The 72,089-nt window shown below is 44.9% G+C and overlaps 1 protein-coding gene and 1 pseudogene across 2 annotated transcripts in view; both read left to right on the forward strand.

Moving 5' to 3' along the window:
• The first annotated feature begins 275 nt into the window (after nucleotides 1-275).
• On the forward strand, nucleotides 276-33,095 carry LOC147027155 (uncharacterized; annotated as a pseudogene). The gene is made up of 9 exons (XR_015058709.1): nucleotides 276-485; nucleotides 3,541-3,708; nucleotides 6,387-6,505; nucleotides 6,703-6,839; nucleotides 11,453-11,621; nucleotides 25,629-25,725; nucleotides 26,441-26,553; nucleotides 30,122-30,326; nucleotides 30,932-33,095. The product of XR_015058709.1 is annotated as an uncharacterized LOC147027155 (transcript).
• A 26,321-nt stretch (nucleotides 33,096-59,416) lies between these two features.
• CCDC25 (coiled-coil domain containing 25) overlaps nucleotides 59,417-72,089 on the forward strand; it is a 28,544-nt gene continuing 15,871 nt past the window's right edge. Inside the window, exons 1-6 of the mRNA XM_085883348.1 lie at nucleotides 59,417-59,676; nucleotides 61,310-61,357; nucleotides 61,473-61,512; nucleotides 65,051-65,102; nucleotides 69,246-69,321; nucleotides 69,788-69,891. Coding sequence (XP_085739474.1) covers nucleotides 59,652-59,676; nucleotides 61,310-61,357; nucleotides 61,473-61,512; nucleotides 65,051-65,102; nucleotides 69,246-69,321; nucleotides 69,788-69,891 — 345 coding nt within the window. The 5' untranslated portion in view covers nucleotides 59,417-59,651. The remainder of the gene's footprint in view (nucleotides 59,677-61,309; nucleotides 61,358-61,472; nucleotides 61,513-65,050; nucleotides 65,103-69,245; nucleotides 69,322-69,787; nucleotides 69,892-72,089) is intronic.

Consider the following 72,089-nt stretch of genomic DNA (forward strand, 5'->3'; position numbering starts at 1 on the left):
AGCTTATCTCCTCCATCGATATTTACGGAAACTATTTATTTTGGAGTCTATCGGTCTCGCTTTGGGCGGGAGCGGAGCTGAAGAATTTCCTACTGTTTTTGTTTTCCGATCGGTATAGTTCGCGTCAGTACTGTTGATCGACGTTTTTTCGAATCCTCGTTTGGTTTAACTCTATACACCGTAGTGTGTATTGGTTTGTGGTTAATTATCGGCTAGGGTAATAATCGGGACGTTTCAAGGAGAACAGATTAATTAATATTTCATGTTGTCAAGGGAGAGCCGCCATCTTCGCAATGTTTGGTGATATTCACTTCCGCCTGTCGCTGTCGTCGATGGGGGTGGAGCGAGCGATGTGAAAGGGAATTTTAAAGATTACAGATGAAGGTATAACGAGGGATAATAGAACAATATTTCCATGCAGATGGAGAAGGAGAAAGGATGTGCTGTGGACGTGGGCAGGATGAAATCCGGGCAAGATGTTCGAGGTAAAGCTGCATGCCCTCATTGTTTACAATAAACAATACATATTGTTTATTGTCTGACGTCACAATCGCCTTTCCATTCAACTGACGCCGTATTTATGTCGAATGCCCGCGATGGCTGTGAATTGACGTACGGTTGCCGTTTATGTTTCGAATGCTGCAGATTTGTCTCTCTCTTCCCCCAACTTGGATAATTATCAAAGAACTTTCCTAGTTATTCCGACCCCCGGAGGGAGGGAGCGGGATATTGTAATCGTCCGGTTTGTTTGTCTGTCTGTTTGTTTGTTTGTCTGTCTGTCTGTAAGCAACTTTACGGCAAAACGGCTGTTGCGAACACTATCAAATTTAATCCACAGGTGGGCAATGAACCTTGGATGACCCCATTAACTTTTGGGTCCAATTGGATCAAAGGTCAAGGTCAAGGTCATGAAAAGATCAAAATCGTTTTTCGCTCATAACTTCGTCAAAAATGATCTGATTTACTTCAAACTAAGCTTATCGTGAACCGTATTCTATTTGTCACTTATAATCCTACCCATTCCTATCGTGAAAAATGCATATTTGTGAAGATCGGTAGGGTCCGAAGTTTTGGGGGTCATGGTCATCTGTTAAAATTACAAATTTTCCATTAAAACTAAAACATGGTTACGAAGATACAACTTTACAGGAAAATGTCTGGCTTAAACACTGTCAAATTGTATCCACAGGTGGGTAATGAACCTCAGACGACCCCATTAACTTTTGGGTCCAATTAGGTCAAAGGTCAAGGTCAGGTCACGAAAAGGTGAAAATCGTTTTTCGCTCATAACTTCGTCAATAAATGGGTGGGATTTGTTGTGCCTGGTTTGTTTTGTGTTGATACGTCAGTGGCGGCATATGCTCACTTTTTGTTTGAGGGGTCGTACACAAAATACATAACGGTTGGGGGGGGAGAAATGCCATAGTCATGTGACGCCATCAAGCACGACGGCGTGTCCGATATGGAACTACCATTTACACTTTGAAAGATCGAGGACCATTCTGAGAGAGGTCTCTGTCTTCTTCCACCTCCTTTCTGGTTTTGCACCCTCTTCTCTTTTCATGTTTGTGTACAAAATAAAAATGCAGGGCTCGTGGTGCCGAGATCCGTCTCGATGCAGGGCTCGTGGTGCCGAGATCCGTCTCGATGCAGGGCTCGTGGTGCCGAGATCCGTCTCGATGCAGGGCTCGTGGTGCCGAGGTCCGTCTCGATGCAGGGCTCTTGGTGCCGAGGTCCGTCTCGATGCAGGGCTCGTGGTGCCGAGGTCCGTCTCGATGCAGGGCTCGTGGTGCCGAGGTCCGTCTCGATGCAGGGCTCGTGGTGCCGAGGTCCGTCTCGATGCAGGGCTCGTGGTGCCGAGGTCCGTCTCGATGCAGGGCTCGTGGTGCCGAGGTCCGTCTCGATGCAGGGCTCGTGGTGCCGAGGTCCGTCTCGATGCAGGGCTCGTGGTGCCGAGGTCCGTCTCGATGCAGGGCTCGTGGTGCCGAGGTCCGTCTCGATGCAGGGCTCGTGGTGCCGAGGTCCGTCTCGATGCAGGGCTCGTGGTGCCGAGGTCCGTCTCGATGCAGGGCTCGTGGTGCCGAGGTCCGTCTCGATGCAGGGCTCGTGGTGCCGAGATCCGTCTCGATGCAGGGCTCGTGGTGCCGAGATCCGTCTCGATGCAGGGCTCGTGGTGCCGAGATCCGTCTCGATGCAGGGCTCGTGGTGCCGAGATCCGTCTCGATGCAGGGCTCGTGGTGCCGAGATCCGTCTCGATGCAGGGCTCGTGGTGCCGAGATCCGTCTCGATGCAGGGCTCGTGGTGCCGAGATCCGTCTCGATGCAGGGCTCGTGGTGCCGAGATCCGTCTCGATGCAGGGCTCGTGGTGCCGAGATCCGTCTCGATGCAGGGCTCGTGGTGCCGAGATCCGTCTCGATGCAGGGCTCGTGATGCCGAGATCCGTCTCGATGCAGGGCTCGTGGTGCCGAGATCCGTCTCGATGCAGGGCTCGTGGTGCCGAGATCCGTCTCGATGCAGGGCTCGTGGTGCCGAGATCCGTCTCGATGCAGGGCTCGTGGTGCCGAGATCCGTCTCGATGCAGGGCTCGTGGTGCCGAGATCCGTCTCGATGCAGGGCTCGTGGTGCCGAGATCCGTCTCGATGCAGGGCTCGTGGTGCCGAGATCCGTCTCGATGCAGGGCTCGTGGTGCCGAGATCCGTCTCGATGCAGGGCTCGTGGTGCCGAGATCCGTCTCGATGCAGGGCTCGTGGTGCCGAGATCCGTCTCGATGCAGGGCTCGTGGTGCCGAGATCCGTCTCGATGCAGGGCTCGTGGTGCCGAGATCCGTCTCGATGCAGGGCTCGTGGTGCCGAGATCCGTCTCGATGCAGGGCTCGTGGTGCCGAGATCCGTCTCGATGCAGGGCTCGTGGTGCCGAGATCCGTCTCGATGCACAAGTTCAAAGTCCATTCAGTGATAGCCATCTGTCAGAGGTTTTGGTGGAGCACGCCCGTCCATGATCCTACGGGCCTTGCACCGGCCCATGTCTTCTGGATTTTGCAGTACGGAAAGCTGCAAGATCTCAACTTTTTGGGGTGAACTCTGTTGTTGTGCACAGGCACAGCCGTTTATATCAGGTACTTTTGCATGTGTTTTCAGTCTATTCCAGAAGCTTTGTGAGCCATTTTAGGTGACAATCCATTTCACGAATGCCCAATATGCAGAAACTTGCCACAATCAACACTGCTGCTAAGGGGTTATGTACGTTGCTGCCGACCATTCTGGGGCAGATTGTCATTTCAAGTCTCGTATTGTCTTGTATTTTACCAGATATCATGATTGTGCACTGAATACATAATTGCAGAGATATTTTATACCCTTGTGAGAGGGAAGGCTATTCTGGAGGAGGGGGGGCGGGTCTTCTCTCTAAGTTTCACCGGGCATCACAGAGGGGAGGGGTGGTGTCAAAACGGAGTCAGTATTTTGTGTATGACTTCTAATATGTTTGTCTCATGTTGGTTACTTGACAACATGGTGTCAAAGGTCCATCATGCTTGTTTAGACGCATCGTCGACACTGGGAAAATCAAAGATGTTGATTCCAGAGAAAACGAGGAAGAAAAGGAAATGTCAGGTCAAAACACCAGGATCGGCTGCTGCACTCAAGGAGTCTATGGCACTGCTTGCTGAGCTGCCTTTCAGAAATACAGACATCTGGGCAGAATTCCCAAGTAAGGTTACCCATTGCTCCTTTTTTTGTTCATTGCATGTTAACGCAACAGGATTCTGCCTATTTGGTGTTTAGAATGGAGGTCTGCAATCATCAAGAGTTGCACTTTGTGTTTGTTGCAACCATACTTCAGGGGAATCTGAAAAGTTATTTGGTTTAACCTTTTTCATATATCCCACTGGTATCTTTCAAAAATAATAGCCTTTTGGCTGGAATTCTGGTCAAATTCCAAATTCTTGCCTCTGTCTCGTGCCTTGCACAGTCTTTGTAACTTATGTAAAGTGAGGTGAATACCATATATATATATATAGATCCTTGGAGTGTGAGAAATGTCAATAAAACAGATTGCAAGTGTTGTCATCGTGAAATGGTAGTGGTGTAACTACATATCCAGGTATCCCTCAATTTACGAAAGGGACGCGTTTCTGGAAAGTGGGATGCAAACCGAGAAAGCGTCAATCGAAAACACTTTTCCAATTATTTTAAAGGTATTAAAAAGGGGATGCGTTCCTGACCCAAAATTTTCAGTCTCCCTAACGTAATATAATGGAATACGGTAGTACTCCATGTAGAGGGATGATACTGGAAAAAGATGACCGCCCATTCAAATCCATCCATTCCATTAGGACCATACTCTGTGCAGAGCGTTGGTGCCGCCAAAGCAGTCTCCTTGGCTATTGGGAACAATCCTGGACGGGTCTCCACTCCGACACAGTATACCAGCATGCTGGCACTCATTTTGCCGACCTCGGAAGGATAACAGGCAGAGTCAACCCCACCTGGTGTTAATTCAACAGCTGAGCGGGATTTGAACTCAGGACCCTAGGATCCCAAGCCCACTACCTTAACCATTAAGCCAACACCAGGCATGCCCATTCAAATGTGTACACAAAGATAGGCTTATAAACCTCTAAAGGGTGAAGTCAAGCATTTAAAAGCAATAACTTTAATTTTTGAGCGTTTAGTTTTCTGAACTACCAAGACTTAAAAAGACGCCGGAATACATCGCTGAAATACCACATCGGGAGATCTCTAAAACTTGTCTCTGGACTAGTGCACTGAACCCAAAATTTAAAAATATATAAAACATTAATCGTTTTATTTGGAGAAGAAATTGAACGTAAATGTGGACAAACCAAGGCCATGATCGTGGGTGGGTGGGGGTGTGGGGAGATGGATAGCACCATTCCAAAAGCGATACATGTCCAAACCATCCCCCAAATAAACTAAAACCCCTATTAAAACAATTTAATAACATAAATGGATTTAACCAAACCAAAATAACAAAATATATAAAACAATAAGCATTTTATTTTATTTTCTTTAAAACGATAATCACATTTCGGATGTGTAATCCATATTGTGGTCTGCACCTTAATAACATAGGCTGGTTTAATCCATAACAAAATATATAAAATATGAAGCATTTTATTACTTTAAAATTTGCAGAAAGAAGAAAAAAACATTAAAAATAATGTAAAAATATAGAGGGATGACATCTCAAAATAAACAACCAAACAAGGAAGGAATTACACCACATTACAACACAACAATCCTCATATGGATTACAACCACATCTTTTGACATTTTACTTTTGTTGTGGAATTGTGATGGATGAAGAAGAAGAACAACAATGAAGAATAGCACCTCATTACGATGCCACAATACGACACCACAATTCACCTCTGGTTTAGCATCACGATATCTTTTGACATTTTACTTTTGTTGTGGGATTGTGATTGAATAATGTCACAAGATATCGTGATAGTAAACCAGAGGAGAATCGTGTTGTGTTGTATTGTGGCATCATAATGTGGTGTTATTCTTCATCTTCATTTTTGTTCTTCATCAATCACAATCCCACGACAAAAGTAAAATGTCAAAAGATGGTGTGATGGTAATCCGTGAGAGGATTGTGGTGTCGTAATATGGTGTCGTTCTGACCTTGTGTGGTTGTTTTTTTTGAGATTTCACTCCTATATTTTTTTTTTACATTTTTCTTGTTTATTTCTCTATGGCATAAGAAAATACTGTTGCAAGTGTGTGACACTAACAATAACCTGAAATGAAAAGACATTTGCTTTAATAAATCCGACTTGATGCTAAATAAATACGAAATCCTTAACCTTTTCAAGGTATTTTTACTCACCATGAACGGGCAATGGCGGTGAGTTTATCACCATTCTCATTGTGCTTCATGTCCATCTTCATGTCCAGTGTTATATGTTGGTAAGAACGTTTTTCTGGAATAGCAGTTGAGCTTGAGGAAGGTCTCTTGCTTGACATCTTGAGGGATAAGCAAGATTACAGCCGATTTTAAATGATGGAGCACTTTACAACAAGAGGCACTAGATGGCGAACAAGGGTCGACTGACTCTTGGTGCTGTGCAAGATGCATCATACGCATGGCTGTGACATGGCTCACTGAAGGAGTGGAGCGCTGTTTGAAATTTCCTCCATAGCGCTCCAATGTACAGTATTTTAATTTCATTGTTGCGAAAAATTTTGAACATAAATCGAAAAATGTTCCGTTAAATGTCAGTTTTGTTATACTTGGACAGTAGAGTGAAAAAAAAGAGTAAATTGAGGGGTACCTGCACATTTTGTGTCCAAAGGTTTAAAAACACGACTCTACAGAGGCATATTTAAATGTTTTTGGAATTTTGTTATTGTGGTCAGTTGAAAAACAGACCTCCAGCAAAAGAAGAAAGGAAAAGCATGGAAAAAGCAATGCTGCATCGAACAAACAAAAGCTCAGGCCGAACTATTTTGTGGCGATTCCCATCACAGACCCAAAGGTGATTATATATAGCATCAAAACAAATTGCAATTGTTTTGCTTTCTTTCAATGTTTTATGGGTTTGGTGTCTTTGTATGGGCACTGTGGAGTTGTTGAGCAGACGTTCACTTTAAGATACCACTGTGTAGAATGAGGAGCACAGCTTGGTATGACTCGATATCTGAATTCATATTTCATCTGTGTATGCACCTCAAGGTAGTTGCAGATATGCAGATGGTGCAAGAATGTGTGTTGGCGAAGGATAAAAATCTGGCACGTACAATCGTACCTACTTGCATGCTGCACATCACAGTTCTGGTTGCACACCTCTTCTCTGAACTAGAGGTTCAAAGGTCAGTCAAGTGGGTTTAAGAATGTACATGTAAGTTTTAGAATTGGTGGCTGATCAGCAAGTCCGGTTTAATGTAGAAGTAATCGAATAATTCAGCATCTCAACTTGTATAATAACTTTGCTATCTTTTTTTTTTTTTTTTTTTTTTCACTCTAACTGATGTGATCACTCAGTATTTCTGGAGCCACTTACCACCCACCAGTAACATCCCAAGGTGTGGTGCTGCCTGAAAGACTCGAACAGTCTATTCGGGTAGATTCAACTTGGACATTTTTTTCACTACGCCACTTTTCCTTGACACTCTTCAGATTCTCATTGGATGCAATGCTTTCATACACAGTGCAATGGTGTGCACCCGAACATTTTGATCTGATACACCTGATGTTTTATGTCGTGAAGTCGAAAGCTTTGAAAATTTTTGGCATTTCCTCTCGTGAAGCCCAGACCTAGAACCTGCTGCTTTTTCAACAAAATCCTTCGGTTGCCTCTTGATCTTAGCCACCCACCCCACATCCAGTATATCACAAGTGTTCAGCCACTAAAAAGTTCCTCATCAACATCATTTTTAGTGTAGCAGCATAGCAAACCTGTTGTGCATTTTGTGATACAATCACCAAATTTGGCACAAACGTCGATTAATATGTTGCGAACATTTTCAGATATTGGGCCACTTGAAATTCTCTCTTTATGTCCGCCATATTGGATTTCAAAATGGCCGCCACTTGAAATCTACATCTCTGGACGTAATGCAGCTATTGACTTGATTCTGGTATCTAAATGTATGTTTTTGGGGGCAAGGAATCCAATGGTACCATTTTCAACTTGATATTATCTATCACAGTCTGTTATATAATTTTATTTGGAAATTATCTTGGCAAATATTGGATTCAACACAATACATTGAAAAGAATGTCTTAGTTCTGTAAATGTCTTAGGTATAATACTGACATGCTACATGATCTAGTATTTGAGGCTAGATGTACTGGTATCTGAGGCTAGGTATATACCGGTACTGAAGATACGTGTACATAAACAGTGTCATCTATCTATAATTCCACCAATGTGTGTGTGTGTGTGTGTGTGTGTGTGTGTGTGTGTGTGTGTGTGTGTGTGTGTGTGTGTGTGTGTGTGTGGGTGTGTGTGTGTGTGTGTGTGTGTGTGTGTGTGTGTGTGTGTGTGTGTGTGTGTGTGTGTGTGTGTGTGTGTGTGTGTGTGTGTGTGACCGCTGTTTCTCGACAACCTCTGGTCCGATCTAATTGAAACTTGCCAGGTATATTGCTGGGGACCTGAGGTTGTGCCTTTTCAAGGTTTGATATTAATCGGACAAGTGCTTCCCAAGTTATGGCCATTTATTTACCAAACCAATGGGAAGACACGTTGTTGCGTGGGCGTGGCCGATGGGGAAGGGAAGCACAGCCACGTTCCCCATTACGGGTTACAACGTACGGGCTTCCGGAGAGTGATGACTTCGTGTATTCTAATAATTTCTCGATTTCTTATGCGCATTTATAGATAAACAGAATGGCCCAAGTTATGATCGTTTTCATATTAGAAGGTGTACAAATTTTAGGAACATCAGAGTGCTGGTATGCTCCGAACCAGGAAGTAAATTTTTTCTCTCTCTTCTCTTCTCTTTTTGTTTTTCCTTGCCACGACATTGCGAAAAGGTAAAATACGTTGGCGCTAATTGAATAATTGGGTATTAAAAATAAATTGCGAATAATCGTAACTGTGAATAATATCGAACTTCCGGGTCACGCACGTACGGGCACGTGAGAGCGAAGAAACGGCCTGTGTGGTTTATTTATTTATTATTATTATTTTTTATTTTTTTATTTTTTTTTACGGGCACGTACTAGTGTTAAGAAGTTCAGCATTGCCACAAGTACATGTATGTTGTTGACTCATCGTCATGTGCAGTCCCCTTCACACACACAGAGGGCTGTACACTGAAGGGCAGCCTTTTTGCACTTGCAGCGCCTCCCACACCCTTTCTTGCACTTGCAAGAAACCAGCTCAATGCAGCTGTGAACTGCCTCAGTTAGCCTGGTCCAGTAAGGTGTGTACTGTCCTTCTCCAGTCCTTGACCAACCCCAGTTGGTTGGTGGAGGGAGCTCTGGTGCTGGCAGCAATATCTGACACCACACATGTCCACCTTGATACACTGCCCTCTTGATATGTTCCTTCAGAGCTGTCTTTGTTGGAGGGATGAGCTGCATATTGTTCTTCCTTGCGAAGAGTTTCCTCCTGGCCTTGTCAATGTCTGTGCATTTGCTGGTTCGATCATACAACAGGATCACGAACCTCTCGATGATGTGCATTGCATCGTCTGGTATGTCACGAGGTGCAGAGGGCAGCAGCAGCAGCGCCTCAGTGAGTTCTGGCAGTACCGTCCAGACTGTCCACGCAGTCTTCTTGCCATGTCTATGAAAACTAGACACAGTGTCACATCCAGTTAAAGCGTGGAACATTGGCAGTGCACGAGCCTTCTCTCGTCCCAATCCAGCTGCTATTTCGTGTGCTGCTAGGTATCGGAAACTCTGGCCTGTTCCGAATGCCAGCCACAGTTTGTCTTCTGGTTGCAACTCCTGTGCCAGGGACACTGCCAGCACCACAACATCGGTGTCTACAGTCCGGATGAGTATTGCATGGTGTCCATGCTTGACTGCATGAGATGCATGCAGCAACATCCGACTGTCAGCTTCTTCATGGTTACATGGGGCGAGTGAGGTCAGATCTGGCAGTAGTGGCTTGCTGAGCACTGCCTCTCCATCAGTAATGATGAGTTGCTTGTCCTCCTGGTCAAACCATTCCATGAGAGGAACCTGAACAGCTCGGTCTTGTTGCTCTCCACTCGTAGGAAGTTCTGTCAGTTTCCTGGTATGGCTGCGGCAGCCACCACACGTCTCCGCACACCTTGTCCCCGCTTTGCACGTGTACTACCTTTCAGTGAATCAGCAAGGTAAGTATCCCATACCAGATCCAGGCGTGACACTGTTTGCAGTTTCGTGGACATATATGGGATGAAGATCTGTTGTGCATACTCTTTAAAGGTCTTTGATGCAGCCGGCTTCAGCATCTGGACGATGGCTGCTCCATCAAGCACAATACAGGTCGTGACAGGAGTCTCTGTCTTTGCATCGGAGACTTCTTCCAAGCATGTGAGGAGATTACTCTTGGTACCAGTGCAGATGCTTCCACCATCAGACAATGCAGGAGGACATGCCTGATTCTCATGACAAAAGAACTCCTCAAGATTTCCATCCCTCGTCTGGCAGCCAATGTACAGGCGTGCGAAGAGTTCACGGTCATTCTTGATGGAGGCGAGCTGTTGCTGACCTATGCTCTGGCTTCTTGGAGTGGAAGTGCTGAACACCTTCAGCTTGTTACGAGGAATGGGTGCGTCCACTGCCTTTGTTCTGTCCAACAGACACTCTCTGGTGAAAGCCTCAAACTGCTCTTGGCCAATCCTCTTGGCATTCATCATGGTCTCCACAGCAGCAGGATCTGCGATCTCCTTTGTGTCCAGTTTGACTACATCCTGACTCTCCTCCTCAAATGGGTTGCCCATATCCTCTATGACACCGACGAGAGAGCGAACATCTTTCACAAATGAGGCCTGTACACTTGGCGTCTGATCATGATGACGTGTGTCTGCTGTTTGCCGTCTCCAGTGTTGGTTCCCATCCTGGAATTCTTCGATCACCCTGGCAACTTCTGGTCCCGCAACCATCCAGCGACGTAGGGCACTAGGGTTGTCAGTGAGCCCAACTGCTCCACCGTCTCCTTTGATGCAGGCATTATTCTGCTCATGTGCCTGGTCAATCGGGATTGAAGAGAGCACCCTCTGTGTTTTCTGAACGGTGAAGTGGCTTTCCCTGAATTAACTGGCTACATCTGGGTGTTTGATGGTGAGTTCGGCCATGTCCTTCAGGTGCACTGGTATCCACCTAGCATAGTGGGTGTGATCCAGTGCATGGAACCAGGGGACCAGCTCTGTCAGAGCATCGAGGTACATCATTAACATACATTTAGATACCAGAATCAAGTCAATAGCTGCATTACGTCCAGAGATAATAGCAAATGTAGATTTCAAGTGGCGGCCATTTTGAAATCCAATATGGCGGACATAAAGAGAGAATTTCAAGTGGCCCAATATCTGAAAATGTTCGCAACATATTAATCGACGTTTGTGCCAAATTTGGTGCTTGTATCACAAAATGCACAATTCTTTTGAATATTTGGGCTCAGCCGCCCCATTATTGGTCAAAATCTTCCTCTTGCTTTCGCTACATGATTTCCTTTTAATCTCCTTTGAATAGCCTCACTTTGTCTGTAAATCTTGTTATTTCCTCAATACCTTGAAGGTTGTACCTCATTGCAATGTTGTTGTTGACACCCATCTACTCTTTGAATTTTGTGCATCCGTTTCACTTTCAATTTGTTGGTATGTTAACCTTTCACACTGTTTATCCCCTTGATGATCTTTGAATTGATACTTGGTTCCAAAGTGATTATGAGTTTGAATTATAGGTTGGTGTCATAAAGAAGAGAGGGAGATAAACTTTCGATATCTGTATTAATTATTTCTATATCTGTTGCCAAACCGGACAGTGCTATTGAAGCGATGAACCTGTGCAGGGAGCGACTGAAGCCTCTCCTTTGTGAATTACCCTTAGTGCTGCCCTTCCAAGGCCTTGGGCAATTCAAGCATCAAGTTGTCTTTGTCAAGGTTGCTGAGGGTAGCCACTTGGAAACACTCGACAAGATTGCAGGTGATAAAGTAAGGTAAAGTCGAATTTGAGAGTTTTTCCACACTTAAAGGTTTTCTTTCATAGTTTGTATGGATGAGATTCTGCTTAGAATGAAGTTTGAATTTTATGATTGACTTTTTCAGCAATTAAAAAAAAAAATCTTTCAACAACTTTAATTTTTTTTTTTGGTGTTTGTTGTGTGCATGCAAAAAAGGAAGGAAGCTAAGAGTGTGTGCTGGAAGACTACGAACTGGTGGAAGTGCGAAGATTATGTCATGGAGTAGATAAGAAGGGGGTGAAAGTGAAGAATGAGGAACTTAGCAAGGAAGCCAGGGATCTACAGGGTGTTTACAAAGTCTCGTTACCCCGGCCCCCCCCACACAACTTGATAAATGAATATAATGAACACATAAGAGGAAAGGCTAGCATTCATTAATTTAATAATTAAGCTTAACATTAACATCAACATGTTAATCAACAACAATATTGAAAAAATCAGGCTTCCGGTACTGGGTTTGGAGCGTCGGCAGGTCTCTTTCAGGGCTCTCTGCTGACGATCTCAAAGTTAAGTTTCCGGTCGTTATCTGTCCTGTTTTAACTGTTTATTTTCTCACCTACATGTTACTGTGTGTTCCTAGTTCGGTTTTGTTTCAAAAATCGTGCTATTTTGTGAGTTTTCGTCGACCTTGTGTTACCGGGTACTTGAGGCCTACCCATCCTTCCCCTCAGTGTACGATCGTGTTTATTTGTATTTTCTCCCCATTACCTTCAATTTCTATCTTCCCCACTTTCCCAACATCCCCCATTCCTCCCAACAAAACACTCTATTTCTTGTCTTAAAAAAACTACCTTGTACATGTGTGTGTATATATATATATATATATATATATATATATATATATATATATATATATATATATATATATATATATATATATATATATATATATATATATATATATATATATATATATATATATATATATATATATATATATATATACATTGTTGTGGTTGACGAAATTCGCAAACCACCATTCAGGTCCCTTAGGTGAGATATCTCTGTAAGTATATGTGTAGTTAGGCCCAAACCCGTTGTTTAGAGGGAATAAATGTCATTCATGCGGGCTGCGACCCTTTTAGATAGCCGTTTTTCTTTTACTTTCGTTATTTTGGACCAGCCGCCATTACTACCATTACTACCACCACCAACCACGTCTCAACAGCCATCACACAACAACCACCAGCCGCAACGCCGCTTCACAACAACAACAACAACACCAACAGCCACGACCTTTACCGTCACAACTCGCCCTCGCAACCATCGCATCACCGCCATTTCCGCGCCGCTTGTGGGCACCGATACTGGACTCGTGCAGGGCGCGCACCGAGCAGGGGTGCGAAAACACAAGCCTTTCCGAAGCAATCGGATCAAAAACGACTCACGCCCACTTCTGTTCCGTCCTATCGGCGAGCGTGGGGCGATTTGGCCCCGCCTCCAGGTGCGTCGGAGTGTGGTCGCTATATGCAGATTCATGGATCAAAAAGCATTCACGCCCACTTTTCCTCTGTCCAATGGGGAGCCAGCCGGAGGTGAAGGGTCAGAGGTAAAGGGTCGAAGGTGAAGGAGCGAAGCCCCGTGGGCTATAAAGGGCCGCGTTCGCTCGCCAAGAAGGCAGTTCGGAGTTGAGTTGGGAAGAGCCAGTCAAGAGAGGAGTCGGAGAAGGCAGTGGGACGGAGCTGTGGAGAGTTGGAGAGGTGGCGGCGGCGAAGGCAGTCGAGGGGGTGCTCGTGTCAGAGTCAGGGAGCTGCGGAGAGGAGAGGCCGGTAACGCGACCAAGGTCGTGGTGGAGACGCTCGTCGCGGGACCCGAGCCAGGGAGATATCCTCCTTCCCCCGAGCATCAACAACCCCCTCCTGTTTCCCCCCGCGCTGAGATAGTGCGAGAAGGGGGCCCCGTTCCCACCCCATTCCAGACACTGTCCGCGAGGCCCGCGGAGTCGGGGCGCCAGCGCCATTTTGCGGCTCATCATCAGACGGGTAGGCCCGACGCGGTCTCGGCCCCAGGCCCATCTGCCCCCCTCATAGTGGAGGGTGGTCCCTTTTTCTTTTGCTTTGAGTATATGTGTTGTCGGCGCCGTCTGTGAAGTAAAACTGTATAAGTGTTGCCGTGTGCTCGGTAGTCGGTTAGCTCTGCATTGTGTTTTGCTTTTACATTTGCTTTTTGTGCATTATTGTGTTTCTTCTTCTTTTACATCTGCTTTTGGTGTAATTGTATATGTGTGCTTTCCGTTTGCCGCGAAATAAATGTGCTCTATGTTGAACTGTTTCTCCCGTTTCGCTTCGTCTTTTCTCTAATTGAATCTCCATCTTACTTCACGTAAAGGGTTGGTCGTGGGCTAAAACGCCCGATAATTAATCGAACCGTCCAGGTTGACGATAACACCGCTCGGTTATCCCGATAGTACGGAACGGGTCACTTAAAGTGGCCCGTGTCCGAAGTCGACCTGCGGCGAGGTGCGATCGCCCGGTCTACCCTCCGTGTGGGTACTTAGGTAGGTCGAATTTGGCGAGCAACCCTATCCCACGCGGGGGGCCGATTGGCACGATCGTGGTGAGGCCGAAAGGGCCCACCCGTGACTAGTTCCCGGCGTTAGTCCGAGAGGGTCACGACGGGATTGTCCCTCCGGTGGGCGACGTGCCGCGATTCGAGTTACGTGGCCGTTCGCACGCCGCGGGTGCGAATCCGCAACACTGGTGTCAGGTCGTGCGATATAAACTCATCGCCCTCCTCGCGGCACTGGTATCGGAGAACGGGAAAACCGGCTCTCCTGTCTCCAGCTAAATTCACGGGAATCGGTCCAGGGGTGAGAGGAGCGACCCCCGATTCCCTCCAAATTACGAGCGAGCTAAATTAACCCTTTACGTGAAATAAGATGGCGTCTCAAAGCGAGCGGGAGCCGGGGGTATTAGAAATGGATGTAGAATGTGTAGAATCCATGGTCCAGGATGGAAACCCCGTGCAGGAAATGTTGGTTGTGCAGGAACACGAACTCCCCCAACTGAACCCAGAGCCCGAAATAGGTGCGGCGGCGGCCGCGGTGTATGACACCTCCCCTCCCCCTCTCCACCAAAACCCCCCGATCCTTGCCGAAACGGCTCAGCTGAGTGCATCGTACATAGCCCAGCTATGCGCCATGCTGGCGGCAATGACAGCGAAAATGGATGCGAATACACAAAAAATGGATGCGAATACACAACAAATGAACGAAAAAATGGATGCGAATACACAAAAAATGGATGCGAATACACAACAAATGAACGAAAAAATGGATGCGAATACACAACAAATGAACGAAATAAAAAGCATGAACGAAAAGATGGAAACAAACATGAAGGAAGAAATGAAAGAGCTGCGGGGTGAGACGCGGAACATGGGCCGAAGCCTGCAGGCGGGCATGAAGGCAGTAACCGCGGAGCTCAAAATGGTGACGCCACGTGTGGGAGCGAATGAGCTGGGAGGGAGTGCAACGGCTGTCGGGCCCGCGGTGGAGGCGGGTGAAAAAATAATTCGGGGGACGTGTTGGGCTAGGGTCGTGACGGAAAAAGTGACGGTAACCGAGAGGGACAAACTAATTGGGGTGACGGAGACGTGCACGAGGGAGATAACAAGGGAAGAGACGGAAATAATAGTTGAGACAAGGGAGGTAAAGGGTGAAGAGGTGACTGAGTTGGCAGAGACACGGGAGATGGGAACAATAGAGGGAAGACTACACGATGAAGACGGGGTAAGTGACGCACACACACACACACACACACACACGGAGGTAGTGGAGGATAATGGGGGTGAGCTCGCGGACTGGGTAGAGACCCGGTGCGAGCAGTTGGATGGCCTCCTCCAGGAACGAGGGGAGGGAGTATGCCCCCTTGAGGCGAGTCACGACCAGGTGAGTTCGGTCGTGCTTTGCGAGGTCGAGGGGAGGAGTGCTGTGGACAGGTGCACGGAGAGCTTGGGGGGTATAGAGGCCCCGGAGACCCTTGTGGGGACACGAATCCCCAGTGTGGTTGTCCCTGTGTGTGTGGTGCAAGGTGTGAGTGCGTCCCCGTGTGTGGAAGCGACCCCGTGTGTGAGTGGTGTGGTGGCGATTGTGCCGGAGTACGTGCTTCCCAGCACGCCGTGTGTAAAAGGGGCACCGCAAGTGGAAGAGGCCGTGTGTGTGAGTGAAACGGCCAGTATGAGTGAGGCACCGCGGACGAGTGCCCCCGCGTGTGTGAGTGGTATGGTTTGTGTGAGGGAAATGGCACGAGTGAGTGGAAGGCCGTGAGTGAGTGGAGCCACGTGTGCGAGGGAGATGGCATGCGTGAGTGAACGGCCGAGTGCAAGGGAGACCGTGTGTGTAAGGGAGATGTCGGTGGGCATGTGTGAACGTGCAGCCGCGTCTCCCGGTGAGAGTTCAGTGGTGAGGTGTGTTAGCGTCGTAACACGCGGGAGTGCGTGTGTCGAATGGCGACGACGGCGACGTGAGGAACGAAAGCCGAGTAGCGGCTGTAGTTGTTTCGGGGACCGTGCCGGGTTCACCCAGCAGTGAGCACGAGGTCCGTGCTGTGCAACGCACGAGGCCCCCACGTGCTCGCTTGCGAGAGTGAAGTCCCGGTCCGGAAACGCACGCGGTGGATTTGCCGATCCCGCGGACGGACAAAGTTTAGGCAGGATTATGGATTTGGACCGGACGGGTTCTCCACGCGATCGTGTGTGTTAAGCTCCAACGGGCAAAGCACATGTGTTCGCGTGGGGAACCTCTCGAGACGTGGGGCTTGTGTTTTTTTTATGCGCACGGTGACGCCATGGCTGCACGTGGGGTTGGAATCCGGCAGGAGGGGTATCCCTGCCGGATGGTACCGTCCAAGAGGGACGAGGAACACGTGCAGCTGCATGACGTCACGGGCAGGTGCAAAGTGCGCGAGCTGTGAGTTGCCGCGCTGGTGCTGCGCATGTAAAGAAAAAAAAGAAAAAAAAAAAGCAAGCCTCACTTTCGGGTGCACAGAATTCCCGGGCAAGGGGTGGAAGACCCCCTTACCGGGGCACAGGATGGAAACTAGTTAGGGGGAAGGGTTAGCTTGGTTAGACCGACTTCATGGGGCAGGGGTAAGTCCTCATGGAGTCCGTGGAATGGATTAGTTAGAGGGATTGTAGCGAGATTTAGGTTGGGAAATTGATTAATGGGATTATTTGGAGACAGTGACTGACAGTGAGTGTGTAGAGGGGACGTAGCTTAGCTACGTAGGTTAAATGGAACGTGCTATAGTTTAAGGGACGACGTGGGAGCACGAGTTAGGGGAGGTAGTTAGAAGGATGGCGGAGTTCAGCGGTGTGTGTGCTGAAGAGTTGTGAGGTGAGTGCATGTGCTTGGTGAGTGAGTGAGGCCAGCGGGTCTGTGTGTATGGAGCGAATGGGGAATGCATGGTGCGATGAGTGATTGGGGGGAGGAGTGACTCCCGCCCAAGGGACCCCGGGGTCAGTGTAGAGTGAGTTAGGGGGTTAGTTAAATTGAAAAATGGAGGTCGTTTTGTTGTTGGTGTGAATGTAGGCTCGAAACCCGTTTGGAGGGGTGCAGGAGCCCTGTTGACGGGCTGGGAGCGTGGCTGCGAAAGGTGAGTATCGCTGAGTGGGTACCCCGGGCACCAGGCTAGTCGGCCGTGGTAGGACAAGGGCCCATGGGGGGCCGGGATAGCGTAGTGGGCACGGGTGCGCCTGCTTGATGCGGGGGCCCGGGGCGCCATTAGCCGTGTGGGCAGTGTTGTGGGCACAGGGTGACCCTGCGGAAGGGGGCCCGGGAAGCCAGCCTGCCACGTGTGCGTTTCAGGGGAGGTGCCATGGGGGGCACTCCCCGGTGTTTAGGGAGCTGGTAGGCTCGGAGGCAGTGTAGTGCCCGGGGGTGCCATAGCGGGAGAATCGGCAGAGGGTCGTGCCTGCCAAGGGGAGCCACGCGTCCTAGCCATGAGACCGTGTGAGGGCACGGAAAGAAAATTGGGGGGCGAGGCCCGAAATTGTGAGGACACCAACACAGGCGACGGGAATCTGGGTTTATAGAACCAATAGTTTAAGCGAGAGGCGCTTGTTGAAAGCCCCGGGGTCGTTTAACAGTTAAATGGATAGGGTAGAATAGGAGATGTACCCCTCCGCACCATCCATCCCCTCGCTCTCGTTGTGGGCCGCTGGACCCACTTTGGTTATAGATCGCTGAAGTCTGGGGAGGCCATCCTGAGGCTTCGTTGGGCCTCGACACAGGACGCTAGCTCTCCCTTGTTCCCCTCCGGGAAGGGAACGTAGGGGTTGGGAGTAGGCTAGGTGACAGGATAGGTTCGCCGTACAAGGACGGTACAGGGGGTTAGGGGACGATTTATAGTGGGGAAGTAAAAAAAAAAAAAAAGTTGGGGCTAAATTGGGGTTTGACAAATTAAGGGAGTGGGTATAGACAGTGACAGGCAAAGGCGATAGGTTGGGAGGGAGACCGTAGGGTAGGTCCGAGCCCGCCTTCCGAGTGGCCAGCACCACCGCACTCCCTCCACCAACCTCCACTGAACGGCAAAGGCTGGCCAGCTTCATCTGCTGGCTGCGTTGCTGCAAGGCAAAGGCCGGCCCACTTCATCGGCAGCTGTTGTGTTGCTGCAAGGCCTGTAACGGCCGGATCGTCTGCAGCTGTTTTCTGCAAGGCCTGTGCCGGCCAGTTCATCTGCCGGCTGTGTTTGCCTGCAGCGGCCTTCTTCTGCGGGCTGTGTTTGCCTGATCACCTTTGCCATGCCATGCCCACTGCCCCTGTTCACCAGCCCCGTTCAATTTTGCCCCCCCCCTGTTCATTGCCATGTGTGCCAGGATCAGAAAGCACCAGTTTGCAAGCTGCGAGAACTGCCCTGTTGGCAGCTACAACACGGGCCTGCAGTGGCGGCCCTTGCACCGTGTTTGCGTGCATCCATTCATCCATCCATTCGTTGTGCTCATTGCGTGTGCCACTTGAGCTGGCACGGAGACTGTGTTTGTGCAGCCCATGCACCGTTGTGGTTCACTGCGTTCAGTTCAAAAGGGAAGGCCTTGGACTGCGTGTGAGCAGCCGGCCACGTTCCCTGTCACCTGCATTGTTTGAGCCAGAGACTGCATTCGAGCAGCCTGGCTCCCTGCTAACTGCTTTCTTTTCGCAGAGCTCATTGATCCTGGGCCATGGTTTAGTGTAAAATTTGTAAGTTAAGGTTAAGATGTACTGTACATATGAGTGCGCCCCCGGCATGTCTGTCTTAGCGCCGGCAATTTTATTTAAGTCGTCCGTGTGAGTGAGTTTGTTTAGGTAGTTACTCAGCCCTCAGGTTATTTATTTTGGGGACACGAATACCATGAATGTCGCACTCAGGGATCCGTAGGTAAAATGTACTAGGGGAAAACTACACATGATGGCACACGAAAATTTGACGACTCGGGACGAGTCTGTAAAAAGGGGAGGGGGTAGTGTTGTGGTTGACGAAATTCGCAAACCACCATTCAGGTCCCTTCGGTGAGATATCTCTGTAAGTATATGTGTAGTTAGGCCCAAACCCGTTGTTTAGAGGGAATAAATGTCATTCATGCGGGCTGCGACCCTTTTAGATAGCCGTTTTTCTTTTACTATCGTTATTTTGGACCAGCCGCCATTACTACCATTACTACCACCACCAACCACGTCTCAACAGCCATCACACAACAACCACCAGCCGCAACGCCGCTTCACAACAACAACGCCAACAGCCACGACCTTTACCGTCACAACTCGCCCTCGCAACCATCGCATCACCGCCATTTCTGCGCCGCTTGTGGGCACCGATACTGGACTCGTGCAGGGCGGGCACCGAGCAGGGGTGCGAAAACACAAGCCTTTCCGAAGCAATCGGATCAAAAACGACTCACGCCCACTTCTGTTCCGTCCTATCGGCGAGCGTGGGGCGATTTGGCCACGCCTCCAGGTGCGTCGGAGTGTGGTCGCTATATGCAGATTCATGGATCAAAAAGCATTCACGCCCACTTTTCCTCTGTCCAATGGGGAGCCAGCCGGAGGTGAAGGGTCAGAGGTAAAGGGTCGAAGGTGAAGGAGCGAAGCCCCGGGGGCTATAAAGGGCCGCGTTCGCTCGCCAAGAAGGCAGTTCGGAGTTGAGTTGGGAAGAGCCAGTCAAGAGAGGAGTCGGAGAAGGCAGTGGGATGGAGCTGTGGAGAGTTGGAGAGGTGGCGGCGGTGAAGGCAGTCGAGGGGGTGCTCGTGTCAGAGTCGGGGAGCTGCGGAGAGGAGAGGCCGGTAACGCGACCGGGGTCGTGGTGGAGACGCTCGTCGCGGGACCCGAGCCAGGGAGATATCCTCCTTCCCCCGAGCATCAACAACCCCCTCCTGTTTCCCCCCGCGCTGAGATAGTGCGAGAAGGGGGCCCCGTTCCCACCCCATTCCAGACACTGTCCGTGAGGCCCAGGGAGTCGGGGCGCCAGCGCCATTTTGCGGCTCATCATCAGACGGGTAGGCCCGACGCGGTCTCGGCCCCAGGCCCATCTGCCCCCCTCATAGTGGAGGGTGGTCCCTTTTTCTTTTGCTTTGAGTATATGTGTTGTCGGCGCCGTCTGTGAAGTAAAACTGTATAAGTGTTGCCGTGTGCTCGGTAGTCGGTTAGCTCTGCATTGTGTTTTGCTTTTACATTTGCTTTTTGTGCATTATTCTGTTTCTTCTTCTTTTACATCTGCTTTTGGTGTAATTGTATATGTGTGCTTTCCGTTTGCCGCGAAATAAATGTGCTCTCTGTTGAACTGTTTCTCCCGTTTCGCTTCGTCTTTTCTCTAATTGAATCTCCATCTTACTTCACGTAAAGGGTTGGTCGTGGGCTAAAACGCCCGATAATTAATCGAACCGTCCAGGTTGACGATAACACCGCTCGGTTACCCCGATAGTACGGAACGGGTCGCTTAAAGTGGCCCGTGTCCGAAGTCGACCTGCGGCGAGGTGCGATCGCCCGGTCTACCCTCCGTGTCGGTACTTAGGTAGGTCGAATTTGGCGAGCAACCCTATCCCACGCGGGGGGCCGATTGGCACGATCGTGGTGAGGCCGAAAGGGCCCACCCGTGACTAGTTCCCGGCGTTAGTCCGAGAGGGTCACGACGGGATTGTCCGTCCGGTGGGCGACGTGCCGCGATTCGAGTTACGTGGCCGTCCGCACGCCGGCGGGCGCGAATCCGCAACTATATATATATATATATATATATATATATATATATATATATATATATATATATATATATATATATATATATATATATATATATATATATATATATATATATATATGCTGCAAAAGTAGGCATACAGTAAGGATTATACCAGTATTATAATAGTGGTGCTAGGATTCATTTAATACTAGAATTCATTCATTAATACCAGATTAATTTGTTTATTATTGATATGTTTATTACTGGTAAGTTATTATTGATATGCTTGTATAATCAATAAAATACGTTTTGTGTGCACGTTTTGTTTTTCCTGACTGTATACCTACTTTTGCAGCCCCCTATATATGTATGTATATGTATGTATGTATATGTATATATATATATATATATATATATATATATATATATATATATATATATATATATGTTTATACAGTAGACTCGGCGTAAGTCGGCAGCGTGTAACCCGTCACTTCGCCTAAGTCGGCAGCGTCAAAAAGTCCCGAATTTATCTAATGTTAAATCCCTTTGAATAAAGTGTAAGTCGTCATCTCTAAGTCGTCAGATGTTCTCTGTTCCCGCGTAATGGAAACTCAAGTAAATTACCACGCCTAACTCGTCACATAGAACTTCTGCCTCGTGAGAAGCCCGATTTCATGGAATCGTGATGCGCGCTCATTGGTTTACACTGCCAGTGATAGGCTATTTATAACTGCGCTGCGTTCAGCTCAGTCAGCGTGCCGTCCCACATGCATCTGAAGAGGTAGACAGGCTGCGCAATGCAGTCTCTGGCGAAGGAGTAAAGGATCGATCGAGCTTAGTGTTGAAGTCCGATCATGGTTTTATATTGGCTTGTTTTGTATATCACCACACTCACTTTCACGCAAGTATTGAGTGGTAGTCATCACGATGACTGTGTCATGTAATTTGTCCATGGTATATGAGTTTTCATTCCATATGAAAACGCATTCTACATTCATTCCAATGAATGAATTCTAACAGCCATTCATTCCACATTTGTCGATGGTCATATACCATCACCGATGGTATATGAGTTGTCTTACAGTTGTTCATTATCTTTACATTTGATAAAGTGATTCATGAATTCCATCTTTGCTTGATCACTTTCCAACTCACCAATGAACCCCCACCTATGCCCCAAGGATTGTGTTTCCCTTTTGGTACAATAGCTGGCTTAGAGATTGTTGTGCCCTCTCACACGTACGTGTCCAGGCCACGCACGACTTCATCCTTCACCCCACAGTCATCATGAATGTTCGCATATGCGTAAGTCGTCACATGTCTAAGTCGTCACTTTTTTTCTCGGTCCCGATGGTGACAACTTATGCCTAGTCTACTGTATATATATATATATATATATATATATATATATATATATATATATATATATATATATATATATATATATATATATATATATATATATATATATATATATATATATATATATTATATGATGATCGGGAGGTAACGTGACTTTGTAAACACCTTGTAGATGATGAATGAAAGAAGTACAGAATGGCATTTATGGGAATTAAATATTTGTGCAGAAGAACATGAGGAAGGAGCACAATGCCAAGGAATATAAACCAGGTGTTGGTGGACGGAGGAAGTCGTATAGGTAATCTGTGAGGATAGAGAAGATGGACAACTGGATGCAGGGTTGTTGCACTTTTACGGGCAGAAGAAGTAAGTAGCAAAGAAAGCAGTGGATAAAGCAAGGAATGATATGGCAGCCGACTTTACAGCAAGTTGAGGCTTATGAGAAGAAGAATATTTATAAAATAGTTTGATAGAGGGTTGAGGATTGTAAGGATGCAAAAAGGGTTGTGCAGGGGAGTGATGGTGATCAAGGTTGGAGACGGGAGGTTTGTGACGGAGAGGGGCAGTACTGATGGTGTGTCAAGGTTATTTCCAGGAGTTACTGAATTGGGGAGGAAGTAGTGAAGAGCTGGAGTTACCAAGCTATGAAGAGTGTGACAGTCAAAGTTGTGTAGATTATGAAGGCAGAGTGTGTGATCAGTGTAAAAGAGGATGAAGAAGGGTAGAGTTCCAAACATTGATGAGATACATGTGGAGATGCTAATTTCAGTGGAAGAGACTAGAGGCTGTTGAACGTATGTATGAGGGTAAAATTCTGGAGGAGTGGCGGACTGGTCTCATTGTACCAATATGGAAAAGAAAGGGAGACATGAAAGATCCAGAGAAATGCTAAGGCATCACACTTCTAAATCATGTGATGGATTTCTGAGAATGAATTCTGGGTGGGAAGATGCAAAAAATTGTGGAACAGAAGAAAAGTGAAGGAAAACAGGGTTTCAGAAAAGGAATAGGGATGATTGATGGGTTGTTTATGTTGCAACAGTTCTGACAGAAGAGGTTGGTGATGCAAGGGGAAATTTCACTTGGATTTGTGGAAGAGTGGAAGGAGGCTTTTGAGAAGGACTGACAGAATGAGCCTGGAGAAAATTGAGGTAATGTAAGCCAGATAGCAAAGAGAGAAAGGTTAGAGGGGAATGAGATAAGGCAGGGAAATGGATGTTTCGGAGGCAGAGGTATGGAGGAGGGTGGTGGTTCGGAGGCAGAGGTATGGAGGAGACTACAAGTATGTGCAAATTCATGGATGATTTACCTGGGTTGATGGGAGACAGGAAGATATTGAAGAAGTTAAAAGGGAAACTCCTGAGGTTGTATGTAATGCTGACACACCTATATGATCTGGAGATTGTGGCACTGACAGAGGAGCAACAACAGAGTCTGCAGGTCTGCAAGAACAGATGTCAGGAGGACTGTGGGAGTGAAAATGGTGGATAGAATGAGGTAGGACATTGGTGTGTAAGTTGTGCTTGAGGGGAAGATTGCTAAATAGCCGACTGAAATGGGCAGGGCAGCTGGTGCAGATGGAGGAAGACAGACTTCTGAAGGCAGCAGTTTTTTTTTCTTTTGTATGCAAAGTCAGGGCTCGTGGAGGAGGAATAACAAAAAAACTGATCAGGACACCACAGTACAAAAGGAACAGAAAAAAGAGAGGTGGGGGGAACCAACAGCAAGGCCGAGGGAAAAATAGGAGATGGACAAACAAGGGTTGCTGGTGAGGACGCAGGGGGTGGACACAAGGACACAATGAAATTGGATGCAGAGGGAGGCCATTCAGCCCATCATGCCTGTGTCACATAAACATCACACCAATTTATCATGAAAGAGAAGATGGATATAGAAACAAATACTCATGATGTAAAAACTGGAATTTTGGAAGGAGAGGGAGAGGGTAAACAGGACGCATGTGGAGAGGATTAACAGGGGAAGAAAAGATCATTGTTTTGTATGGGGATGCTTTAAGATGGTGGAAAACAGCAGTCTTAAAGACCTGGAGGGAGTAATTAGTTGGAAGAGAATGTGGAAGTTGATTCTACAGGTGGGGGGAAAAAAGAGGAACTGGTGAGTGGAGGTGAGCAATGATTCTGGATCTTGGGAGTTTAACCAGAAAGGGGGTTGCTGGTGGACCGCAAGCACACTGCAGAAACTTGGGGGAAGGAATGAGACATGGAAAGGGTAGAGGGTCCCAGACCAGAAAGCATGCAGTATGAGATGGAGAGACCACTGACCTGTCTGCGATGGGAAAGTGATAGGCCCAAAGTCTCAGCTTCAGCATGGGAAATTCTAATGATCTTAAAGGCCTTTGTTTCCACGTTGTTAAGCTGAGCAATGTGTGAAGCAGGATTGCTAGCCCAGAGAGAAGGGAAGTACTCCATTAAGCAGCAAATGAAGTCCTTGCAGGTGGATAAGAATTCAGGTGTGCCAAGGAAGGACTTTGCACAGCGGAGAATGCCAAGATTGCGGCTGCATTTTGATGCCAACTTTGAAATGTGGTTTGGCTAAGAATTATGAAAATGAGCGAGACCCAAGAGTTTGAGTGACTGAACTTCTTCAACAGGATTGATGAAAGAGCACGAAAGATGGTGGAGCACGAAGGGAGGAGAAAAAGGGCTAGATCATCATTGATGGGGCGGGGGGGGGGAGGATTGTGTGAAGAGGGATAGGGATGTCAGAAAGGTGAAGGTGGATATCGATAAGCAGCAGCTCAGTACCAGTTGAACAAACCCCATATTAAGGGAATTTGAGGAAGAGTGTGGAATTGATAGTTTCCACAAATTGCTTTTCTCCATTGACCACATTATTACTTTTTTTATTCTAGTATCTACTTTACATTTTGTACTTGAAGTTTTTTGTTTTGGATTGTTACAAAAGTTTTAACCATTAATTGTAGTTCAATTGCTATTCTTGGATTACCAAGTTTGTTACCCACAAAGTGAAAAGCGTGGTTAAGCAATTGGTTCACTTCTGTCTGTCTGTTTGTTCTGTCTACACATGTCAGTTTATGATTGAGGAACAACTTTATTTCAATTGAATGGTACATTTTGAACATGATTCTGAAAACAAATCTGGAGTTTTTCAGTGCTTTGAGTCAGAATTTGTCTCAATCCTATGTGTGCCAAGATAAATGAGATAAAAAAATTACTCTGTCTGCCAGTCTGGCAGTCAAGCAAAATTGAAAATCATTCCAAACAGGAAACTTACTGTTGATAAGGACGTCATGAAGGACACAAACAACTGGCATGAGTAACTAATGCAATGTAACCATGCTACATCACTGGCGGTAAACTTCTGCAATTTCTTTCTTTGTACAATCTTTAACGTCTTTATTTCATTTCAATTGAATTAAAAACGTGAACATGGTAAAACACAAATCACCTTTTTAGCACTTTCGAAACCCTTCTGTTTAACAGTACTTGGAAAAAATGTTACGGCATTTTACATCATCACGACCAATCAAATTTCGCTCGTCGACTCCACCTGTGTCCTTGTTTTTCAAGACCGTACAGGGTAAGGTGTTCTATGAAAGCTAGTTCTTAACAGCTTTGGCTATAAATTCCTTTCTCTTTTTTTATACACAATGTTAAGGCTCGTAGAGGAGCGAGATCTTTGCTTTCGATGCAGAGTCTGACCGTGGAATTTTTAATACTTGCATGAGAAGTTGTCACCTGCACAAGTACTAACGAAGAAAAAAAGGGTTGGGCTCTTTAACCTGTAATTTATCTAAATTGGAGAGTGGTAAGCTTTTTTTGTGAAGCATGTAGCTGATCATGTGTGACACATGGATGATTACAAGTTAAGCCCCAGAAGTAAATAACTGATATTTTGTGTGAAAACCTTTTTTTTTTTTTTCGACTTTGAGTAGACTTCAATTTCATTCTTGAGCCAGGCACCACAGATGGAGGATGCCATTGTAGCATCTATGTTGCTTGTAAGCATGCTTTAAAATAGTTCTCCCAAGATACACTTCAGCTGTTAGTGAAGTCACGTTCCAGCTGTCAAGCCTCTCAAGTGCTGGACACAGATATTGATGGATGATTGCCAAAGTTTTTTTTTTTATCAATGCAGTCGGGGTACAAAATTTAACGTCTCTGAAGGTCTCTGGTTGGAGAACAGATTGTGCTGCTGTGGCTGCAACTTGTCAGCTGCAAAAGTGTAAAGCATCTGTCACCATAAAGTTAAAAGTTGTACTTTGTCAAAAGCAGCATTGTATGATTTTGCCCAGGTGTAGTGGAACAATGTTTTCAAGAGTGTGGAGTTGATTCTGCAGACCTAAAGGGCTTCACGCCACATCTCACCATCATGAAACTTTCTCGAGATCAAAAATTGAGAAAGAAGGTAACCCCACATCAAATTGTGTAATATTACAGATATATAGTTACCTTCACATTCTGCGAAAGGTTATGTATTGGTCGCTGTGTATTTATTTATTTATTTATTTTTGAATATGTGTGTGAGTGTGTGTGTGTGTGTGTTTGTTTGTTATTCGCATAACTCAGAAAGTATTAAACCAAATCGCTTGAAATTTGGTGGGATGATGGGTTATTATCCAAGGAACATTTGATTAGATTTTGGGAGCGATCGGGTCAAAGGTCAAGGTCACGGTCACGGAAAGGTCAAATTCGTATTTTTACCATAGCGCGGTCAATTTTGATCTAATTGGCATGCAACCGATGCCAAAATGTTCAGAATTCATTGCCCAATCTTGTGATGGGCGACATGACACAATTACGTCATTACCCTTGTTTTTAAAAGAAAATGTCCCAAATCCTGGCATTATAATCAGTTCCAAAATATATGTTTGTGGGAGATGCCAGTGATTATTTATTTGTTTGTTATTCGCATAACTTAAAAAGTATTAAACCGAATTGCATGAAATTTGGTGGGATGATTGGTTATTAGCCAAAGACCATTTGATTAGATTTTGGGAGCAATCGGGTCAAAGGTCAAGGTCATGAAAAGGTCAAAATCGTCTTTTTACCATATCGCGGTCAATTTTTATCCAATTTGCATGAAACTAATGCCAAAATGTTCAGAATTTAATGCCCAATCTTGTGATATGCAAATTGACACAATGACTTAATTGCCCTTACTCGCGGTTGGGGGTCAAAGGTCAGGGGGGTCACGACCTTGCAGATGTGCGTATTTTTATCATAACGCAGTCAATTCTTATCCGATTCGTATGAAATCAGCACCAAAATGTTCCTTGTTCTGTTCCCCACACTCTTATGCCAAGAACAAAACAGTAGCGGCGGTGAAGGTATATGCTCTCTACGAGTGCCCGTTCTAGTTATGACAGTATTTGGCTTCTTAACCAAGCAGATCCTTTTTATTTAGCAATGAATGGAGTCAACAGAATGTTGATGGAAATCTGCTAACTACCATGGGAAGCAAGGATAAGCTGATTCTTCGGGTGTTAACCCTTCGCCGAAGGGTCAATGCTCAAAACATCAGTGTATCATTGCTTCCTCATGGCGATAGCATACTTTGGCTTATTCTTGGTCAGCCCGCTCTCCCTCGCAGGGATCTTAATCTGCTATTTGTCTCGGCCTATTAAAAATGCCTTTGCGATTTTCCACGATGACCACTCACGGCCAAATTAAAGTATATAATTAAAATCCGTCTTCAGATTTGAGGATCGGAACTGGTGGACTAAATAGCTGTCCTAATCTGGAGTGAAATTTGAAAATATTAAGAAATTCCTGATTCTTATAAATGAAGCGTATTTATGTATTTACTTTAGGCAAGCAAGGAGGAGGAGGGGATGAGGTGGGAGGAGAAGGGGATGAGGTGGGAGAAGGCGGAAGGGGTTGGAGGAGGCAGGGTGGGAGTAGGGAGGGGAAAGGGTGGGGTGGGAGTCCAGACCCAGGGGGTGGGGTGGGAACAGGGAGGGAGGGAGAGGGTGGGAGGAAGCAGGGGAAGGTGTGGAATGAGGAGGGGAGGAAGGGGTGGGGTGGGAGCCCGGAGGGGAAGGGGTGTGGCAACACTGGGTACTTTTGATAGTGGATAATACAGGGTGTTCCAAAAAGACCTGGACAACTTTGGTTGTTCATATATTTAGTGCACAAATGTTACAACGATACCCTTTGTTTTATATAATACAGAAACTCATAAAGTTTTCATTTTCAAGTCTGGTGGTTTCATGTAAAATAAAATGGCGACTCCACGGGAGAAAGCTCAGAACATCAAATGGTTCATCGAGACGAGGTCCGACATGCAAATTCAGTACAATTTCCATACAAAGGTATGGAAGGAATCTGCCATTATGGACCAGTATTAGAGAGTGGTACAAGGGTTTTAAGGAGACTGGAAGTTGTCCGAAAGAGAAAAGTACCGGTCGACCATGCACAAGTGCAGCAGATGTTGAACGAGTATGTGAATCATTTCAACAAAGTCCTAGATTTTCAACAAAGTCAATCCGATGCGCATCCAGAAAACTGGGACTACCAACCACTGTATGCAGGATTTTGCATGAAAGACTGCAGCTTTATGCCTATAAGGTGCAGATTCTGCTGGGACCCAAACGCAAGGCATTTCCTTTGGAAATGCTCAGTTGCATAGAGGATGACAAAGATTACCTGAAAAAGGTCATGTTCACTGACAAAGCTTGCTTTCATGTATCGTGGAAGGTCAACCGGCAAAATGTGAGGAACTAGGGCTCTGAAAATCCCCACATGGTCATTGAACACATACACGACAGTCCAAAGGTCAGTGTGTGGTGTGACCTTCTCCATGACCGATTGGTGGGTCTGTTTCTCTTTGTGGAGGATGCAGTGACCTCAACAATTTACATGAACATGTTGGAAGGAATCACCTTCCCACAGATTGAAGACCTGCAACCCGATATCGTTTTTCAACAGGGCGGCGCTCCCCTTCATTGGGACTTTGTCATTTGAGCCGTCTTGAATGAAAAATTTCCACGTCGCTGGACATGGACCCAACCGCCTGGCCTTCACGATCACCAGACATAACTCCCCTTGATATTTTTTTTTGTGGGGGTTTGTTAAAGATGTTATGTACAAAACCAAGCTGGCAAACCTGCAGGATATTCGTTCTTGGATCACAGTTGCATGCACACTGGTGGATGTAAAAATGCTGAGCTGAACATGGCAAGAACTCGTGTACCGCCTTCATATCCTGCACGACAAATGCAGCTCACATTGAAGTGTACTGATGGTGTGCACAAAACTTTATGAGTTTCTGTATCATATAAACCAAAGGGTATCATTGCATCATTTGTGGTTTTAAACGTATTAACAACCAAAGTCATCCGGGTCTTTTTGGAGCACCTCTGTACATCGTGGTTGTATAGTTTGGATTCCAATTGTAAGAGCCCATAGGGTGATACCAGAGGCCTGAAGCTTAAGGTGCATACGTACTGCGGCCTTTACAAGGCCCATGATGCATATCGGCTCCAATCTTTTGAGATTTGCTGATTCTTTTAACAGTCGCTTTGGTCATTTCCACTGAGAGGAAAATGTATGGGGATTGGCATGGTGATTATGAATGTGACAGCTTAGAAGATGTCTGGCTTCGCAAAGCATCAAAATGGTGGCCAAATGCATTTTTCAGGTTACAGTTGTGGGTGGAGTCAGGCCAGTTGTCCAACCAATGTGTGGAAAGGAGAGTTTTACACACACACACACACACACACACACACACACACACACACACACACACACACACACACACACACACACACACACACACACACACACACACACACACACACACACACACACACACACACACACACTAGTGTAGATATTTAGATTCCTTGGTCTACCATAGTAAACAATGCATTCGTAGTAATGATGTCACACAACTATTTTCTAGTTGTTTTTCGTTATTTGAAAATCACTGACTCTTGCTAACCTACTCGTATTTTATCCCTTTGTATGCCTAGGGTGTGCGCAAAATTGACCCAGCCCTCTACAAAGAGTACGAGATGCATGACTTTGGGCAAGAGCAGCTGCGTTGCCTTGACCTTTGTGCCATGTTGAAGAAGAAACAGCCCAGTGGCTACTTCCATTGTGAAGCATCTGTGCAGTTTGGTGAATCGCTAAAACAGCCTGTGCTGGAGGAAAGACGGCAAAGTCTTTGTGTTGAAAGTTAGTCTTGCAACACTAAGTTTAAAATGTTATCACCAATGAATCCTGGTATTTAAAATGATGCTTTCAAAATGTGAGCCCAACACTTATTTAGTAGGTGCCACTATTAATACCTCAAGTCATAGTATCAACAAGTAAGTTGGATTAACAAATTAAAATAAATAGCCTTATGATATTTGCTTTGTTCGTAGCAGGTGCTCACCTGGTTTTTGGCTGGCTGTTCTTCGGTGTGATTATTGATCGAAAAAAAAAGCTAAATTCTCATTTGGTACCTTTAAGGGAGTACTGCAGCAGGATTTTCACCATTCTTTGAAGGGAACTTTAAACTTAATGTCTCCTGTAAAAAGGAACTCTATCTCGACTATCCTAAGTATACGGAAGCATTTGTGAGGAAATCGCTTGCAAGTACTTGCCTTTTGGACGTGGAAGTCTGGTCCAACTTGTGGAGCAATCCAGATGGCACCAACAGTGTAAACTAGTAGCCTGGGAATAGCCTCCCGGTATCCGGTGCTTGGTGCGGCTCTTGTCACTATTGATGGTCAATCTTTGTTTTTGGTATTTGCATATATTTAAATGACCCTTTTTGCAATTTTTTTTTTCTCTAGGCTTCGACACAATGGGATCAACTCTTGGAGAAACCACGAGTGCATTGAAAAAAGAAGAAGAATCTCAAGACATGCAGGTGAAGTTTGATGGTATCATTGGGGACAACCAGGAGAACAACTGCATGAGAAAATTGTTCCACACAGCAGAACCTTCTTTATTGCATGCAGTTGAGAATCCAAATAGGTTTGGAAATGTTGAAATGAGGATGATGGCCATTTCTTCCAGGAGCAATATAATGGACGATGTAGCTGTTTGTGAGGTAGATGAGTATCAGGTGGGTGTAGAAGCAGCTGCTGAAATTGAAGTGACAGAAGTCCAAACACACGACGACGACGACGAAAGAAATTTTGCAGACACTGCGCATCTTGAAGATTCTGAGAGACATTTTGCAGCCATGAAAGTGTGTTTTGATGATCGCAAGTCTGAGAAAGATGACGTTGAGGATGACCAAGTGAAAGAATGGCATGAGAAAAGCAGAGATGAAAGTGAAGTTCGAAGAGACATGGAGTTGCTGGACATTAAGAATGTCACTGTAGGGGATTTGACAGAAGTTGAGCTTCAGGCAACCAGCTTTAAGATTGTGGCACATATCTTGAGAATAGCAACAAAACAGATTTTACAGGAAATTGGCAGTGCTTCAGATTAGATGCATCAGCTTTCATAACAAAGGGTATTCCACAAGCACTAAATGGGAAGTTTCAGGTTAAAGATTGACCTACTTTTCTGATGTCTCAAAGCCAAGTTAACTTCAAAGAAGTGGAAGAAAAATTAATTAATTTTAAACCAGACAATGACATACTTGTTTGTTTATATTTTGCATGAATTAATTTTTGCTGATTTTTCAAAAGTGTGACTTCAATGTTTTTTTGAATTTTTTTTTTGAACCGATTTGTATAATCAAGGGATTTTTTTTTCTCCATTTCTGCCTATTTTATGCTCTGTCATTATCTTGATATCCCTATAGCCATCACTTCCATGATATTTTTCTTTGTCCCAAGTATCTTATCTGTTCATTGTTGAAACCTTTTGATTGCAGATACTTGATTATGCACACTGACTGTATTTAAACAAAATATGTACGCAATATTGTGAGATCGTATGGACGAAAATTGTCCATGTCTGAATCAATAACCAAACAATGTCACGTTGTGCATCCACTCGAGTATCAGGATCAATCTGCTTCTGCCAGAGACGGCTGTATTTCTACACTGCCATTGTGGTGAAGATAAATGAGACTGCCATTGTGGTGTTTTCATATTTATGTCAATGCAGACTGAAAGAACAGCTCAGAATTAGAGAAAACATTTTGAGTCTGTGAGTGTCCGTATAAACCTTATTCCGCAAATGGAATTCCGTAAATGTGCAGGTGTTAGTTTTTTGGTTTTAGCAACCATCTACATATTACAAATGCAAATATAGAGGGAGATGGATATACATACATATCTACATATATATATATATATATATATATATATATATATAAAACTTATTTCACCAGCACTGTGAATAAAAACATTTTTATGCCTCCGCACCAAGGGTGCCGGAGGAATTCGGTTTCCCGGTTGTCCGTTCGTCCATCCGTCCGTTCGTCCGTCTGGATTTTCGTTTTCGTGATAACTCAAGAAGCAAATTGTAGAATTTCATCAAACTTGGTAAAAAGGTAAAGTAAGACAGGGCAATTAAGTGATTAGATTTTGGGCCAGATGTGATAAAGTCAAGGTCAAACTCTGAAATTTAAGTCTTTACGCCCTAACTCAAATATTGGACAGAATTTCATCAAACTTGGTACAAAGGTAAAGTAAGACAGGTCAATTAAGTGATTAGATTTTGGGCCAAATATGATCAAGGTCAAGGGTCAAATATGTCAATACTCAAGTGTTTGTGTGGGAGAGCGGAGGCATACCTGTCGACTGCACGCAGTCGAAATACTCGAGTTTTTATTAAAAAAAAAATTCTATTTTGTTTTGTACCTGAATTATTGATAATAATTTGAATACCCATTTCATTATTGCCATTGGTGCGGCAGAAGAAGATGTGTCCATGGGGCAGATAACCGTGCAGCAATAGCTGCAGTGGGACTCAATCTGATGTCCTCACCAATCAGTTTTAGGTGCATCATTAATATATATGTGTGAATATGTATGTGTATATATATATATATATGTATATATATATATATATATATATATATATATATATATATATATATATATATATATATATATATATATGTATGTATATATATATATATATATATATATATATATATATATATATATATATATATATATATATATATATATATATATATATATATATATATATATATACACACACACACACCTCACCTTCAGGTAATTCAAAACAACTGCTGCTGCTGCTGTGCAATTCAAAACACCTCACCACAAGTCGCTCTAGGGACAGGCTTGTTTTAACTGACGATAAGTATGTGAGTTGCCGTGTTGTCATGATTTACACCAAACAGAATTCAAACATTCATTTTGCAAATGAATTTGTAATATTCATGATATTGCATTTTTAAAAGCAACTGAAGTTGAAGATTTTATTATTATTATTTTTTTTCCAAAAAATTTCAAACAAAACAAAACAAAACATTTAGGACATACACACAGGATAGCTAAGTTCAGCCCAGAAGTTTTTGTACGATTTCACAAAAGTTTGAGGGAGTAGTTCAGTGACAACACAGGACAGACACTGCATATATATAATCTATTGTTACGAATTCTGGCCCGCCTGGCGTGCGAGCGATTGCGTAACTCCAATCGCAACCGCATCGCCCACTGGACGGACAATTCAGTCGTGACCCTCCTGGAACTACTGCCAGGAGCGAGTCACGCGTGGGGGTTTAACCTCACCACGATCGTGCCAATTGTTCACCCGCGCAGGATAGGGTTGCTCGCCAAATTCGACCTACCTAAGTATCTGCGCGAGTAGGCGATCGTACCTTGCCACAGGTCGGGCTAGGGCACGAACCGCTTAAGCGGTCCGTTCCGTGCTGCGGTGTTATCGCCAACCTCGAGGGATCAGATTCTCTTCTTTACCCAGGTGTTCAAAACCCACTACTAATTTATTCCGCGATTCAAGATGGCACTTTCAAAAGGGAAAAAGACGACGAACGAGATACATTTCACACAAGGACATTTATTATAACATACACATTTATACAGCCAAAGCAGTCATGCAATGTACAGGCACATAGAAAGTACTACCACCGACTACGATGATGTACAGTCACTTACACAGGTCTAATTATAGGGACACGGCGCCACAGCAGTCATACAAAAGCAAAGAAAAACCCTCCCCATAGGCAGGGAGGTAGACGGGGTTCGTAAACCTTTATGGCACGGGACCTGGATGACCGAACGGGTCCCGTGAGACCGAAGGGTCTTACCCGCGCCCTCGTGGCATGACGGTGGGCAGGTCACGACGTCGACTCCCCACGGCCTTGCGTAGCCTCGCCTGACCTCGGGCCCCTGGCGTGGTCAGCGAGCTCTCTCGGGCGTTGCTGCTGGTGCTTTCACGACCCACGACCAAACAAGGAAAGACTGAAGGGCAGAAGGGGCTTCAGGACCAGAGAGGGAGTGACGTCGACGACCCAGACAGAGAGCTCATGGACCAGAGAGAGAACGACGTCGACGACCCAGACAGAGAGAGTGAGAGCGAGCTCGACCCTGGCCACCAAGAGAGGGGTGCACTCGACCCCGACAGAGAGAGAGAGAGTGAGCCCCGCGCACGGTCCGCCTTATATAGCGCGGGGTTCCGCCCTTCGCTCCTCCCCGTTTTCGGCTCCCCTTCCCTTCGAGAAGGTTCCCGAAAAGGGGCATTCCATCACCCCGACCGCCTCACGCTGTTCATCCACCAATCGGCGGCGAGCTACCCTCCCCCTTTCCTTCACACCGAGCACGGGGAAAAATAGGTGGGAAAAAATCTGCGTGCCCAAAAGGGAACTCTTTTGGTTCCCTTTTTCGTTCAACGGTTTTCAACTCGGCTTGTTGCTTGCGTGGAGGTTTGTTCAAAATAACAATAGAAAAAGAAAAACGGCTATCTTAAAGAGTCGCAGCCCGGTGAACACGAAGAAATTCCCTTTAAACAACGGTGGGGAACTATCTTCACATAAACTTAGCGTCATAACTGATCTAAGGACCCTTTATGGTGTATTGCAAATTTCCAGAGCCGTAACACTACCCCCTCCCTTTTTTACAGACTCGTCCCGAGTCATCATTTTCGTGTGCCATCATGTGTAAATTCTCCCCTAGTACGTTTTACCTTCAGATCCCTGAGTGCAACATTCAGTGTATTTGTGTCCCCAAAATAAATAACCTATGGGCTGAGTAACTAACTAAACAAACCGACTCATACAGACGACTTAGATAAATTGCCAGCGCGAAGACTCACATGCCGGGGGCGCAAAACACATTTGCAATTGCAACTTACCCTTAACCTTATAATTGTACACTCTACCATGGCCCATGATCGATGGACTCTGTGGAGAAAACAAGAGTAAGCAGGGAGCCAGGTTGCTCAAGCGCAGTCCAAGGCTCATGAAATGCAGGTGACAGGGAACGTAGTCGGCTGCTCAAACACATTCCAAGGCCTCCCCCCTCTGAAATGAACACAGCGAACAACGGCGCACGAGATGCGCAAACGCAGTCTCCGTGTTGGCTCAAGCAACACAAGCAATGAACGATGCACGGGCCGCCGGTGCAGGCCCGTGTTGCAGCTGCCATCAGGGCAGTCCCTGCAAATTTGCGCGATGATCCTGGCGCACATGGCAATGAACAAGGGGGGGGATGCAAAACAGAACGGGGAAACTGTACGAGGGCAGTAGGCATGGGCCAAGGCAAAGGAAGCCAGGCAAAGCATGGCATGACAAGGCCGCTGCAGCAAACACAGCCGGCAAAAGAAATGGCCGGCACAGGCCTTGTAGCAAACACAGCCTACAGACGATCCGACCGGCACAGGCCTTGCAGCAACAGCCAGCAGATGACGTGGCTGGCACAGGCCTTGTAATGAGGTTGGTGGAGTGAGTGCGGTGGTGCTGGCCACTCGGAAGGCGGGCTCGGACCTACCCAACTGTCTCCCTCCCAACCTATCGCCTTTGCCTGTCTCTGTCCATACCCACCCTCTTAATTTGTCAAAACCCAATTTAGCCCCAACTTATTTTTTTGTTTGTTTTTATTTTTATTTTCACTTCCCTTCTATAAATCGTCCCCTCACCACCTTTACAGTCTCTGTTCGGCTAACCTATCATCTCTGGCCTACTCCCAACCCCTACGTTCCCTTCCTGGAGGGGAATAAGGGAGAGCTAGCGTCCTGTTTCGAGGTCCAACTCAAGCCTCAGAATGGCCTCCTCAGATTTCAGCGATCTAACCCAAAGTAGGTCCAGTGGCCCACAACGAGAGCGAAGGGATGGATGGTGTGGAGGGGTTCACTTCCTAATCTACCCTATCCATTTAACTTTTAAACTACCCCGGGGCTTTCAACAAGCACCTCTCGCTTAAACTATCGGTTCTAACAACCAAGATTCCCGTCGCCTGTGTTGGTGTCCTCTCAAATTTCGGGCCATGCCCCCCAATTTTCTTCCCGTGTCCTCACACGGTCTCACGGCTGGGATGCGTGGCTCCCTTGGTAGGAACTACCCTCTGCCGATACTCCAACAATGGCACCGCCGGGCACTACACTGCCTCCAAGCTGACCAGCTCCCTAAACTGGGGAGTGTCCTCCCTGGCAACTCCCCCTCAACGCTCACGTGGCAGGCTGGCGCCCGGCGCCCCTTTCCGAGGGTTACCCGTGCCCACGCACTGCCCACGCGGCCTATTGCGCCCCGGGCTCCGCATCAGCGGGTCAACCATGCCCACTACACTATCCCGCCCCCCCCTCCCATGGGCCCTTGGCCTACCGTGGCCGACTAGCCCGGTGCCCGGGGTACCCACTCAGCGATACTCACCATTCGTAGCCACGCTCCCAGCCCATCAACAGGGCTCCTGCACCCCTCCAAATGGGTATCGAGCCTACACTCCCACCAACAGCAAAACGACCTCCATTTTTCAATTTCGCTAACCCACTAACTCACTTTATACTGACCCCGGGCTTCCTTGGGCGGGAGTCACTCCTCCCCCCAATCACTCATCGCACCATGCATACCACATTCGCTCCATACATACAGACCCGCTGGCCTCACTCACTCAACATGTCTCCTTTCCGCTCTTCAACTCACCCATCGCTGATCTCTGCCATCCTGCTCACTACTTCCCCTAACTACCTCGTGCTCCCACATCATCCCTTACACTACAGCACGTTCCTTTTAACACTACGTTGCTAAGCTACATCCCCTCTACACATACAAAGTCTGTCCATGTCTCCGAATCCAAAACTCTATTTCTCATCCTAAATCTCCTCTACAATTCCTCTAACTAATCCATTCCACAGGCTCCATGAGGAATTACCCCTGCCTCATGAAGCCGGTCTCGCTAAGCTAACCCTTCCCCCTAACTAGTTGTTATCCTGTGCCCTGGCAAGGGGTCTTCCACCCCTTGCCCGGGAATCCTGTTCACCCGAAGCGAGGATTTTTTTTCTTTATGCGCGCAGACCAGCGCGGCAACTCGCAACCTGTGCACCTTCACGGCAATTCACAGCCGCGCACCTTGGCGTGACGTCATGGCGGCCGTTCGCGCTTCGCGTACCTTGTCCCTCCTGGACGGCACCATCCGCCAGGGATTCACCCTCCTGCCAGATTCCAACCACACGTGCAGCCATGACGTCACCCTGCACATTCAAAGCAAACCTCACGTTTCGAGGGGTTCCCCACGCGAGCACATGTGCTCCGCCCGTCCGTAACCTACGTCGTGCGCTCTGCGAACAGAACACACTGCGCAGGCCACATAGAGTTTCACACACCCGCCCGCCTGGAGAACCCATCTGGTCCAAATCCGTCTATCCAGCCTACCTTTTGTCCGTCAGGGGATCGGCAACATCCACCGCGGGCGTTTCCTGACTGGGTTTCACTCCTGCTGCCACGCACGCGGTGGCCTCGTGCGCTGCACGGCACGAACCTCGCGCTCGCCGCTGGGTAAACCCGGCGCGGTCCCAATGCAGCTACGGCCGCTAGCCGGCCTTTGTCCATCTGTCGCCGTCGTCGTCTGCATTCAATCCACGCACACCTACCTGCATGTCACGACACTCATACACCACTCCATTACATTCACACCGGGAGACGCGGCTGCGTGCTCCCGCATGCCCACCGTCATCTCCCTTACATACAGCGACCTCACACACGCTGTCTCTCTTGCACTCGGCCGTTCACTCGCGCATGCCCTTTCACTCGCACACGTGGTTCCATTCACACACAGCCGTTCACTCGCGATATGTGCGCGTTGCAGCACACATTTCGCCTCACTCCTGAACACACACATAGGAACATTCACAATGAGGAATCGCGTCACCACAAAGGTTCCCGGGGCCTTCAAACCCCCCAAGCTCCGTGTGCACCCATCCACAGCACTCGCCCCTCTACCTTGCAAAGCTTGACCGGACCCACCTGGTCGAGATCAGCTTCAAGGGAGCATGGCGTCTCCCTCCGTTCCTGAAGGAGGCTATCCGGCTGCTTGCACCGGGTCACGAGACATTCCCCGAGCTGCCCGTCATCATCCTCCACTAACTCCGTGTGTGCGCGCTCGTCTTTCACCCCGTCTTTATCGTGTTGTCTCTCCTCTACCATTTCTACCTCCCGTGTCTCTGTTATTTCTTTTATTATTTCCGTCGTCTCTTACACGTCGCAGTCACCCCATTTAATTTTTCCCTCTGTGTCACCGTCACTTTCTGTGTCACCTGCTCGAGTCTCGTTTTACACGTCTCCTGAATTAGTTTGTCCTCCCCCGCTTCCATCGCGGGCCGGACAGCCGTTGCACTCTCTCCCAGCTCGTTCGCTCACTCCAGCACGTGGCGCCGCCATTATGCCCGCCTGCAGGCATCGCCCCACGCTCTGCATTTCACCCTGCAGTTTTTTCATTTCTTCTTTCATTCCGTTTTTTTTTATTTTATTTGTGTTTGTATCCATCTTTTCGTTCATTTCTCTTCCCTTTTGTTGTGCATTTGTTTTCATTTCGTTCATTTGTGCCAGCAGAACCATTAATAGCTGGCCCACGTCAGGTGGGTCTGTGGCGGTCGCTTCGCCATCATTAGACGTGGATTCGCCGGGGACTGGGGGAGGACCTTGACAGAGGAGGGGAGGGGGAGTGCCATCTACCGCTGCCGCGCCCATTTCGGGTTCTGGGTTCGGTTGGGGGGGGAATTGCTCCTGCACAACAAGCATTTCCTGCTCGGGGTTCTCATCCTGAGCCATGGATTCTACCAATTCCACGTCCATTTCTAATACCCCCGGCTCCCGTTCGCCTTAAAATGCCATCTTATCCCGTGGAAGAATTTAATTTGAATCGCTCGTAATTTGGGGGGAACTCCACTCACCCTTCAACCGATTCCCATGAATTTAGTTGGAGACGGGGTGGATTTGAATCTCGCTTCCGGACACCAGTGTTACGAATTCTGGCCCGCCTGGCGTGCGAGCGATTGCGTAACTCCAATCGCAACCGTGTCGCCCACCTGACGGACAATTCAGTCGTGACCCTCCTGGAACTACCGCCAGGAGCCAGTCAGGGGTGGGGGTTTAACCTCACCACGATCGTGCTAATTGTCCACCCGTGCAGGATAGGGTTGCTCGCCAAATTCGACCTACCTAAGTACCTGCGCGAGTAGTGGACCGGGCGATCGTACCTCGCCGCAGGTCGGGCGAGGACACGAACCCCTTAAGCGGTCCATTCCGTGCTACAGTGATAACCAGGCGGTGTTATCGCCGACCTCGATGGATCAGATTCTCTTCTTTACCCGGGTGTTCAAAACCCACTACTAATTTATTCCGCGTTTCAAGATGCAATTTCAAAAGGGAAAAAGACGATGAACGGGATACATTTCGCACAAGGACATTTATTATAACACACACGTTTATACAGCCAAGGCAGTCATGCAATGTACAGGCGCATAGAAAGTACTACTACCGACTATGATGATGTACAGTCACTAACACAGGTCTACTTATAGGGACACAGCGCCACAGCAGTCATACAAAAGCAAAGAAAAACCCTCCCCATAGGCAGGGAGGTAGACGGGGTTCGTAAACCTTTATGGCACAGGACCTGGAGGACCGAACGGGTCCCGTGAGACCGAAGGGTCTTACCCGCGCCCTCGTGGCGTGACGGTGGGCAGGTCGCGACGTCGACTCCCCACGGCCTTGCGTAGCCACGCCTGACCTCAGGCCCCTGGCGTGGTCAGCGAGCTCTCTCCGGCGTTGCTGCTGGTGCTTTCACGACCCACGACCAAACAAGGAAAGACTGAACAGCAGAAGGGGCTTCAGGACCAGAGAGAGAGAGTGACGTCGACGACCCAGACAGAGTGAGAGCGAGCCCCGTGCGCGGTCTGCCTTATATAGCGCGGGCTCCGCCCTTCGCTCCTCCCCGTTTTCGGCTTCACCTCCCTTCGAGAAGGTTCCTGAAAAGGGGCGTTCTCTCACCCCGACCGCCTCATGCTGTTCATCCACCAATCGGCGGCGAGCTGCCCTCCCCCTTTCCTTCACACCAAGCGTGGGGAAAAATAGGCGGGAAAAAATCCACGCGCCCATAAAGGAACTCTTTTGGTTCCCTTTTTCTTTCGACGGTTTTCAACGCGGCTTGTTGCTTGCGTGGAGGTTTGTTCAAAATAACAATAGAAAAAGAAAAACGGCTATCTCAAAGAGTCGCAGCCCCGTGAACAAGAAGAAATTCCCTTTAAACAACGGTGGGGAACTATCTGCACGTAAACTTAGCGTCATAACTGATCTTAGGACCCTTTATGGTGTATTGCGAATTTCCACAGCCTAACAATAGACATAAGAGGTCGTCTCAATAAAATGTACAGACATAAATATTTCAGAAAAAAAAAGAGGGAGAGGGGTAATGTTGATTGTTTAATACCTAATGGATGGCATTAGTGTGTGATGAAATGATTTCATGTCATTGGTCAGATATTGCCCTTAATGCAGTACAAAATGACAAAAGAGTATCGTTTGTGACATACAAACTGTGGCAGCTTGGTTTTTTTGCTGGCTTGTCTATCGTGTGTTCTGGCTTGTAATTATGTTTTGTTTTTCTGGGTGAGTGATTGAGATCCTGCTTCAAACACTTTCCTGCCATGTGAAGGGGTGTCACACCTTGACGTTTTAGCCAGCGTATGGCAAGGTATCAAAATGTATGTAAAACGCTGGCGTACGCTGAACTATTGATATTTTTTTTTTTAAGTTTTGGGCGTATAATAACGTGTTGGACGTATGCATAACGTATTAGTAACGTACACAGAACGTTTCAATCACATATAGATAACTTATACCAACGAATGCTGAGCGTGTTGTCGGCGTTCACAACCTATGCCAAACGATAATTATCGTTTGTTATAACAACATTTGTTATGTTGTTTCGTTTGATAACATAATCTAACTGATGCATAGCGCATTCTTTTTCTTCGGTATGACGGTGATGTTGACACTTCGATTTTTAGTGGGTTTATGATTTAAATTGTTGAGCGGCAGCCTATTAATCATATATTATAACTGCACTAGAAATCGAAGGGTCAACATCACCGTCATACCGAAGAAAGAAAAAAACAAACAAACAAAATAAAAAACCAGGGAGTCTGGAACACTGACGCTAACCATTACCTTGATGTGTTTCGACTTCTGAGTAACGTACAAGTAACGTGTGTCGACGTGTGTCAACGATCGCGTAACGTTCCTACAACACGTTACTCATAGGTTAGAAATAAGTTTCGGGTACGCTAAACATTACCTCGACGTGTTTCGACTTGTGAGTAACTTACAAGTCACGTGTGTCAACGATCGCGTAACGTGCCTTCAATTTATGGCGAGCGTTATGCGGAACGTGTGAGTCATACGCTGGCATACGTCGGATAATTTCAAGCATGGAAAATTTGTCTAACACCTCGGCGTACTACGACGTATGCCAGCGTACTACGACGTATGCCAGCGTACTACGAAAAAAAGCCAGCGTACTACGACGTATGCCAGCGTGCTCTTAACGTATACAAAACTTACCCATAACGTATTCGACGTGTGCCAGCGTTTTAGCCAAATTTTTCATACGTCAGGCATACGCTGGCTAAATCGTCAAGGTGTGACATGGCCTTGAGGAATTTTTATATAATAGCTAATTTCATGGTCACTCTTTGAACTGATGAACTTATAAAAGTAAACAAAAAGAGTCCAATCCGAATTATCAAGATGTGAAGATCATGGTTCACTTGCATTGCATAACTTATCAAAATTCAGTTGAATCCCTTCTTTCTGAAGTCGTTGAGGCTTTCGGAAGAGCTGTATGACAGAAGTTGCCACATTCACAGGCTGATTGAGAGGATAAGGTGGACACATGCACCGTCATTTATACTTACTGCGCTGTTTTTTTCACATTGGCAGTGGCTCCAAAAGCACCTTTGATGGAGAATTTTGCTGTCACCGTTGTTTTCTCAATTTCTTTTTCATTATTCCCTGTATTCACTGCACTTTGTGTAATTTTTCTTTCAAAAAAGGTGGGTTTGCATGTTACCATTCCCATCCCAGGTTCAAATTATTGGCTTATTATACATGGAACCCAGGTTCAAATTCCAAATAAATGTTTGTCCATTGTCTTCTCATGTCCTTGTCATTAATTACAAAGTACAATTTGTCCTGAATGTGATTTATGTCCAAGGGTCTCATATCAATTAGAGCAATGTAAAAAAAACCAAAAAAACTTCAAGAGAATTATAGTATTTTCTTTAAAAAATGGTTTGGAAAATTCTTAATGTTTTACTGATAGAATAACTGAAACAAGAAGAAGGACACTCAGTAGAGCGCATACCTCCGCCACGTAATGCCTGATCCACCAGAACCGATCGGACCCAATACCGTTGAAATCTCATGCTATACAGTACTATATCATTTTAGGCCCTATCTCTCAATGGGGAAGAATCACTTTAAAAATTAAATGATTCTCGTATCCAGACCCAGATTCGGATCTTCACCAAAATCTAATCAATTCGTCCTTGCCACACACACAACGTGTCCACCAAGTTTCATCCCAATCCCTTCACAATTTTTCGAGATATCGTGCGATAGATTGTTTTTTGGCCCTATCTCTCAATGGTGAAGAATCAGTTTAAAAATTGTAGTCTCCGGATCCGGATCTTCACTAAAATATAATCAGTTAATCCTTGTGACACACCCAACCCGCCCACCGAATTTCATCCAGATCCATCCACAACTTTTTGAGATATCCTGCACAAAAAAAAAGAAAGACAGACAGAAAAGGGTGAAAACATAACCTCCATCACCTTCGGTGGTGGAGGTTAAAATGGGAGAGCCAAGCAAACTGCAGTCCTTTAAGATGTGATTACAGATCTAATGTTGTGTATGTGTTGAGGGAAGTAAGTTCCTTTCCTGTGTGTCCTGCAGACAAGGCAATATGCATTTATGGCCGAGTGTGGTGGACACTGTGTCACATCACGCCATGAACGAGCACTGATTCGCTTGAAAGACTTGCTCCAACAGCCAAAGACACGTGTAAGACTCATAAAAGCTGTGAATGAGATTCTTAATGCAAAACGAGATGAGCTGCAAACCTAACGGTCAATAATTTCAATGAGAACGTGAAAATCTTTTTTTAAATCTTACACAGATATGTTTTACCTACTTGTAATTCATGTACTGAAAGGAATAATTATTTTAATTTGTCCTGTACTGATTAGCTTTAAGTACTTGAGTCAAGCTTAATAGTAATGGTGTTTACCACTGTGGGGTCTTCAAAACCAATGGGGGTGGGGGGGGGTGCAGTCTGAAGACAAAGTGGAAAAAATGTTTTTAGAATTTTTTACAAATCAATTAAAAATGAAAAGCTGAAATGTCTTCCTTCAATAATTATTCAACCCATTTGATTCAACCAACTCTCAATTCTTGCCGGATCTTCGTGCCCAATGTTGGTTTACCGTGACAGTGAGTTAAGCAAGGCAAAAGGGAACTGTGCCAGTAGTCACGCAACATATCTTAGTCGGCCGAGCAGAGCCCACGTCACTTAACCACATCTGGGATTGAACTTGGATAACGACTCCGAGCTGGCCAAACGCCTCAGCACTGTCTTATGCCGCCACCAGAATAATAATTGAGGACACAGTTTCTTGAAGAAATGGCCTTTCGTGGCAGTAATAAAAATGCAAATATTTACAATGGCAGGAAAACATGTGTTTACAAGGAGAGAAAACAATGTGCAGCAGTTCATCACACATTCCCAAATTGTACCCGATGCAACAGACCCATCTTTTGGAACCTTATCAATTACTATAAGGGTACATCGTGGTGTAATTTAACTCAAATGGTGAACAATTTTCGATTTTTACACACATATACCGAGTCGATGTGTCCTTGGTGGTTGTATACAAATCGAGATTGTTTCATGCTATATCAATGGCTGAATGGCCCTAAGATTGCTAGAGATTGGCCGAGGTTTGTGCGAAGTACCCGAGTGTGGATCGGGCCTACAAAATGTTCGCTTTTTGTGTTCAGAACATGTTCCAGAGCACTGTGATCAAAAAAACAGAGATGGCTAGATCTTGTGGTTATCCACCACGATTGAGAGAGGATGACATCCCCACAATTAAGCGAAAGAAACAGCCGTTTCTCGAAACTTTAACACCATTCTACCCAGCTACCAGCCAGTACATGTACATGGACAATGTGAGCTGTGAATCAAACATCTGTTGCCATTTCCCGGCAGTTACCACAAGAGCACCGGAAAAATAATTATCTATTATCAACACAAACTTCTGCAAATCATTTGAACCACTATCGATTTATGGTGGCGAGAGAGTATGTATTTATCATTATCTACTCTTCCGAGAGGATTTGACCTCAGACACTAAACTTTCAGGGTATACTCCCCCTAACCCTCAAAGCTCCAGCACCACTTCCCCTCCCCTCTCCACAATCCTCCATCACCCCCACAATACCCACCCCAGCCCCTGACAATCAACCATCCACAATACCAACCACCATCCCACATCCCACCCCTCCACTCTCCTCCTCTCCCCCCTCCACTGGGGAGAAACATCGACGCCTCACAGACATGATGGTGGGACAAAAACGGCATCCCTGGAAAGTATGGAACGGGACGATCGGGTGACATACAAGATACCTGGTCAGCCTGCTACAGTTGGACAAAGCATTTATCACCCATTTTGTCCGTGGTGTCCGAGTGTGCCCATTTTGTCCGTGCTGTCCAGCAATAACAAATATTTCTGCTTGAGTAATTATGTAAACCGGTTTATCAATCAATACAAAATCTCTCCATTTATATAACATCGTTTTGAACAAAATATCAAACCCTACCGACCTGAAGTGAACATGTGATCAGCATTTTGATCTTTTTAACACCTTCTTCACTTCCAGTTTCTTCCACAGAATCGCTCGCACAAGCTTTAAACAATATGGCTTCACAATTCCCCCGGAAACATTTCCATCACTCATTTTGTCTCCAACCATTCCTTCAAAATCCCAATGATCACTTTCAACATTCTGAGAACATTCCGACTTGCTGATGACGGTGGAGTTATCTGAATCTGAGCTCGTCATGCACTGTTTCTCTTTGTAAAGCAGCCGTTTGGATTAATATGACTTTCAGATGTGACGTCATTGAGAAAATCGAAAATAGACACTCCAGGGCATTTTTTTGATACTTTGTGATCAGCAAAAAAAAAATTCAAAAATGTTTTTTCCCTTCAAATTAGACCATGATTATTGATTTTCAATGCTTCTCAGAAGAAACGAGCTCAAATGAGCGAAGATCCTCGTCCTCTTAATGATGTCGTCATAAAAACGAATATGACGTCATTGTGATGTATCAGGTTTGCGATAAATTATCTGTGCTAATGCCCGGCTTGATTCCCGCAAACAAAATTAAAACAGCTTGCCTCGTTTCGGAGATAATGGTATAGGCGATTTCCATTTGCGGCGATATTATGACATCAACCTTTTTGCTAGGAAGAATTTCCAAAATCGGAGATGGTTACTGCCTGCGCGTGGGCTTTCTGCATACACATGGCAAGTTTCACGAAGATCCGATGAAAACTCTGGGTTGTGAAACAAAAAATGTCAAAAAATAGGATTGATGTCATAAAAATTTATATGACATCATAGTGATGTATTATATGTGCGGTAATTCCTCTCTGCTAATGCCCTGTTCGCTTCCCGCAAACAGAATTCAAAAAGCTTGCCTTGTTTCGGAGATAATTTTTTAGGCGATTTTTCCATTAGCGGAGATATTTTGACGTCATAACTTTTTTCTAGGAGGAATTTTCAAAATCGGAGATGGTTATTGTCTGCACAGGGTATTTTTACATATATGTGCCAAGTTTCAGGAAGTTTCGATGAAAACTGTAGGCTGTGAAGCAAAAAGGTCCACAAGAAGAAGATGAAGAACAACAACGTGAGTAAGACTTAGAGATCCTCCACAAGGATCTAAAAAAATTGCATTTGGGTTCCCCGTTAACATGCTGCAGTACAGTATGTCGGTATTATGCATCCAATGTGGAAGGGAGAGTTGAGTGATTGGCAAAGATTGATGGGATGAGTGATTGGTGAAGAAAATGAGATGGGGACAGGATGGACCACCTGCACGCCTTACACTTGTTGACTCTGACTCCCACGTCCTGACTGAAACGGGAACCCTCGACATTCCGCTCCCCTCCTGCTCCTTACACAGCCACAGCACCAGTGTTCCTCAATGGAGCAGTGATGGCACGTCACTCATGGCACGTATTTCATGTATCTCCTGGCAGGACGACCGGTTACCGAAATGTTGTGGTCCACAAGTTAAATACCATTCGACTACTTTAATGTGGCATAAGCCAGGGAACGTTTTTGGCACAAGTCATTCACAAACCAGCTGACGGCTTGACATTCGAGTGAAAGTGACTAATTTAGCCAGAGGGCCAGCGATAACTCCATCGTGAAGGACACCTGAATTTTTTTTAATGTCCACCAGCTAATGCTGGCAGATGGGACATCTAGTTTTAGGTCGATCCGATTGATGGCACACACATTGATACATCGCCCTGCTTGTGAAACAGCAAGATGACGGTTTTAGCTGGGCCGAGGTTATCGGCGAGTGTGCAACTTCGAGGCCATCCTGCAAATCCAAATATTTGACTATCTCACATTTGAAAACGTGGTGCTTGATGCTCCAGCACTCCCCTGCTGGTATTGTACCTGGCTGCTGTCTTGATAAATTGGAGAAAGGACACGTATCAAATGAACATGTGTGCAGTGCTGGTTTTGTGGTGAGGGTACTGATTAATTTTGTCAAAGGTTGTGGATTTAAATATGGGTAAAGTATGAAGCAATGTTTATCAAGTATTTGGCTTCTCAGCCTCTGGCAACTTAATCTTTCTCTGTGGAATTACGTTGCCCTTAAATTTTATCATTTAAAAAACTCACCTGGCTCATGATTGACCTTCAATTATATTTGCTTGTCCTGTCCTGCCAGTCTGTTTTAAATGTGATCAAATACTACATCGGAGTCATCAACAGGAACCAGAATAAGCAAAGACCAAAGATGGGGTCATCAGGAGGAACTTGGATAGGATTCGGGTTTTGGCTGCAACTCCTCGACCCTCAAACCCATCCAGACGCAGTCAAGTGAGCCTTATTCAAAAAAATAACAATCGGCCTCGAGCTTTTGATTGCTGAATCAATTCAGTGACCCAATATGCAAATTCTTAAAGCCAGTCCACATCTGGTTGACGAACCGGTATTTGCTGCAAAGATGAAAACAGTGTGACTTATTAAATGTAAAGGTAATTCCAAACCTGTGTGAAAAGGAAACATTAAAGAGTGAAGATGAGCAGAAGGTTTGGAGAAATGCATGTTTCCAAGCAGGTGGGTGTGGGAGTCTGTAAAAAGTTACGTATTTGTGGGCCAAATGCTATTTTATGGCGATTTATAAAACAGCGAGAATAACGGTAGTGTGGTCACACCCTGCGACGCAAAAAACAACAACCTGAGCAGTGTACAATCAGCAGAGGCCTACAGGTTTATACAGGTTAGGCCCACCAGGTAGCCATATCATTTAGTGTGGGTGCCATAGTGGGTGGAGTTAAGCGACCAAAGTCGGTGTGGTCTGGAAGCTATCCGACCAATGGGTACACATTTCAAAAATTGACCCCCAACAACAGCAATGCAGAGCTCTTGTAGACCTGTGACATGTCTCGGGTAAAGACACCAAATGGATGCCTACTTGAAACTGCGTATTTGTTGTGAAAAAGCGTTCAACAATTTGTTTGAGGCCGGGCGAAGTGAGATCAAGGCCGTTTATTCCTGATACGTGAAACACCCTGCAACCCATTCCTCCAGACTTTTTTTTTTAGAATGCTGGATGCATATTCCATCCAATCATCACGTAACTTTGTTAAAATATTCTCCATGGGTAGGCACCCACATGCTGAAAGTTTTGTCGATCACTTAAGCGGTGGCGGAGAAAACGCATTGAAGTTAAGAAGAAAGCATCTGAACATGCAAAGTCTGTCCACGCGTCCGCTTTGTATTCCGACTTCTTCTTCCGTATACTAAACATGACAAAAACAGCTAAAAACTAGAAGGGTACTCGGTAGTGAGCGTACCTCTGCCACGTAATGCCTGATCCATAAGAACATATCAGGCCCAATACATTTTTGAAATATCATGCTATGCAGTACTATATCGTTTTTCACCCTGTCAATGGTGAAGAATTATTTTAGAAAATAAATAATTATCGTATCCAGATCCACATTCGGATCTTCACCAAAATCGAATTAGTTTGTTGTGGTCACACACCCAACATGTCAAACAAGTTTTGTCCGAATCAGGCCACAACTTTTTGGGATATCCTACATACAAACAGACAGAAAGGGGTGAAAAACATAACCTCCTTTGGTGGTGGAGATAAAAATACAATAAAATTAACGATTTTTGGTGACCTTGACCTTTTGACTTCAAAAGCAAGAAGTTGCAGTGACACAATATACAAACCCTGCTCAAATTTCAAGTCAATCAGATGGTTAATTGCCAATTTTATGCAATCTTCACCTTTTGATCTCAATAAAATAAAATAAAATCAGCTTCCAGCTTTTGATTGATGAACCGAAGCCTGGTGTTGGCTTCTCGGTTCGGGTGGCTGGCTTGGGATCTTAGGGCCCTGAGTTTGAGCCCCATTGGCTGCTGAATTAACATCAGGTAGGGTTGACTCAGCCTCTCATTCTTCCGAGGTTGGCGAAATGAGTACCGGTATACTCGTGTTGGGGCACAGCATCAGCGGCACAGTCACGCCCCAACAAAATGGTAGCTACCCGGCAGCCAAGCTGCCATATGCAAGAAGAAGATTCGTGAACCCAATATGCAAAATTGTTAAAATTTCAGGTGAATTGGATGAAAATTGACAATTTTATGTGACGTTGACCTTTGACCTTTTGAGCAATTTTTTTTTAACTTATTTTCTCCACAGTTTCATGATAAAACTTTGTTGAAAATTTGAAGACAAAAGCTCAAATTGTAAAAACATTACGGCCTGTATGTACACGCACATGCACATGCACACGCACACGCACACGCACACACACACGCGCTTCGGAAATTTTACCAGTGATAATTGGAGTAACAGGAATAACAAAGAAGAACCTCACTGCGATTTTGAAAACCATCCCCGGGAATTTTACCACAAACTAACTACAATTAGGGGCAGTCCGGGGTTCGGTGACGATCCTGAAAAGAACCCTCAGAACAAAACTCTGAGAACAACGAAGTTGGCCCATGAACTGTGATCGCTCACCAAAGAGGAGGTGATATTGTTACGAATCTGGAAACCATTCACCTTCACACATACAGTTGACCCAAAGTTTAGTTATTTCGTTAAGTATATGTGGATAGTTAGAATCTCTCCCCTATGTCTAATGGGAATTTTATGTGTGCGCTGCGAGTTTCTTTTTAGTTAGTCTTCTGCATTAAATCCCCCTCTACTCCTTCAGCACCATTACGCACGTGTTCGAGGCCACGGACATCGGAGGGGGGTGAGATCACCTTAGAGCCGACTCCGCCCCAGCAAGATGGAATGTTCCCCTCATCCAATCGGGGGTGAGATCACCTCAGAGCCGACCCCGCCCCAGCCAGATGGAATGTTTTCCTCGTCCAATGAGGAGAGGACACCGATCGCCCGACGCATCCCGACCAATCCGGAGGCGAGTTACCTCAGAGCGAATCCCTCCACCCATCCGGGGGAGGGATAAGAAGGGTGGCGAGCTGTCTCAGCAGCGGTCTTTTTCGGGGTTCCTTGGTGGTCAGTGGTTGTGTATGTGCTCCATGTGGTGGTGGCTGTGTTGGAGGTGTTTCGTGGTGCTTGTGTCGTTGATCGTCGTCCGTGGCTTGCCGGATCGTTCGTGGGATCCTGGCTGCACTTGTTGGATTCTGGGTCGTGGGTTCGAGTCCCACCGTGGTGGGTTGTGTTGGAGCGCTCGAGCTGGGGATCCCCGTTTCCGTCCACGAACTCCGAGCTCCACAAGTGCGAGTCGGTAAAACTGCACGAGGCGGCCAGGTAACCGACCAGACTCTGACCCTCAGCTCGCCTTCCATCCCGAGCTGAAGGGCCGAATAAAGGCCCATGAGGTCCATTTATTTTTGGGTGTGTGTGTGTGTGTTTGTGTGCGTGCGTGCGTGCGTGCGTGCGTGTGTGCGTGCGTGCGTGCGTGTGTGTGTGTGTCTGTGGCCAGTCTGATAAGTAGAAATCGTTTAAGTAATTCCCATTGTAAATTTGCCTACATCTATAATTTGTGATTAAGTCTGCTCTGTGTTTCCCTCCCTATTACCTTGCAAATAAATAACTGTTAAATGTTCCAGTTTGTTGTTTGTGCTTTCTTTCATTGACCCAGTATGGTTCGGGCTTGAGAATTAAGGAGGCCGATTGTGCCATAAATTGTCATTTGGGCCGGCGCGGCTTTGGTAATTCCTGCTCGGTTACACCGGATCCGAGTCGGTAACAGTGACTCGGTTCGGACAAAGCCGGCCGAGGGTGTGGTTTCCCCGGTAGCTAGACCGCGCGGAAACTTAGGTAAATTGGAATCAGACAAAAAGACCCTACCCGCGGAGTCGAAATATTGGCATCCACGGTCCCTTAAGTGACCCGTCGACTTCGGAGTTATCCGGAGTGACGACCTTCAATTCTGGTGTTCGGTGGGATATGGCCCAACTGCTCCATGTAGCAGTCGTCCTCGCCACCGAACCCGGCACCACAACAATATTTCGAGTCCTGGGAAGACTTCGTTACATCTTCTCAAACCCACAAATGGAGAAAACAAGCAACGACGCGCGCACGTGCACGTCATTGCAAAACGCCATCTCCCGCTGCGCAGGGGGACATAGTGGGGCAACTTAGAATAACAATTGTGCATTTTGTGAGGAAAGCACCAAAAAAACCAGACTCAGGTCCCCAGCAATATACCTGGCAAGTTTCAATTAGATCGGACTGGTGATTGTTGAGAAACAGCGGTCGCAGGCAGATGCGCGCGCGCGCGCGCTCACACACACACACACACACACACACACACACACACACACACACACACACACACACACACACACACACACACACACACACACACACACACACACACACACACACACACACACACACTGCTGGAATTGTAGCGAACGCAGTGAACTTCATACTTAACGCGTGCACATGAGAGAATAGGAAACAATGACAACAACAACACAATACCCCTGACGATTTTGAATCCGTGTCGTTGGCTATGACCCTTTTGCTTCCGCTTGTTTTTAAACGCTGTGCGGTGTATAAACACGATTGGGTTTTATTTCTATCTTGTGAATATTATAGCGAACGCAGTGAGCTTCATACTTAACGTGTGCACATGAGAGAATAGGAAACAATAACAACAACAATACAACCCCCCTGGCTATTTGGAATCCGTGTCGTCAGCTATGACCTTTTGCTTCCAGTTGTTAAATGCTGTGCGGTGTATAAACACGATTGGGTTTTATTTCTATCTTGTGAATATTACTTAACGCGTGCACATGAGAGAATAGGAAACAACAAAAACAACACAATAACCTGGCATTTGTGAATCCGTGTCGTTGGCTATGACCATTTTGCTTCCGTTTTTGTTTTGCTTCTGGTTTTTTTTTTGTTTCCGGTTTTTGTCATGGGGAATGATGCATGCCGGGAGATTATGACCGGAAGTGTTTATTTATTTATTCAATTATCTTTTTCCCCAAAGTTAATTTTATACTTCCGAAAGTGATTTTTTTTTCATGACAGGAAGTGTTTATTTAGTATTTAACATTACCGGGAGTGATTTTGAAACTCTTTCCGGAACTTTTAATTTATTTTTTCTCTTGACCAGAAGTGATCGTTTATTCATTTATTTATTCAATTATTTTTTTCCCAAAGTTAATTTTAATAAAGATATCTCCCGCATCATCAAAAAATAATTTTTAATCGTGATTTACATTATTTGATCGCTGATCTCGAATCCAGGCTGAAGTAACCGGAAATTGCATCAAAATCATCAGCTGTGCGGCGCTTACATGTACCACGGTATAGTTGGCAACTATACAGTTGTGAACAAGTTTTATGAAAAGTCAGAAGTGAATGTAAGAAGAATTCTAGGTTCGCTTCTCGGCTTTGCCTATTCCTTATTACTTAAAGTGTGCACATGAGGGAATAGGAAACAACAATAACAACACAATACCATGGCAATTTGGAATCCCTGTCGTTGGCTCTGACCCTTTTGCTTCCGTTTTTTTTTTGCTTCTGGTTTTTATTTTTGTTTCCGGTTTTTGTCATGGGGAATGATGCATGCCGGGAGATAAAGGCATCGTCGGAGACATGAAAGACCCAAATATCAGATGTGGTGTATATTTCCTCCACTGATTTTAATAAAGATATCTCCCGCATTATCAAAAAATAATTTTTAATCGTGATTTACGTTATTTGATCGCTGATCCCGAATCCAGGCCGAAGTAACCGGAAATTGCGTATACAGTTGTGAACAATGTTAAATGTAAAGTCAGAAGCGAATGTAAGAAGAATACTACGTTCAATCTAGAATTTTTTTTTTTTTTAGTATGTGAAATGAGGACGAGAGAAGAACCTTCAGAGTTTAGGCTTTATTCCATTTGATTGAAGCCGCTTCTACGGGCACACCAGGAAATACAGACGCAGCATGGAGTACAAGCAGTAAGGTACACACGCGCAACTAATCACCGCAAAATCAATCAGCATTATATATCAATCAGTATTCTCACCATTCAATGAGCACCAAGTGAGCCGCCGACATAAAACGGCAATGCCCCAGGGACAATCCCCCCGACCGAGCCGAACCTCAGCTTTATCTCTTCTGTGCTCGAGCCGGGCAACATGTGATCACACGTCACGACCTTCAATTCACCACAGTATGAGATCCTGTTCTTGGCGGTGGAGTTGTTGTTGTGAAGGTAATGTTGAGGATTTTTTTTTTCAGATGAGATCCTGTTCTCGGGGGTGGAGTTGTTGCTGTGAAGGTAATGTTGAGGTAATTTTTTTTTTTTTAGATGAGATCCTGTACTAGGCGGTGGAGTTGTTGTTGTGAAGGTAATGTTGAGGATTTTTTTTTCAGATGAGATCCTGTTCTTGGCGTTGTAGTTGTCGTTGTGAAGATATTGTTGAGGATTTTTTTTTAGATGAGATCCTGTTCTAGGCGGTGGAGTTGTTGTTGTGAAGGTAATGTTGAGGTAATTTTTTTTTTAGATGAGATCCTGTTCTTGGCGGTGTAGTTGTCGTTGTGAAGGTAATGTTGAGGATTTTTTTTTAGATGAGATCCTGTTCTAGGCGGTGGAGTTGTTGTTGTGAAGGTAATGTTGAGGTAATTTTTTTTTTAGATGAGATCCTGTTCTTGGCGGTGTAGTTGTCGTTGGAAGGTAATGTTGAGGTAATATTAATTTTTTTTTCGATGAAATCCTGCTCTAGGCGGTGTAGTTGTTGTTGTAAAGGTAATGTTGAGGATTTTTTTTCAGATGAGATCCTGTTCTAGGGGGTGTAGTTGTCGTTGGAAGGTAATGTTGAGGTAATATTTGTGGTGAATTGAAGGTCGTGACGTGTGATCACATGTTGCCCGGCTCGAGCACGGAATAGATAAAGCTGAGGTTCGGCTCGGTCGGGGGGATTGTCCCAGGGGCATTGTTGTTTATGGCGGCGGTTCACTTGGTGCTCGTTGAATGGTGAGAATTGAGAGTATATCGGACTCCGTGCTTATACTGATTTATTTTGCGGTGATTAGTTGCACGTGTATACCTTACTGCTTATGTACTCCTTGCTGCGCCTGTATTCCCTGATGTGCCCGTAGAAGCGGCTTCAATCAAATGGAATAAAGCCTACACTCTGAAGGTTCTTCTCTCGTTTTCATTTCAATTTATTCCATTTGGTTTTCTCGGCTCTCTCAACCAACGATGGACAAGATCTACAAACCAGAGAGGTTCGACGCAGACCCAAACGCGACTGACTCAGAAATGAAATGGTCGCATTGGTTCCGTTCCTTCTCACACTATCTGACCATCATCGAAGAGGGAGCTGACAAATTGGCCGCCCTTGTGAATCATGTCTCGCCCAGCGTATACAGGCTCTTCTCGGAGTGTGACACCTACGAAGCAGCGATCGACGTGCTGCAGGCGCTCTACGTGAAGCGCAAGAACGAGGTATACATACGACATCTTCTCAACACACGCAAGCAAGCAGCCGGGGAGACAATCGATCAGTTCCTGCAAGCTCTGAAACAGCTGGGAAAAGACGGCAGCTTCCGGGCCGTAAACGCCGAGGAACACCGAAATGAAGCGACCCGGGAGGCATTTATCCAAGGACTCAGATCAGCCCACATACGGCAACGCTTACTAGAGAAAGCGCAACCCACTCTTGAAAAGGTAGTCGATCAGGCTCGAGCGATGGATACGGCTCAGCAGCAATCTGAGTCATTTGGGACACCGATGCTGCTAATGAACGCCGCTACGGTGGAAACTCAAGGAACCCCACTGGCACAGACACAGCCAGACATAGGGGATGGAGAAAAACCCGAGGAGCCGGATACCCAGACCTCGTCAAACTCCTCAGCAACTACTCTGGTTGGTAAATGCTTCTTTTGTGGGTACAAAAGACACCCCGCCACAAATGCCCAGCCAGAGATGCCACATGCATGAATTGTGACAAGAAAGGGCATTATGCCAGGGTATGTAAATCTACTCTAAGGAGAAATAAACCCACTTCTGCGGCTCTCTACTCACAAAAGAAACTAACTGCAGCCTCACCGGGGAATCTATCCAAGGCTATCATCAACGTACGAATTAACGGGCATATGGCTGAGGCTCTGATTGATACCGGTAGCTCTGAAAGTTTCGTCAACAGCTCGCTAGTGAAGGGCAGGAAATGGAAGATCCACCCGACAAACAATACGGTATGCATTGCCGCCACATCACTACAGTCCCGCGTACGAGGGTACTGCAATGTTGAATTGGACGTAAAAGGGTACACGCATCGGGATGTAAGGGTACTGGTGCTTCGTGATTTATGCGCAGACGTAATTCTGGGTCATAATGTCCTCAAGCAGCACACGAGCGTCGAAATACCCTTTGGAGGAAGCAAACCTCGTCTAATTTTAAATGCTTTGACCACCGCAGAGGTAACGTCCCCCCAGCTGTTTGCTAACTTGTCGCCGGTCTGTAAACCGATAGCGATCAAATCGCGGCGATATACCACTGCTGATATGAATTTCATCACTTCAGAGACCAAGCGATTACTGGAAGAAGGAATTATAGAACCGAGCGATTCGCCATGGCGCGCACAGGTGTTGGTCACCGCCAATCAGAATCATAAGAAACGAATGGTTGTCGATTATTCCCAAACGGTCAATCGTTTCACCCAAATCGATGCCTACCCTTTGCCGCGCATAGACGAGATGGTCGAATGCGTGGCAATTATAAGATATTCAGCACCATCGATTTGCGAAGCGCCTATCATCAAATTCCCATCCGAGAGGAAGACAAACCTTACACCGCATTCCAGGCAGGTAGACGCCTCTACCAATTCAGGAGGATTCCGTTCGGTGTCACGAATGGAGTAGCTTGCTTCCAACGGGTTATGGACGACATCATCTCAGATGAAAACCTCAAAGACACTTTTGTTTACGAGGACAATGTCACAGTGTGCGGTAGGGATCAGGGGGAAAATGACATGAATCTGGACAGATTCTTGAGCATTGCTAGAAAATATAATCTGACTCTCAACTATGAGAAATGCGTATACTCGGCAAGGTCAATTGACCTTCTCGGCTACACGATAGCCGACGGCACGATTAAACCCGATCCTGAACGATTGCGCCCACTTCGTGAGCTACCCCCACCTCAGGACCTGCAGACAATGCGCCGGGTGATCGGCATGTTCGCTTACTATGCAAGATGGATTTCCCAATACTCCGAGAAAATACATCCCCTAGTGCATTGCAAAAACTTTCCACCAGATGCCGCTGTTGTAACAGCTTTCCACAGCCTCAAAGATGATATCAGTAATTCCGTGGTATTATCGATCGATAGCTCGGTGCCCTTCGTGGTGGAGACAGATGCTTCTGATCACGCGATAGCTGCTACGCTTAATCAGTCCGGCCGACCCGTCGCGTTCTTCTCGAGAACTCTCTCTGGAAGCGAGCAGAGACACTGCAATAGAGAAGGAAGCGTACGCCATCGTCGAAGCGCTGCGTAAATGGAGACATTATTTACTGGGAAACCACTTCACGCTCGTTACGGACCAACGATCCGTTGCATTCATGTTTGATGGGAAAAATAACGGGAAAATTAAGAATGAAAAAATTATGAGATGGCGGATAGACCTAGCTTGCTATAGTTACGACATAGTCTACCGGCCCGGGAGGGAAAACCCTGCTGCAGACACCTTCTCTCGGGTCTACTGTTCGGCGACAATCAGTCGGGCTTTGCAAGACCATGTGTCTCTGTGCCACCCGGAGGTAACCAGAATGGCACATTTCGTGCGCAGACAAAACCTTCCCTATTCTATTGAAGATATTAAACAAATGAATGCTTCATGCCCTGTTTGTGCTGAACTAAAACCCAGATTCTATGGCGCGGCTTCTGGCAGATTGATCAAGGCCACTTCTCCCTTCGAGAGACTAAACATTGACTTCAAAGGGCCCCTGCCGACCGAGACAGACAACAGATACATATTCACTGTTGTTGATGAATATTCAAGGTTCCCTTTCGCATTTCCGTGCTCGGATATGACCTCGGGCACTGTCGTGAAATGTCTGTCTGACCTCTTCGCTATGTTTGGGAAACCTTCGTACATACATTCAGACAGAGGGCCGTGTTTCATGTCGGCCGGGCTAAAACAATTCCTATGAGAGCACGGCATCGCAACTAGTCGAACGACGGGTTACAACCCACAGGGTAATGGGCAGGTGGAACGATATAATGGAGTTATTTGGAAAGCCGTAACTCTGGCGCTGAAATCGAGAGGACTGGGCCCCGAGCGGTGGGAGGTTACCCTTCTCGACGCTCTGAATTCCATACGCTCTTTGCTCTGCACGTCCACCAATGCAACTCCTCACGAACGAATGTTTACTCACCAGCGGCGTTATGTTGACGGCCAATCGGTGCCCAACTGGCTAACCCATCCCGGAACAGTGTTCATGAAACGCCCGGTACGACAAAGCAAGTATGAACCCATGGTGGAAGAGGTCGAACTCATCGTTACTAATCCAGAGTATGCTCATGTCAGGCTCCCGGATGGCAGGGAGACCACTGTGTCGGTTCGCCATTTGGCTCCCTCAGGTACTCCTCCCGCAGGTACACCACCATCTGGCACTCCTCCCTCTGACATCCCCTCCCCAGGTGTTCCCCCCCCAGGAACTCCACCCGAGAAGGGTGACGACGGAGCTGCCGCGTTCCACCCGAGAGCGATCGGGAAGTCATCTCCGGCACGAGTCGACGCTCACCAAGAGGATCGGAAGCCTCCCTCAAGTGAAACCGCCATCTACTCCCGGAGAGGTCGACGGATAATACCCCCTCGCCGACTCGATCTGTAAAGGGGATTATCGGCATCCTCGATGCTCATGCTCCTATATGCTCGTTACATAATATATCGATGCTCATGACCATGCTCCTACAACTCAAAATAATCCTCACTGCTTGGCATGTATGCTTTTGTAGTTTAGATAGTTCGCGTTGCTTGAAATGTATACTCCTGTAGCGCTGAAGTAATCATGGTGCGTTAGTTGGGCCTCTAGTTACATTTTAAAGACGGGAAAATGTGGTGAATTGAAGGTCGTGACGTGTGATCACATGTTGCACGGCTCGAGCACGGAATAGATAAAGCTGAGGTTCGGCTCGGTCGGGGGTGATTGTCCCAGGGCCATTGTCGTTTACGGCGGCGGTTCACTTGGTGCTCGTTGAATGGTGAGAATTGAGAGTATATCGGACTCCGGGCTTATACTGATTTATTTTGCGGTGATTAGTTGCACGTGTGTACCTTACTGCTTATGTACTCCTAGCTGAACCTGTATTTCCTGGTGTGCCCGTAGAAGCGGCTTCAATCAAATGGAATAAAGCCTACACTCTGAAGGTTCATCTCTCGTTTTCATTTCATTATTAATTTTTTTTCGATGAAATCCTGCTCTAGGCGGTGTAGTTGTTGTTGTAAAGGTAATGTTGAGGTAATTTTTTTTAGATGAGATCTGTTCTAGGCGGTGTATTTGTCGTTGTGAAGATAATGTTGAGGATTTTATTTTTCAGATGAGATTCAGTTCTAGGCGGTGTGGTTGTTGTTGTGAAGGTATTGTTGAGGTAATAGGTAAAGTCAGAAGAATTCTACGTTCGCTTCTCAGCTTTGCCTATTCCATATTATCATATAACTCGTATTGTGAACTGCGTGTGGTACTTGAGGCCTGTATCGTTTTCTGCCCTTCATGTTATATTTATGTCCATAGTGAAAAATCACTTTATTGAACATCCTTTGGTTTAGCCTTTTGATCAGGATGCCATTTGAAAAAGCGTTCATCTTATTTTTTTTCCTGAATTTGTGAATACAATCCAGTACTTTGGTTTCCTCGGAGTGCACGTTCGTGCGACGTATAAGCTCGAATGCACTGTTCGCTGGTCTCGTACTGCCGTCCATTTATCAAACTTGAAGGAAAATAATCGCTTTTTGTGACGAAATTGTTTTGTTTTTAATATAGGCAACAACACCGGGCGCGATATTAATCATGTCAAGCCGGTTGTACTAGTTGTGGTTGAGTTTCGTGCGCACGTGACCATGAAACAACAACCATTCGGCGGAAGTGCTCTTCAACATTGTTGTAGTTGTACACATAGCGGAGTGATAAAGATCAATGGAAGCCTACGTTCGTTATTAGAGCGAAATTCCGTCGCTACTTCGGTTAAACAACAGGGAAGAAGAGACATTTTAAAGTCTCGTTAAAACGGAGCAGGAGAGAGAGGACGCGGACAACGCGACGAAGCTTTGAATATCAATCGAAAGGAAGGAATCTCTCCTTGTCATGGTGTTTTACTTCATGAGTAAAGGTAAAGAGAGAAAAAATAAACAATACTGATCCCGTAACGATTTCTATTTTTGGTGTGCGTGTGTGTGTGTGTGTGTGTGTGTGTGTGTGTGTGTGTGTGTGTGTGTGTGTGTGTGTGTGTGTGTGTGTGTGTGTGTGTGTGTGTGTGTGTGTCGCGTTGTCATCCATTGCAATTTAATTGTTTGTTGCCATTGTACGTACTGGGAAGGGGGTTCATGGGAACGATGACAAACAAACAAATGAAAAATCACTCATTGAGTGACAACTTGGCAAAACAGCACAAAGTAGAATGGCACTCGGTGGAGCGCACACCTCAGCCAGGTGGAACAGTTCATGTTTTGTATCCCACCTATGGGCTAGATCTGAACCAAAATCCAATCTGATTGTTCTTGTCACCGATCCAACCCATCCACAACTTTTTGAGATATAGTGATATCTTTGATTTTCGGCCCTATAAATTTTAGAAATTATGCCTGTGTTAACCTTTTGACCTTAAAATTAATAGGTGGTTGAATTCAGCGACCTGACGTGAAAATCCTTTTCAAATTTCAAGTCAATCGCATGAAAATTAACGATTTTAGAAACAATTTAAAAATTTGGCCGATTTTGGGTTGACCTTACGGTCTGTGTTGACCTTTTTGACCTATGGTAAACTCAAAAGTAATAGGTGATTGAACTCATTGACCTGATGTGCAAAACCTGTTCAAATTTCTTGTCAATCGGATGAAATTTTAGGATTTTAGAAAATTTGCCTCAAATTTGCCGAATGGCCTATGTCGACCTTTTTGGTCGATCAAATTTTCCGAAACTTCAATGCGGGACCGTCGCAGGGTCGGTGACATTAATCTGAAAAATTCAGAACAATCGGTTGAACAGTTTGGACTGGAGGCGAGCGGACAGACAAACACACAAACAAACGGAGGCGATCAACATAGTTGTGAATTTTTATATATTTAATTTTTTTGCCAAGTAACAAGGAATTAAATAAAATGGGAAGATGTATTCTCTGTGAAGGATTACAGACCCAGGTGTAAACTGTCGTCCTGGTGTTTCACAAGCAGGGCAATTCCTCAGTGTGTGTCGTCTCTCGGATGGATGGTATCAGACGGGCATCCCGTCTGCCAGCATTCGTTGGTGGAAGTGAAAGACCCCACGGTGTCCTTCGCAAAGAGGAGGCGAGCTATCGCCGACACCCTGAACAAATTCCAAAATTCCTTCCCCAACTACTGTCGGGAAGGCAACCGTACACAACACACCAGAATCTCAACAATTAATTACAAGGTGCGGACGTTTCTGGCTTCAGGTGTTGCACCCTAAACGCACACCGCTCGTGTTTCTGGTTTTTTGTCTTCTGGAATTGGCAACTCCATTGATACACAAGGAGGTTTGATGAGTGGAGCCGAAGAAAAGAGTGATAGGTGATAGAAGGGAAGGTTTCTGAAGCAAATGTGAAGGGGAAGAGGTTGGATGAAATAAGGGAGGATGATGGAGATTAGAGGACTTTTGAGAAGAGGGGGAACTGAAGGAAGAAGAATAAGAGGATTTTTTTTTCTCTTTGTCCTTAATTCCTCAATGTGTGAACAATGACGATGCATTTTGACATTGAGATCGATTTATCTATTTTTGTTTTTCAGTTGTTTCAACACCTTTTGCCATATACATGGGAAAAGACAAGCATGAAAGTGAGCAATCTTGTCTTATTTTGATAAAATGCAGCTCTCGCTACACTTTACGTGAAACTGGTGTTTCAATGAATATAATCAATGTCGTGTTTTGATGTTTATTTTTATTTTTTAGATGAAGATCTCATTAAATATGGATTTCCAGAGGATATTTGGTGAGTGCTTCAAGTGATCTCTTTTTCCATCATGGTTGAGGTTGTAATTTTTACCTCGACCCACTGAAGGTGGACGCAGGTTATGTTTTCACACCCCTGTTTGTCTGTTTATTTGTCTGAGTGCAGGATATCTCAAAATGTTGTGGTCAATTTCAGATGAAATTTGATGGACAGGTTGGGTGTGTAACGAGGATGAATCTATTGGATTTTGGTGAAGATCTGCAGCCGGATCCAATTCTTAAAAAAAAAATTTCTGAGTGATTGTTCACAAATGAGAGATGGGGCCAAAAACGATATATATCACAATATCTCAAAAAGTTATGTACGGATTCGGACGAAACCTGGAGAACAGGTTGGTGTGTGACATGGATGAATCGATTGGATTTTGGTGAAGATTCGGATCCGATGATTTTTATTTTAATCGAAACTTTTAAGTCCTTCTTCACCAGTGAGAAATGAGCCCAAAAACAATATATAGCATGATATTTCAATAAAGTTTGGATGGATTCGGATGAAACTTGCTGGACAAGTTGGATGTGTGACACGAATAAGTCGATTTCATTTTGTTTAAGGTCTGTATTCAGGTCTGGCCTGTCAGTGGGATACAAAACCTAAATTGGTCAGCCCTGCGGAGGTGTGCGCTGTACCGATTGTGATGTACAGAGGTATGCGCTGTACCGATTGTGATCTACAGAGGTATGTGCTGTACCGATTGTGATCTACAGAGGTATGTGCTGTACCGATTGTGATCTACAGAGGTATGCGCTGTACCGATTGTGATCCACAGAGGTATGCGCTGTACCGATTGTGATGTACAGAGGTATGCGCTGTACGGATTGTGATCTACAGAGGTATGCGCTGTACCGATTGTGATCTACAGGGCCATTCTTAGTCACGTGTGTGACCAAAAATATTACAAATTGTGGAATGCATTTCTTCTAATTCTAAAAACCTTACAGGTATATTGTTTTGTACTGTAAATAAGACTTCTATATGTCAAAATCTATCAAGTAAATATTTCTTATGTTATGCTGATTATGTTTGTTTAGGGTCAGAGGTCAAATACGACCGGTCACGTGTGTGACTTCACACGGAAGCATTTTTTTCATAAGTCAGTTTTATCTTACAAACTCTGTGAATTTTAAAAAGCTCGAATGTTCATAATTCTAGCAGACATGCATTATCGTTCTGTGGATAGGAAAACACCAATGAATAAGATTAATCTCTTGCAAATATTTTTTATGTATTACTTTGTGACAATGTATGGTCACGTGTGTGACATTTGGATGGTCACATGTGTGATATGACATGCATGGAGGAGATATGTACAAGTACGGCAGGTGGAGATGCCTGTATAACATGTACTTTCTCCATGCACGTGGGCCATGGATATCATGTACTAAACAAGACATAACAATCCTCATTTTTTTGCTGTTCATGATTTTAACTGATATTGTGAAAAGTAAGTCTCTGAACCAGGAAATAAAGACAAAAGAAGCAAAGTTTTGTAAATGTTTCAAATTGTATTCATAACAAGAAAAAAAAATGTATGAATTTCAGATGTAAATCATTTTCTGCAATACAAATGTTATTTTTACCTATATGACAACAGCACGTTGATTATAACTTCACTAATTAACAAACTTTCGGGTCTGGCGTTTTAACACATCATGATGCTTGAGTTCTCTACAACGTTGGCAATGTCTCCTACTACTTTCGTGGTGAAACACAAACATTTATTTGACAGCAAATGCTAAATAACAACTTTCATTTATCTTAAGGACATGACCTCCACTGTAACAACAAGGAACTTCCACTACATCATGCATCACTTTGCATGGATATTAAATTTCATCAAAATTGAACTGCCCCCTGGATCCTGCCACCTGAGGCACTGATATCTTCCTTACAACTTGATCTTGTGTGTAGAATAAGATGTCTGGTTCTTCAGATGGAGGCCACCTCCAGAAATTCCCAAACTTGTGCATCACCTTAACCTCAGTTTCATTTCCAACTACCCTCAAAACCTCTCCAGGGAATAGATTTTGGTCAAACCTTACCACCAATCAATCCCCAGCAACCCAGTCAAGACTCTCTGTGGGGGCACTGTACTGGATCGAGATGTCTGGGTCTGCTACACCACTTGTAAGCCAGAACTTCAAGATACCAGGTGGAGATGCCTGCATAACATGTACTTTACTGATACATGGTACAGGAATTGCACTTTCCCATGGCTGTGCTTCTTGAATGGCACTCTTTATCTCATCTTCTGAAATATGTCTTACCATGACATTGGGCATCAGTGTGGTTGCCAGGTTTGCAAAGTCCTGTGAGTTCTGGACAACTGGAGCATCAGCTTTCTTGCTCATGACATTACGCCAAACAAGTGACTTGGCAGCACCACCTATGTCATCCACTACTCCCTTCCCATGAGATGTGGCAAAGTATTGCTATTCATATGTGGCATTGTGTTCTTGTGCCAAAATCAAGAGAAGTTTTGCCATGAACTTGTTCTTGAATTCAGATGATGGCTCATCTGTGAAAAATGTGATAGAGCCATCAGCTGAAGCTTTGGTAGCAAGATATCTTACAAATGTGTATACCGAATCCTTTCCCTTGTCATTTGTGTTTGACAATCAAATGAGATTCACACTTACCATTCTGGAAGATGGCAGCAGTGAACAAAGTGACAGAATCAAGTGACTCCAAAGCACTCTGGACTTCATTCTGATACTCACAGGAGTAACAAATGTCACACACGTGACCAAGTGGTCATGTGTGTGACCAATTAATTAGCTCTTTATTACTTAAGAATGACAGTTTAGGGAATTCATATTTGGTGAATAGAAAGACACTATAAAACTAGCTTTTGACATGAAAAATTAATATTGTCAAAGCTGTGGTTTTCAACTGGGATAAACTTTTCATGGTTTGTGGTCACGTGTGTGACATTTAAAGTTAATTAAACTTTTTTTAAATTATTTCCTTATAATTGAATAAAAGCTATTCTTTGTAAGAGAAATATTTTTGAATGGATATGGACAAACATATTATGATGTTAAACTACAGAAAGGAAGTTATGAGACACTTTTTCAGTTGTCTGATAAAGGGGGAAAATGCATAATATTTTCATTATAATACACACCTATGTAACTTTGGACAATGCTCTTTATGAATATACAACTTAAAATTTTATAGCACAAACTTCATTTTTTTCAAATTTGGTTCACTTTTCAAAGAATGGCCCTACAGAGGGATGCGCTGTACCGATTGTGATCGACAGGGGTATATACTCTCTTGTTTTTGATGTATTTATCATTGACTGACATTGGAGTCTCACAGGATATTTTGATGTAAAACAAAGCTTTTCACCTGCATTAACTTTGTGTGCACTTGAACACTAGCTAATAAACCACCACTGTACACATTTCTGATTCCAACACGATATTGTTTATTATTGTATTTTGAGTACATGTGTGCTTTGATCAATTCATTGTGGTTGAATCATTTTCATTGATTCCTGGGTTTTTCTTTATAGGTTCCATGTTGATAAGCTGTCGTCTGCCCATGTTTATCTGCGGTTACCAAAGGTATTGTTTCACTAACATGGTATTATTTAGTTCCTCGAACAGCATGCCTTTATTGTTAACTTGTATGACATTGGAACTGTGATCCTGCTGCCTTTTGATTGTTCATTTAATTATACTCATAAAATACGTTAAACAAATACATGCTCTTTGTAAATTGTTTTATTGGCATTATAAGATTGTGGTTAGCTTCCAAAACAAGCCATTTGTGTTTCATTGTCTTTGCCAAATTATTATCTGTGCATGCGAAGTGAAAAGCCAGGTAAAGTGATTGGTTCACTCTGTCTGTCTGTCTGCCTCTATTGAATTTTATATTTTTAACACGAAACGGAAAACAAACCTTTGGCTCTGAATTCATCTCGATCGCGCATGCGCAGAGGGCAGTGGAGAATATTTTTATCTTGCCAAAACAAAGTTTTTGCAAGATATGTTAGTCATCCATCCATCCATTAGGACCATACTCTGTGCAGAGCGTTGGTGCCGCCGAAGCAGTCTCCTTGGCTATTGGGAACAATCCTAGACGGGTCGCCACTCCGACACAGTATACCAGCATGCTGGCACTCATTTTGCCGACCTCGGAAGGATGACAGGCAGAGTCAACCCCACCTGGTGTAAATTCAACAGCTGAGCGGGATTTGAACTCAGGACCCTAGGATCCCAAGCCCACTACCTTAACCATTAAGCCAACACCAGGCATATATGTTAGTCAGCTTGTATGTTTTTTTTTTTTGTTTGTCTGTAATCACGCATAAAAAATTCTACAGAGCACAGTTATAATTGGAAATTTTTGTAACTTCGCATATCAGAGGCCTATAGAGGTCCCTTTCAGCGCATAAAATTTTGAAGGTCAAGGTCACTTTGTCACAAATCAGGGGAGTCGACGAAACCCTTATTTTTTGAGTAATTTTGATCGGATCGTCTTCAAACTTCATGAGAATATAGTTCATTGTCTGGCGCTCAGCTGATTAATTTTTGGTGGTGATTGGCCTTGACCTTCATGGTTGACCTAAGGTCAAACATATTTGACCCCAAGGTCAAATTTTCAAGTTTTAGGAACCATATCGTCTCGTACCTCAAATTGAACACCTCGATGAGTGCTTTCTAGATATATCAAGCTTGAGACATTATGACGTCATTTGGTGATGTTATGAGGCAAACGCATATTTTTCATGGTTACTCTGTTGAACGATTCTCATCGGAATCTCTCGTAGGCAGATATTCCTCAAGGCGTCGCTCCTGGTGGATAGCAGCTCTGTTCACCTCAGTGTGACCTTAAAGAAGTCACACGTGGTCACCTTTTGGCAAGATACGGGTCGCCCTACGGGTGACATTGGTTTATTGCTCTGTCTGCCTGCCTGGCAGTCAAACAGAATTGAAAATCATTTCAAACATGAAACTTACTGTTTTTAAGGATGGCACAAAGGACACAAACAACAGATACGAATAACTAATATCAGGTGGTGCATAAGACATCAGTGGCGATAAACTTCAAAATTTTGTTTTTTTTTGACAGCTTTTAAAATCGTTATTTTATTTCAATTTAATTATGTACTTGAACATTAGACCACAAGTTGTCTTTTTGGCACTTTTTCAAAATCCTTCTGTTTAGCAGTACCTGGACAAAATATTATGGCAATCAAATTTTCTGCTCGCAGACCCCACCCATGTCCTTGTCTCTCAAGACTGCACATGTTAAGGTGTTCTAGGACCTCTAGTTTTCTTGGTATTTCCCTGCATAATTAACACTACTTGCGGTAGATGGGGTTATTGAGGTCTTGGTGTGGATATGGCATAATGGGCCAAATGTCTTGTGTCCAAGTTCCTTTCTGAGAATAATGTTAAGATGACCTGCTGGTGGAATCTCTTGGTATATTCTCATGAGCTGAGGAGGAACTTGCAGAGCATCTTCACCATTGTATCAACCATACAAAACCGATTGTAAATTGTTACGTGCATAACGCGTGAGTCATGACGTCACAGTAATTGTGTAAACGTCGCAACATTCCTCAGCCATTGCCGAAGCCTATCGCACAATTTAAAAAATGCGATTGATGGATTTGAGCTTATAGTTGCTCCTGGACACTCCCGCTCCCCTCCCCTTCCACCACCACATCCCTCCTCCCAACTTCCACACCCCCAACAGGGATTCACACCTTAGGCACTCAACGGTGTTTGACCGTAGTCATTTCACTCTCATAAAAAAAAAAATACTAAGCAAGGGCTTATAATCTTTTCTTTGTGGGTGCTGCATCTTCCTCAAACGTATAAAGCTCTTTCTAAGCATTGACTGACTCACTGACTCACTGACTGATATTAAAGATCGGTACCTTCCGGGTGACGTAGAAAGCTGAAATGTGTGCCGATGGACATCGAAGCCGATACACCAGGAAAAAATCACAGAACCGTTGGAAAGCATCCGTAGAGGAAAATATAAATAAATGAAAAATCAAATGCATGTGAGCGACCCGGAACAATGGGGAAGCACGGTTTGTATGCTTACACAATGTGTAAGCACTCCCACAAGTATATACATATATCTTTGCGACTGCCAAGGGTAAGCCTCCTCTGACCAGGGGAGGTTTAACCTTTGCGATTGCCCATGACTTACACTTGGCCCGTGATCTGATGATGGCCATATTTTTTTTCGGACCACCATATGACCTTAACCATCAACATTTAGGAATAAAGGGTAAATAAAGAAAATATGTCCTCATCTAAAATGTGTACATAAAACTCGACATCATGAAAAGAGGAGGAATATGATGAAAGTTATGATCCGAACGGTGTTTTTTGTTATTTTGGTCACAATCCAAAAAAGTAGGTCAAGGACCCGAATCCAATATTAGGTGCACAACGTCAGTGCAGATCCACTATTATGATGCAAGAACATCGAGGAATGCCAAGTGGTCTTTGAGATTCTGCATTGGCAAAATTTAGTGATGCCAAAACCTTTTTTTCAAACTACCTTTGACTTCGACCTTTATTTAACCCGGAGGGGTATGACGTAAATCAAGTGTGAATGCGCCTTGTTCTGGGGCCTAGGCTATATAGAGATGGCAATTCTGTTCTGATGAGTCGAGTTATGTTGAAATGCTGATAATTAGGTTAAGGTTCAAAAAAAAATTACATCAACCCAGCATACTTTACATATTACCATAATTGATGCAAAACATTATTCCAAAAGTCCCTGCTGGATCAGAGATGCAGGTTGGAAATTGGGAATGTTGAGAGTGCAGGAAGGAAAAAAAAAGATTCTACATGGTCGAACGTGGTTCCAGGGAGTTTACGGGACGGCGCGTCATCCGTCCGTATGTCCTTCCATAAACACTTGCAATTTTTCAGAAACTACACACACTGTTTTGATGAAACGTGACCACAATCCCCATCACCCGTGATGTACCAAATTTTGTTTACGGCTGAAAAAAATAATAATCAGGGTTTAAAGGGGGCTTGAGCCCTGAAAATAGAGATTTATTTTGTGGGTCGTGCACGCCCACCTGTGGTTCCCTGGTTATCCTATTCAGCCACTACCAGGTGAGCGCCCAAAGGTATTGCCCATATATATATATATATATATATATATATATATATATATATATATATATATATATATATATATATATATATATATATATATATATATATATATATATATATAATTTTTTTTTATTTTAATCAAGCCATTGTTGTGAGATGGGACAGCTGCTCTCGATTTATAAATTGCTGATTTTTGTTATCAAGCTTTTTCTTGACATTTCAACACTTGGGTTATGTGGCATGGAGATTTGTTCTCGAATAATTGAGGGTCTTCACACTATTCCAGCAATATCGTATCAGATTTCAAAGTGAAGTACAACTGAAAATTGCTCATAGATTTTTGGTCACATGATGATTTTAGTTGCCTGCAGTACTTTTAATGTTGACTCCATTTTTTTTTTTTTTGAACATTTAATAAAATGTCCATTATTTGTTTTGTTATCTCGAGTCACATAGTTTGCCAATGGAGATAGATTCTTCTTCTTCTTTTGCCTGTCTAACAATATTTTAACCTTTTCCGGTGATAAATCTCCAGCTATTTCTCACAACACACTCAACAATAATAAAACTACTGTATTGTGTATGAGCTTTTGTTATTCCTGTTCCTAGGATCAAACAATGGATGATATTCCTCCAGAAGTGCTCACAGACTGTACCCAGCTTGTAAAAGCCAACAGCATTCAGGGTGAGGCTTTACTCGTTTCTGCAGCTCATTATAATTAAATCGGAATCGTGTATTTTCGATAGATGTGGTGGTGATGCTGCTGGACTGCCATCCCCGGCATCAGTATATGAGGGTTTGCATTCTTAAGTTGCGTTCAAATCTTGAAAATGAACGCATCACTCTGGATTTGTCAAGAAAAACCAAACTGTCTCACTAATGACCTTCAGCGAGTCGTTGATCTGCTCCCTATGCCGAAACATTGAACAGCTATTGCCTTATACACCTCTCAAGTGATTTATAAAGTGTTTGTGAGGTTGTAGTGTTTGTGATGGAAAAGGAAGAGAAGTGAAACAGGCATCAGTTTGCTTTCTCCAACAGATATTTATTTGCCTATATATATATATATATATTTTTTTTTTGATGAAAATCTAAGAGATCTCCCTCTCCACCCTTTCCGGTTCCCTCTGTTTATACTGCTCGTTCTTAGGAAATAAGATGAACAACGTTGCGATAGTTTACACCCCGTGGGCAAATCTCAAGAAGACTGGAGATATGGCTGTGGGACAAGTTAGCTTCTACAACCAGAAGGAGGTGAGATGCTTTCTGGCAGATCACTGGATATTTTCTTTTGCAGATCAACTTTTCTTGCTTCGTTGTAATTTTTGGCCAACGCGCATACTTAATACATTGAATGCCACGAATTAAAAATTGCAATGAAAAGCTATTCTAATTTTGTGTGTTGGACAATGTAACAACTTGAATGACTGGAATCTATTGGATTGAAAAAAAAAGAAACGCACAAAAACAGAAACACACCCGTGCAAAAAAAAATAACCAGACATGCGTAAGCAACACACACACACACACACACACACACACACACACACACACACACACACACACACACACACACACACACACACACACACACACACACACACACACACACACACACACACACACACACACACACACACACACACACACCTAAAATCAACAGGAAACAAAATGGAACGCCTGTTCTTGTCCACTTTGTATGCAGACGACTTCTGCTCCTCTTCTTATTCTTTTTCGGCTTCTTCTTCTTCTTCTTCTTCTTCTTCTTTATGCTATACATGAAAACAGCTAAAAAAAAATTTGCGATAAGAGGCGACCACAACCTTTTGATCTAAAACCGAAACGATCAGCATCGAACTTTTGATTGGTGAACTAATTCAGTGACCTAATGTGCTAATTCTTAAAATTTCAGGTCAAATGGATGAAAATTGATGATTTTAAATGATGCTGACCTTTGACCTTTTGGCTAAATTATTCATTTATCTTATCCATATTCTCATAATTAAGCTATGTTGAGAATTTGGTGACAAAGCTCAAAAGGTAAATTAGAATTTCAGGTGAATTGGATGAAAATTTTAGGTGATGTTGACCTTTTTTTCCTGGTGTTGGCTTTGCGGTTAGGGTGGTGGCTTGGGATCCTAGAGTCCTGAGTTAAAGCCCCATTGGCCGCTGAATTAATACACCAGGGGGTTGACTCAGCCTGTCATCCTTCCGAGGTTGGTGAAATGAGTCCCAGTCCAGCAGCCAAAAGGCTGCACATGAAGGGAAGGGGTTTTGACGGATTTATTAAATCTGGTATTGGTGTGGTGCAGGCATGACGGGCCGAATAGCCTCCTCCTGTGCATAATTTCCTTGTAATCCTTGTAAAAAGAAAAAAATATACTTTGACCTTTTAATACAATTATTTGTCTTCTCCATATTCTCAAAATGAATCTTTGCTGAAAATTTGATGACAGCCACAGATACACAGAAGTGATTGCAAAAGCCCATCTTCCTCTGCATGGGGGATGGTCTAAGTAATTGAATGCTACCTGACACAATTAATACTTGCTTATTAACCTCCGCCATCTTCGCAGATGGATGGAGGTTCCTGTTTTCACCCCTTTTTGTTTGTTTGTTTGTGTGTTTGTTACTTACGAAATCTAAAGATTTGTAAGAAATCTAAAGATCTAAAAGAATCTAACAAATCTAAAGATTTCGTAAGTATATTGATGCCTTCCGTTTCTGTTTGTTTGTTTGTTTGTTTGTTTGTAGGCACGATAACTCGAGAACGGAAGAAGCTACCAATGTCAAATTACACCTCGTGATTCAGGAGGGTGATGGCTAGTGCTGATTAGATTTTAATGAAAATCGGTCAAAGGTCAAGGTCACAGTGAGGTCAAACATAATTCCGTAAATTCACGTGGAGAAATGGAGTATTTTTGCTTCGCTCGACATTACGAGTTCATTTTAACTTCAATTTTAATTTTGTCTTCGGTTTTTGCGATCACTTAGGACGCTTAAAACTCGGTTGTAGAAATTCTGGGAAAAATCGGATGTTTTGGAGACGTTTTAAGATTGTATAAAAAATATTTCACTCGACGCGTCACGGGTCGTCCCATGATGCAGTGCGCTCGAGCAGACGCGTCGTTGAGTTTCGTTAAGGTATAATTGCGTGGAGAAATGGAGATTTTTGCTTCGGTCGTCGTTACGATTTATGATGGTTTGATACAGAATCATTGTAGAAACTTCTGGTTTGCGTCGCTACCTTCTCGAGAGACAGCTTTTATAAGACAAGGTCAGAGGTCAAGTTGTAGATTTCGTAAGTACCAGTCTATGACTGCTTGTTTGTGTGTTTGTTTGTTTGTAGGCACGATAACTCGAGAACGGAAGGAGTGACCAATGTCAAATTACACCACGTGATTCAGGAGGGTGATTGCTAGTGCTGATTAGATTTTGGTCAAAATCGGTCA

The sequence above is a fragment of the Eptatretus burgeri genome, chromosome 5 (assembly GCF_056783735.1).
Source record: "Eptatretus burgeri isolate ZD-2024b chromosome 5, Ebu_testis_v1, whole genome shotgun sequence".
Lineage (NCBI taxonomy): Eukaryota > Metazoa > Chordata > Myxini > Myxiniformes > Myxinidae > Eptatretus > Eptatretus burgeri.